This window comes from Phyllobates terribilis, unplaced genomic scaffold, assembly GCF_046119375.1.
Source record: "Phyllobates terribilis strain yellow unplaced genomic scaffold, ASM4611937v1 Scaffold_7__3_contigs__length_470593459, whole genome shotgun sequence".
Classification (NCBI taxonomy): Eukaryota; Metazoa; Chordata; class Amphibia; order Anura; family Dendrobatidae; genus Phyllobates; species Phyllobates terribilis.
The window spans coordinates 332,256,481-332,328,569 of record NW_027362767.1 but is presented as its reverse complement, the minus strand read 5'-3'; the positions used below and the strand labels follow the sequence as shown (position 1 = coordinate 332,328,569).

At 45.2% G+C, this 72,089-nt stretch overlaps 2 protein-coding genes across 2 annotated transcripts; one reads left to right on the top strand and one right to left on the bottom strand.

Moving 5' to 3' along the window:
• Positions 1-25,536: 25,536 nt before the first annotated feature.
• Positions 25,537-48,694, bottom strand: IDS (iduronate 2-sulfatase). The gene is made up of 9 exons (XM_073641224.1): positions 48,512-48,694; positions 41,809-41,954; positions 39,006-39,183; positions 30,688-30,776; positions 29,260-29,460; positions 28,858-29,028; positions 28,489-28,615; positions 28,232-28,402; positions 25,537-26,146 (listed from the first exon to the last, which is right to left on the bottom strand). The coding sequence occupies exons 1-9, from the start codon at positions 48,618-48,620 to the stop codon at positions 25,671-25,673; spliced, it is 1,668 nt and encodes a 555-aa protein (XP_073497325.1). The 5' UTR covers positions 48,621-48,694; the 3' UTR covers positions 25,537-25,670.
• Positions 48,695-55,589: 6,895 nt separating this feature from the next.
• TMEM185A (transmembrane protein 185A) lies at positions 55,590-63,728 on the top strand. The gene is made up of 7 exons (XM_073641223.1): positions 55,590-55,912; positions 58,100-58,276; positions 59,089-59,299; positions 60,565-60,648; positions 60,768-60,944; positions 62,493-62,616; positions 62,690-63,728. Exons 1-7 carry the CDS (start codon positions 55,875-55,877, stop codon positions 62,932-62,934), a joined length of 1,056 nt encoding a protein of 351 aa, XP_073497324.1. The 5' UTR covers positions 55,590-55,874; the 3' UTR covers positions 62,935-63,728.
• The last annotated feature ends 8,361 nt before the right edge of the window (positions 63,729-72,089 follow it).

Genomic DNA, 72,089 nt, shown 5'->3' with positions numbered 1-72,089 from the left:
CCATCTAGCTCTGCCCTTCTTTTTCTTGATTGACAGCTCTGGCTTTACAGGAGAAAGAGAAGAGCAGAGATAGGTGGGAAAGAAGTAGGTGGGACGTCTTTGGTGGATCGAGCGCCTGTGCTTGGTTTGAACAGTCATTTTGTGCTGATAAACTCCTTTTAACATTATTCTATTAGTTTTGGAGAGTAAATTCACATTGCTTTTCCTTTGAGATAAATGAGTGGCTTTCACATATAAGCATGTTTTGCTTATGAAGAAGTATTTTAAATAGTGTTGAGCGAGCACTAAAATGCTCGGGTGCTCGAAGCTCGGGCCGAGCTCACCGTGATACTCGGGTGCTCGACCCGAGCAACGAGCCCAATGTTAGTCTATGGGAGACCCAAGCATTTTTGCGGCGGCACCCCCGGCAGTCTTTTAAAAGCCTAAAAAGTGCCCAAAACGATAGTGACAGTGCTCAAATGACAATGGGACAGCATGGGGATCACCCCATGAAGCATTTATGACCCCCAGGTCACTGCTGTCAACAACGTGGTCAGAGGTATTAAGCCACTTTTAAGGGCTCACAATAAAACGTTCAAAGGCTGTGTGCACACGATGCGTTTTTAATACGTTTCCGCAACGTTTTTGCAGCTGCGGAAACGCATTAAAAACGCATTAAAAAAGCATGGTAGAAGGGCAGCAATGGTCCCCAATGATAATCCGCATGTGCTGTGCCCATGCTGCGGATTTTTCCGCAGCGTTTATGCTGCGCTCAAAAATCCGCAGCATCTCCATTAATTTTGCGGAAGCGCGGCGTTTTCGCCGCCATTGACTTGCATTAGACTGCATGGATTACGCATCACTGTATATGTAGATGCGTAATTCACGCGTTCTAATGTGCAGATGGTACCCGGGTGTAGATGAGAGGAGACTCTCCTCCGGACCCGGGTACCATTAAAAAACCTGTAAAAAAAGAATAAAATAAAAAATAAATGTATACTTACCTTCTGTCGGCCCGCGCACCGCTCCTGCTTGGTTCCCGGCACTTTGCAGTGAGTTGAAGGACCTGGGCTGACGTCAGAGTCATGTGATGGGTCATGTGACGCTGACGTCGGCAGGTCTTTCAATTCAATGTTGCCGGCAAGGGAGAACGGAGTGAGCGGGACACCGGGGGCCATCGGAGGGTAAGTATATACACTCTCTCGGGTCACACTATATAAATCCATGCTATTTGCATGGATTTATATAGTGTGACCTAGTTGTCACAAGCACTTTCCAAGTGATGCTAATCGCTTGGAAAGCGCTTGTCAATCCGCATGCGGAAATGTCAGTGTGTACCCCTCCATTTCCGCATGTTCCTGGCAGGAAAACGCATGTACAATCCGCATAGTTTTTTTCTGCCAGGGAGATGCAGAAACGCTCAGGAAAAAATCCTGAGCATTTCTGCATCGTGTGCACATAGCCAAAAACTAAACTGAAACTGCTTTCCTGTGAAATATGTTAAGGAAGTTCCTTTCCAGGGTAAAGACTTGTGTATAAGGTAAAATAAATAACCCCCCAAAAAGATACTCCTCCACACCTTGCGCTATGTTCACAAGTAGCATTTTTTATGCAGTTTTGCACTTGTGTTTTGCTTTCAACCGTGACAAATGCATTCACTGGGAAATGTCATTTTAACATTTTACAACCTTATCTGGCCATGTGCTGTGTGACACATGCATACAGTGCTGAAAAGACATGGGAACAGCATGGGGAAGACCCCTGGAAGCATCTCTGACACCCAGGTCACTGCCTAAAAGTGTGCCCATCAGAAGTGATCCTTGCCGCATCAGAAGATGCAGACTTGCAACTATCCCCGTGCAAGTCCTTGTCCCAGGGCAGTGTTCAATTGTACCTCCCCCATTCCTTGCAATGCAAGCACAAATATGCAGCCAACCACCCACCCACCCACCTGCATGCTGCAATACTATACTGCTAGCTTGCACTTGAAATGGGACCTTTTAGTTTGGAGGAGGCCGAAGCTGGCCACTACCTCATGGCTGCTTGGGCAGCGAGATATCCATACTCAGTCCCCAGCCGCCCGGCGGCCGGGTGTCCACGCTCGGTCCCCAGCCGCCAGGGGGCGGCCAGGTGTCCATACTCGGTCCCCAGGCGCCCCGCGGCCGGGTGTCCACACACGGTCCCCAGCCACCTGGGGGCGGCCGGGTGTCCATAAATGGTCCCCAGCCGCCCCTATTTCTCCTGTCACCTTCCCATACACTTTTCTTAGCCTGGCCTGCTTTAGGGCAGCATTGGACGAGCCCACCAGAGAATCAGACTCCTCCGGTGGGCCCTGGCTTCTTCATCAGGGGAGTTGAGAGTGCCAAGGTGAGGAGCATGATGATGATGATACAAGTTAGCATCTGCTTTGTTTTCTTTTAATGCAAGCGTAAGTGTGCAGCCTGCCACCCACCCACCCCCAGGCTGCAATGCCATACTGCTAGCTTGCACTTGAAATGGGGCCTTTTAGTTTGGAGGAGGTCGAAGCTGGCCACTACCTCATGGCTGCTTCGGCAGCGAGGTATCCATACTCAGTCACCAGCCGCCCGGCGGCCGGGTGTCCACGCTCGGTCCCCAGCCGCCAGGGGGCGGCAGGGTGTCCATACTTGGTCCCCAGCCGCCCGTATTTGTCCTGCTGTGCCTTATACATAAGATTAAGCGCGCATACCAAAATATTACCTGTGCCCTCCCCAGTGCATTTAGTGGGAAGAACAGCCTATTCCGCTGTAGTGTGTGCATGCCAAACCCCTGTTCATGGTACATGCGAAGATGCCTCCCACCCTGCACCTGTTGTTGCAGACTTGCAACTATCCCTGTTCGAGTCCTTGTCCCAGGGCAGTGTTAAATTGTACCTCTCCCATTCCTTGCCATGCAAGCGCAAGTATGCAGCATGCCACCCACCCACCCCCAGGCTGCAATACCATACTGCTTGTTTGCACATTAAATTGGGCCTTTTAGGCATGTGGAGGCAGAATCTGGCCACCACGTCATGGCTGAGTTGGCGGCCTGGTATCCATACTCAGTCCCCAGCCGCCCGGCAGCCGGGTGTCCACGCTCGGTCCCCAGCCGCCCCACGGCCGGGTGTCCACACACGGTCCCCAGCCGCCTGGGGGCGGCCGGGTGTCCATAAACGGTCCCCAGCCGCCCCTATTTCTCCTGTCACCTTCCCACACACTTTTCTTAGTCTGGCCTGCTTTAGGGCAGCATTGGACGAGCCCACCAGAGAACCAGACTCCTCCGGTGGGCGCTGGCTTCTCCATCAGGGGAGTTGAGAGTGCCAAGGTGAGGAGCATGATGATGATGATAGAAGTTAGCATCTGCTTTGTTTTCTTGGAATGCAAGCGCATGTATGTAGTAGCGGCTAGGCCTGAGGTGGTCAGCGTTTTGGCGCATATCCTACCTCCTCCGAGGATTGCTGGATGTTTTCCTGCTACTATCCCAGTTCTATGACTCCCATTAAAACAAAGTTTCAGGTGATAAATGATGGATGAGGTGGTGGCAAAGGAGAAAGAGCAGGAGGAACAGGGACCATTCATATCAATATCAGGCCAGTCAACCACATATGTCTTGTAGGATATGTTTCTGTAACAAAAGGAGCGGTTCGGCTACACAGTTATAGGGCATTCAGTGAGTGCAATGCCTACCAAAAAGTTCGAGGCACTCCAATGCCCCTTGGAAATGACATGGAGGTCAGAGGGCCTTAACTAAACCATTTTTTCCATTTATAGCAACTGGGTCTCCAGTACACTGTTGGCCTAAGCAGTGAATGGAAGGCTTTCCAAAAATTATGAGGAACTGCAATGCCCCTTGAAACAGACGTGGATTACAGCGTACAAAAAACCTTCTACCCATTATTGGGGAGTGGGTCTCCCTTAGTTTTCGCCTTTGCATTGAAAAGCAAAAGCTGACTAAAATTAGGAGGAAATGCAATGCCCGTTGGAAGAGTCATGGAGGTTAGAGGTAATTAAAAACAACATTTCAATGCCCCTTGGAAGAGCTGTGGACTTCAGAGTGGTTTAAGAAGACGCTTTTAATGCCCCTTTGAAGAGACGTGGAGATCACAGTAGCTTAACAAGACGGTTTTAATGCCCCTCGGAAGAGACGTGGAGGTCACAGTAGCTTAACAAGACGGTTTTAATGCCCCTCGGAAGAGACGTGGGGTCACAGTAGGTTAACAAGACGGTTTTAATGCCCCTTGGAAAAGTGGTGGAGGTCACAGTAGCTTAACAAGACGGTTTTAATGCCCCTCGGAAGAGACGTGGAGGTCCCAGTAGCTTAACAAGACGGTTTTAATGCCCCTCGGAAGAGACGTGGAGGTCACAGTAGGTTAACAAGACGGTTTTAATGCCCCTTGGAAAAGTGGTGGAGGTCACAGTAGCTTAACAAGACGGTTTTAATGCTCCTCGGAAGAGACGTGGAGGGCCCAGTAGCTTAACAAGACGGTTTGAATGCCCCTCGGAAGAGACGTGGAGGTCACAGTAACTTAACAAGATGGTTTTAATGCCCCTTGGAAAAGTGGTGGAGGTCACAGTAGCTTAATAAGACGGTTTTAATGCCCCTCGGAGGAGACATTGAGGTCACAGTAGCTTAACAAGATGGTTTTAATGCCCATCGGAAGAGACGTGGAGGTCACAGTAGCTTAACAAGACGGTTTTAATGCCCCTTGAAAAAGTGGTGGAGGTCGCAGTTGCTTAACAAGATGGTTTTAATGCCCCTTGGAAAAGTGGTGGAGGTCACAGTAGCTTAACAAGACGGTTTTAATGCCCCTTAAAAGAGCCATAGAGTACAGCATATTACAAGCATTATTCCCATTATTGGGGAGTGGGTCTCCCATAGTCTTTGCCTTTGCCTTCCAAGCAAAAGCTGCCAAAAATTAGGACGGAGGAACTTGCAATGCCCTTACAAGAGCCATGCAGTACAGCATATTACAAGCATTATTCCCATTATTGGGGAGTGGGTCTCCCATAGTCTTTGCTTATGCCTTCCAAGCAAAAGCTGCCAAAAATTAGGAAGAAATGCAATGCCCGTTCGAAGAGTCGTGGAGGTTAGAGTTAATTAAAAACAAAATTTCAATGCCCCTTGGAAGAGCTGTGGACTTCAGAGTGGTTTAACAAGATGCTTTTAATGCCCCTCGGAAGAGACATGGAGGTCCCAGTAGCCTAACAAGACGGTTTTAATGCCGCTTGGAAAAGTGGTGGAGGTCGCAGTAGCTTAACAAGACGGTTTTAATGCCCATTGGAAAAGTGGTGGAGGTCACAGTAGCTTAACAAGACGGTTTTAATGCCCCTCAGAAGAGACGTGGAGGTCACAGTAGCTTAACAAGATGTTTTTAATGCCCCTCGGAAGAGATGTGGAGGTCCCTGTAGCTTAACAAGACGGTTTCAATGCCCCTTGGAAAAGTGGTGGAGGTCACAGTAGCTTAACATGATGGTTTTAATGCCCCTTGGAAAAGTGGTGGAGGTCGCAGTAGCTTAACAAGACGGTTTCAATCCCCCTTACAAGATCCATACAGTACAGCATCTTAAAAATATTATTCCCATTATTGGGGAGTGGGTCTCACAGTCTTTGCTTATGCCTTCCAAGCAAAAGCTGACAAAAATAAGGACAGAGAAACTTTCAATAATGGCAACATGGACCACGGTCACCCTGGTGGTATAGTCGTGGTGGAGGCTGAGGATAAGGAGAAGAACATAAAACAGCCAAAATGAGGAAGCGAATACCCATGTGTGGGTGTGAAGAGGTGCATGTGAATACACCTCCCGAAATAACACAGTGGATTTGACTTTATGTTACTCTGCTGTCATTTGGTGGTGATGAGGAGTCTGGCCCAATCCAGCCCTTATTCATTTTGATAAGGGTCAGCTTGTCAGCATTGTCAGTTGACAGGCGAGTGCGCTTATCAGTTATAATTCCCCCAACGGCACTTAAAACACGCTCTGATAACACGCTAGCGGCAGGGCAGGCCAGGACCTCCAAGGCGTACAGAGCGAGTTCATTCCAAGTGTCCAGCTTGGATACCCAATAATTAAAAGGCACAGAAGAATCACGGAGGATGCTGGTACGGTTGGCAAGGTACTCCCTCGCCATCTTTTGAAACTTTCCACTCCTTGTGAGAGTACCCCGCGCCTCAGGGTCTGTCCGAAGGGAGGGTCTGAGAAATCTGTCCCAGAGTTGCGTCTCTCTCGCATGTACGCCTTGGTTGGGCAACGAACTGTGACCTCTGCCGCTAGCGTGTTCAGATGGGAATTTTTTTAACAGTTCTGCAGGAAGGGCCTTCTACTATTGCCCCATTTTTGTAGACCTCTCCACCTCAGGTATAAGAGAGTGAAAGTTCTCCTTGTAGCGGGGGTCTAAAAGTGTCACCAACCAGTAATGACTGTCACCCAACATTTTGACAACGCGAGGGTCATGGTTAAGGCAGCGAAACATAAAGTCAGCCATGCGTGCCAGACTGGTAAAGGGCAAGACTTCCATGTCCTCACCAAGATGACGACTGACCATGCTCTCCTCCTCCTCCTCCCCCCTGTCCGCAGGCCACCCACGCTGAACCGATGGTATGACAGTTGTACAGGTACTACCATCTACAGCGCATGATACCTGCTCCTGTTCTTCCTCCTGCTCCTCTCCCTTATTGTCCCCCAATGCACGTTGGCATGAGATGAGGCTGGGCTGTGTGTAATCGACCGCTACGGCTTCTTGATCCATCTCATCATACTCTCGCTGCAATGCCTCCTCTTTAATTCTCTGCAGAGAGCATTGCAAAAGACAGACAAGTGGAATACTGACGCTAATGATGGCGTCATCGCCACTCACCATCTTGGTGGACTCCTCAAAGTTTGTCAAGATGGTACATATGTCAGACATCCAGGTCCACTGCTGAGGTCTTATGTGTGGAGTCTGACCTGAATATCGACGGCCTTGTTGCAGCTGGTACTCCACAACTGCTCTCTTCTGCTCACAAATACTTTGCAACATGTGGAGGGTAGAGTTCCAATGTGTGGTGACATCACACACCAGTCGGTGTGACGGAAGCTGCAAACGCTGCTGCAACACAGCAAGGGCGGCGGAAGCTGTAGTCGACTTGCGAAAATGAGCTGACAGGCGGCGTACTTTGACGAGCAGATCTGGCAACTCGGGGTACGATTTAAGAAACCGCTGAACCACGAGGTTAAGCACATGAGCCAGGCATGGTACGTGTGTGATCTCGCCTCGCCTCAGAGCCTGGATGTAGGTTCAGTGGTCTCAGCCACAGATCTGCCTGCTCTTTCACAGCTGTCCACAACTCACAAGCAGTGTGAGGTTTCTCACCTAAGCTTATGAGTTTCAGCACAGCCTGTTGCCGCTAGGCGGAGGCAGTACTGCAGTGCTTCCAGCTTGTAACTGATGTGATATCTGAGATGGAGGCTGAACATGAGGAGGAGGAGGAGGATGATGCGCAGGAGCTGTACACTGTGGGGGCAACTCTGACTGACATAGGGCCTGCAATCCTCGGTGTGGGGAGGATGTGTTCAGTTCCAAGGTCCGACTGGGTCCCGGCTTCCACTATGTTTACCCAGTGTGCCGTCAGGGAGATGTACCGTCCCTGACCACAAGCACTGGTCCACGTGTCCGTTGTCAGGTGGACTCTCCCAGTAACTGCATTGTTGAGGGCACGGCAGATGTTTTGGGACACGTGCTTGTGTGGTGCGGGGGTGGCACACTGGGCAAAATAGTGTTGGCTGGGGACCAAGTACCGAGGGACGGCCACCGCCATAAGTTTGCGGAAGGATTCCGTCTTCACCAGCCTAAAAGGCAGCATTTCCAACGCAAGCAGTCGTGAAATGTGCGAATTTAGGACTGTGGCCTGTGGGGCGTTAGCTGCGAATTTCCGCTTTCGTTCAAAGGTCTGGGATATGGACAATTGAATGCTGCGGTGGGACGTGGAAGTGGACGTTGATGCTGTTTCTTGAGAAACTGCCATAACAAGTGAAGACTGAGAGGAGGGGGCATCTTTGCATGCAGTATGGACAGGGGATTGCCTTGCACACACAACAGGGGGTTCTATTGCATGCACAACAGTGGAAGAAGCAGTGGTGACACCCGCTGACACTGGTCGTGGACCCTGGGGTTCGCCCCACAAAGTCAGGTGCTTTGCTGCCATGTGCCTGATCATGCTGGTGGTGGTCAGGCTGGTAGTTTTGTCACCCCTGCTGATGCTGGCATGGCAGGTGGTACAAATGGCCTTTTTGGGGTTATCAGCAGAGTCTTTAAAAAAATTCCAGACTCTGGAAGACCTACAGGTTGCACTGGCAACGTCCCTCATGTTGGTGTTACGGGGAACTGTTGCCTGCCTTCTGTGTGAGGCCACCACACTGCTTCTTCCTGCCTTTTGGGGTACTCTGCCTCCCTCACCCTGTGTGCTGCTGGCCTCGCTCTGCATGTCCTCCTGCCATGTTGGGTCAGTTACTAGATCATCCACCACCTCCTCCTCTTCCACTTGCGCACCACGATCCTCCTCCTCACTTCCTGGCAATTGTGTCTCGTCATTGTCCACCTCTTGTGACAAATTGCCAGCATTGACTTCCTGTGGCCGTGGCTGTTCAAATATTTGGGCATAGCTACATGAGATCTCCTCTTCCACCACTTCAAGCGGAGCAGGCAAGGGGCACAAATCTGGAAATGGACCAGTGAACAGCTCTTCAGAGTGTCCAAGAGTGGGATCAGTTGCTGTCTGACGACAATCGGCATGGTGGGAGGGAGGAGCATAAGGATGAGGAGGAGTATGCGGTCGAGACTCACGGCTACTAAGATTTGACCGTGTGGAAGACAGACCGGAGGTGGTGGTGCCCAGGTAACTGGAAGTATTATCTGCTATCCAATTAATAACCTGTTCACACTGATCAGTTCGCAATACTGGTGTTGTTCTGTGCTTCCCTAGTAATTCCGTCAAGAAGTGGGAGCAAGAAGATGTGGCTGTTGGTTGTGGCACATTTTCACCTTTGCCACGGCGCCGTCCTCTGCACGTACCATCACCAGAACGTTCAGTTCCACGTCCCTTGCCACGCGCCTTGCCCATTGTAAAGGAAGTAAAATAGCTTACACTCGCACTATCAATGGAAAAAGGGTAATAAAAAGTAGATTAGAGCCGTGGAAGAGGAAAACCACAGTTCTATTTCTCAGGCCTACACCCGACTCTTTTAAACAATCTGAACAATCAGGGAGAAACTAATACTGTTATTCTTTACGGAAAAAATAACAAAAGCTGGATAATAGAGATTTTTTACTGTGGAAAGGCAAAACCACAGTTATAATTTACTGGTGTATACCAGACTTTTTAAAATATATATATTTGCTGCTGAACAGTGAGCGACACACTCAAACTGTTTTTTTTTTTAGATACAAATGGCCCAAAAGTGGATAATACAGAGGTTTGAACCGTGGAACTGCAAAACCACACTTCTGTTTCTCTGGCCTACACCAGACTATTTTCAACAGATATATTTGTGTCTGAAAAATCAGGGAGACACTATTAGTTTTTTTTTACGGCAAAAATGCCAAAAGCAGGATAATAGAGATTTTTTACCGTGGAACAGCAAAACCACAGTTATAATTTACTGGTGTATACCAGACTTTTTAAAATATATATATTTGCGGCTGAACAGTGAGCGACACACTCAAACTGTTTTTTTTAGATACAAATGGCCCAAAAGTGGATAATACAGAGGTTTGAACCGTGGAACTGAAAAATCACACTTCTGTTTCTCTGGCCTACACCAGACTATTTTCAACAGATATATTTGTGTCTGAACTGTCACAGACACACTTTTTTTTTTCTTTGGGGGGGACACCAAAAGGTTAATTAGACGGGTGTTTGTACAGTGTGAAGGAGGAAAAAAAAAAGAGGATTTAGATGAAAAAAAGAGGATTTTTCCTGGCCCCCGAGACCTGGAGCTAAGTCCAGCAATTTCAGCAACAGGAGCACACAGGACTCTAATGCAGCGTTTGCTGGTATAACAACTGCGTCTCCTATACAGCCTGCCTGCCTGCCTGATATCTGGGATGGATATTAGTCCTGAGAAGGACTGTTTGTTAGATTTGGCAGCCTTTACAGACCCTACACTAACTATTTTGCAGTATATATCTCTCCCTAAATCAGCAGCGCTGTCCCTACACTGTCTGATCGGGAGCGACTGTGTCCAAGATGGCGGCGCCCGGTTTTAAATACTCGAGGTGATGCTGTGCGGCCAGCCAATCAATGTAACTAACATGGCTGCGGCATTACAGTGACTGGCTGGCAATCCCTGCATGTTCATTGGCTCTGTAAAGAGCGCCAAACATGCAGGGCGGAGACCCGAGCTCCGGCCCGAGTAACCCGGAAATGCTCGGTGCTCGCCGAACATCCCGAGTAGTGTGATGCTCGGGCGAGTACCGAGCAGTGTCGAGCATGTTCCCTCAACACTAATTTTAAACAATAAAATTATTTTTAATGAAAATAGGGGCTTTCTCAGCTACCCCCAAAGTAGCCAAATACAGTTCTTGGCTATATCCATCCAACAACTGCAGTGACCTAAATATAAACCCAACAAAATGCAAAATCCCCCAAATCTGGGAAGATTTATTAAAACTAGATGAAAAGGAGGTAACTGAAAATTAACCACCAACCTGCCTGCTGAACAATACATGCGGTATCCCCTCTGTAATGGATATGAATATATGGCAGAATAAAGCTCGGGGTAATGTTTGTAAGGTAGTGAAGAGACGTAGAAGGTGCAGCTCAGGAGGAAAGTGATTATACCATCAAATTCAATCAGCTGGATTATCCGTCTCCACTATCGCTGACCTTGATTCTGTTTGCCAAGGCATGAATAACCTACCCTTAAAACGCAATGATGGGTCCTTATGGAGCACATCACATCTTTCTTTCTGTCTAAAGATGTAAAAGGTTTTTGGAAAAATAAAAAAAATGAAGAATAGAAGATGAGCAAAATAGTTTTATTCAGATAAAGAGTTTCTGTGAATTTTGTAAAAGATCTGAATTTGAGGAAAGTTCTTCCTAGCTCTTAACCTGCCGGTCTGATCAGCTACTTTATAGTCTTCTTACACCGACGTTCATAGAAGAGGGCTGGTAATAATGAGAAAATCTTTCTCTGGGTCATTTCTTTACATGTATAAAATGACAAATTGGAAAAAAAAACAATGTGCTAATGATATCTCATATGAACTTTACTTCATAAGGTTTTTTTTTTCCAAGAAAAAAAACCTTTCTTACTTACATTACTATTCCAAAAAATGTACTGAGGCTGTTTAGAAATCTGGCATATCTTTTTTTTTTAGTTTTAAAGGGGTTTTCCCACGAACGAAAGTTCATTTTAATCAATAGGTCTTGGAATAATAATAAGTTCCACAACTGGATGTTTAAATAAAATATTCCTGTGCAAAGATAATCTTATAAATGTGCCCCTGCTGTGTACTGTGTAATGGATGTGTCTGACCGTACAGGAACATGGTCTGATCATACCACATCTCCTGGGCAGGGGAGGACGCAAAAGAGTATACAGACATTACAGAAGGGGATGGTAGATGATTCTTTTTGTTAGGTAAAGCATTTCCCTACCTGTTTTTAAACAATGTTTTACTTCATGACATCTGAGTGGGGTCCGATTTTCATGGACTGACAGAATGGAGAAGGTGAAGAATTTTTTGTTTCCATCTTCTCCACATCCGAGAAAATCGGATCACACTATGATCAAACTTTGATCACAGTGTGATTAGCATAATCAAGACTGATTTTCCTGGATGAGAAAAAATACTGCTGTTTGACCCTACCCTCACATCTAATTGTGTCCCACTGTGTATACAACAAGTTATAGGGGCTGTTTTGAATACCTTAAGATATGCCACAAATGAAGGAGACAGGAATACCCCTTTAACCCATTTGCGTAGCAGCTATTTTGATGGTGACATTTATTATTCATCCCCATAATTCTAGAACCATAAGGCCATGTGCACACTGAGTATTTGGTGCATTTACGTCAGTATTTGCAATTTCACCGCACTTGGAACTTTTTCCCCATTTTCCAGTACATTTTATGATAAAATGAATGGTGTGATTCAAAATGTCAACTCATCCCCCAACAAAAAAAAACAAACAGAAAAATAAAAGTTATCGCTCTTGGAAGAAAAGGGAGGAAAAAAACTAAAGCGAAAAAAAAAAAAAGGAAAGGGACTGAAAAATAGACACGTATTTCCTTTTTTTTCTTTGCGTTTTCCCCCAATATCAGAAAAAAGAAAGGAATATAAAAATAATATAAAAATTAGGAACCATGTATCATGGAAAAAGAGAGGCAAAACTTATTAATAGTTACACCCCTGGCCCAGGTTTTATTCCAAAATTCAAAGCTTTAGTAGTTGTGGAAGAGTTTCTGGAAAAAGCCTATATAGATTCCCTGCCCAAAAGAGAATTTACTAAGTATCTGCAATAACAGTGGTGCATTAAACATGAAAAAAGATAAATACACTATAGCGACTCAAATACACTACAGCTACTCTGTTATAATTTAATAAGAATGTGATAAAATGAATTTATTAAGTAGAAACTGCTGTGAAAACAAACATTCTGCTAATAAAGAGAAATCATTTACTAGGGCTCACTATTGAGCAGGAGGCTGCTGCCCTCAAGTGGAACAAAGTAAACCTAAAGTAGAGCCAGACATGGAAATACTTGTTTTTTAAAAAAGGAAAATAAAAAAACTATTCCTATTTTTCAGTCTCAAATGGCTTCTTCAAACTTCTTAAAGTCTTGAACAATCTGGCTGAGAATCCTGGATCTTTCACCATGTTCGGCAGATGTATTGGATGGATGACTTTTAGATGGCTCAAGTAACAAAAACTTACAATGGGAGAGAAAATAAAATGGATGATTAGGGTAGAATAAAAGAAGGGTAGAATAAAAGAAGACTAGTAGAAAAGGAAAAAGTAATAGCAACTCAAATAATGGTGAATGTAGCCTAAAATACAGCATACAGTGGGGGAAAAAAGTATTTAGTCAGCCACCAATTGTGCCAGTTCTCCAACTTAAAAAGATGAGAGAGGCCTGTAATTGACATTATAGGTAGACCTCAACTATGAGAGACAAAATGGGAAAACAAATCCTAAAAATAACATTTTCTGATTTGGAAAGAAATTTTTTCAAATGTTGGTGAAAAATAAGTATTTGGTCAATTACAAAAGTTCATCTCAATACTTTGTTATATGTCCTTTGTTGGCAATGGCAAAGGTCAAACGTTTTCTGTAAGTCTTCACAAGGTTGGCACACACTGTTGCTGGTATGTTGGCCCATTCCTCCATGCAGATCTCATAGAATCATGGAATCATAGAATGGTAGAGTTGGAAGGGACCTCCTGGGTCATCTGGTCCAACCCCCTGCTCAAAGCAGGATTCACTAGATCATCTCAGACAGATGTCTGTCCAGCCTCTGTTTGAAGACGTCCATTGAAGGGGAACTCACCACCTCTCGTGGCAGCCTGTTCCACTCATTAATCACCCTAACTGTCAAAAAGTTTTTTCTAATATCTAATCTGTGTCTCCTCCCATTTAGTTTCATCCCATTGCTTCTAGTCTTTCCTTGTGCAAATGAGAATAAAGATGATCCTTCTACAATGTGACAGCCCTTGACATATTTGTAGACAGCTATTAAGTCTCCTCTCAGTCTTCTTTTTTGCAAGCTAAACATTCCCAAATCCTGCAACCGTTCCTCATAGGACATGGTTTGCAGACCAGTCACCATTCTGGTTGCTCTTCTCTGAACTTGCTCCAGTTTGTCTGTCTTTTTTAAAATGTGGTGCCCAAAACTGTACACAGTATTCCAGATGAGGTCTGACCAAAGAGGAGTAAAGACCGATAATGACTTCACGTGATCTAGACTGTATGCTTCTGTTAATACATCCCAGAATTGTATTTGCCTTTTTTGCTGCTGCATCACACTGTTGACTCATGTTCAGTCTATGATCTATTAGTATACCTAAGTCTTTTTCACATGTACTGTTGCTTAGCTCTATTCCTCCCATTCTGTATATGTTTTTTTCATTTTTATTGCCCAGATGTAGTACTTTGCATTTTTCCCTGTTAAAAACCATTCTGTTGGTTGCTGCCCACTGCTCTAGTTTATTTAGGTCTTTTTGAATCCTCCCTCTCTCTTCTCTAGTATTAGCTATCCCTCCTAGCTTTGTGTCATCAGCAAATTTAATCAGTTTACCCTCAATTCCTTCATCTAAATCATTAATAAAGATGTTGAACAATACAGGTCCCAGGACAGAGCCCTGTGGTACCCCACTTGAGACATTCATCCAGCTGGATGTGAAGCCATTTACAACCACCCTTTGAGTCCGATCACTAAGCCAGTTATGAATCCACCTAACAGTTGCCTGGTCCATTGCATACTTGGTCATTTTTTCAATAAGGATGATGTGAGATACTTTGTCAAATGCTTTGCTGAAGTCAAGATATACTATATCTACAGCATTTCCCTGATCCACCCAGTCAGTGATTCTGTCATAGAAGGAAATTAAGTTAGTCTGACATGACTTGTTAGTTACAAACCCATGCTGACTCTGGTTAATCACTTGATTCTTATCCATGTACTTACATACATGTTGTTTAATAATTTGTTCAAAGATCTTTCCTGGTATAGAAGTCAGACTCACTGGCCTATAGTTCCCTGGGTCCACCTTCTTCCCCTTTTTGAAGATAGGAACAACATTTGCTCTCCTCCAGTCTTCTGGGACTTCTCCTGTTCTCCAAGAATTTTCAAAGATTATGGAGAGTGGTTCTAAAATTTCTTCTACGATCTCCTTCAGTACTCTGGGGTGTAATTCATCTGGACCTGGAGACTTGAACTCATTTATGTTAGCTAAATATTCCCTCACAATCTTTCTGTTTACAGATAACTTGGATTCTTCTATTCCTTTAAAAGGACAGTGAAGATCAGTTGATGTTACATTTTCTTTCTGAGAGAAAACAGATGCAAAATAGGAATTAAAAAGTTCGGCCTTCTCAACATCCTCTCTTACCATTTCTCCATTTTCATCCTGTAAAAATCCTATAGCATCTTTGACTTTTCTTTTACTTTTGACATACCCCCAAAATCCTTTTTTATTGCTTTTGACATCTCTTGCAAGCCTTAATTCATTGTCAGCTTTAGCTAACCTGATACGTGCCCTACAGGATCTGCAGACTGCATTATAATCTTCTTTAGATATGCCTCCCTCTTTCCATTTAATAAACATTTCTTTCTTTCTTTTTAGCATGTGTTTAAGTTCTGTGTTCATCCATCCTGGTTTCCTTAAATGCTTCCCATTCTTCCTACTTTTCGGGATTGTTAACGATTGGGCTTTGAGAATCTCATTTTTAAAAATTTCCCATCCTTCCTGGACATTTTTGTCCTTAAGGACATCCAGCCATTGGATCCCTCCTATTCTCTTTCTGAGTCTCTTAAAATCTGCCTTTCTAAAATCTAACCTTGAAGTTTGAGTCTTCACATGTCTTCCTCCTCTAGTTATCCAAAATTCTATAATAGCATGATCGCTGCCTCCTAGGGTCCCAGCCACCTTTACCTCCTCAACCATTTCCTCCCTGTTTATAAGGATTAGATCCAAAGTAGCAGATCCCCTTGTTTTCTCCTCTACCTTTTGGAAGATAAAGTTGTCAGCAAGAGAGGATAAGAATTTGCTTGACCTGTTAGTTTTACTTGAGAGAGATTCCCAACAAATGTCTGGATAGTTGAAATCTCCCATGACCACTACGTCATATTTTTTGGAGAACTTGGTCATTTGATACATAAAGAGTTCATCCATATCTTCAGCTTGCCCAGGTGGCCTGTAGTAAATGCCTACAATGGTGTCCTTTCCGTTGTTCTCTCCTTGTATTCTTACCCAAACAGTTTCCACAGAACTCCCAGTCTCTGAAGCTTCAATCTCTGTGCAGATATACGCTTTTCTAACATACAATGCGACACCTCCTCCTCGTTTATCAAGTCTGTTTCTTGCAAATAAGTTGTATCCTTTTAGCCTTTTATTCCAATCATGTGTATCGTCCCACCAAGTTTCAGTGATTCCAATGACATCATATTCCTTTTCCTGCGTTAGTACATAGTTAGTAAGTAAAGCCGAATAAAGACTTGCGTCCATCAAGTTCGACCTGTTAGTTCTGTAATTGCTAAAGTTGATCCAGAGGAGGGCAAAAACCCCAAATGATTTAGCCAATCTTCACCTGAGGAAAAATTCCCTCCCGACTCTGAAACCAGCAGTCAGAATAAATCCCTGTATCAACCTACTATTTTATTTTATTTTTAAGTATATGCAGAAATCTGCCTGGTATCTAGAAATGCATCCAGTCCCCGCTTGAACTGGTTTAGTGAATCCGACATTACCGTCTCCTCACTCAGTGAATTCCATATTCTCACTGCTCTTACCGTAAAGAACCCCTTCCTATGCTGGTGCTGAAACCTTTTCTCTTCCAGTCTTAGTGAGTGCCCTCTTGTTACCGTAATATCCCTCCTTTTGAACAAATCCCGGGCAAGGTCTCTATACTGTCCCCTAACATATTTGTACACATTTATTATGTCCCCCCTCAACCTTCTCTTTTCCAGGCTGAATAGTCCTAGTTTTGCCAACCTCTCTGGGTATTGCAGTCCCTCCATTCCCTTTATTAATTTTGTTGCCCTCCTTTGTACCTTTTCAAGCTCATTTATATCCTTTCTATATATTGGGGCCCATAACTGAGCACAGTATTCCAAGTGTGGTCTGACCAGTGCTTTGTACAGTGGAAGAACAATGTTCTCCTCCTTTGCAGCTATACCTCTTCTGATACATCCCATTACCCTGTTTGCCCTTACAGCAGCGGCCTGACTTTGGGCACTCCAATTTAGTTTGCTATCAATCAAGATGCCCAAGTCCTTCTCCATCTCTGAATTCCCCAATGATTTCCCATTCAGTGAGTACTGGTGACTTCCATTTTTCCTTCCCATATGTATGACCTTACATTTCTCCTCGTTAAACCTCATTTGCCATTTAATGCTCCACCTACCCAGCTTATCCAAATCCCTCTGTAGGTCTGCACTGTCCTCTTTTGTATTAATTGTTTTACATAACTTTGTGTCATCTGCAAATATTGATATTTTACTATTTATCCCGTTGACTATGTCGTTAATAAAGATATTAAATAACATTGGGCCTAGTACAGACCCCTGTGGTACCCCACTAGTGACGCTTACCCAATCTGAGTATATTCCATTTATAACCACCCTCTGCCTTCTATCCTTTAGCCAGTTAGCTACCCACTTGCAGACATTTTCCCCCAGCCCCATCATTCTCATTTTGTATACCAACCTATTATGTGGCACGCTATCGAACGCTTTTGAGAAGTCGAGATACACGACATCCACTGGTTCCCCCTGATATACTCGAGAGCTAACCTCCTCGTAGAAGTCAATCAGGTTTGTTTGGCAGGAGCGATTCCTCATGAATCCATGTTGGTTCGGGGTTAATAGATTATTAGCATCAAGATGCTCCGTAATTGCCTCTTTAATGAAGCCTTCAAAAATTTTGCCCACAACAGACGTCAGACTCACCGGCCGATAGTTTCCGGCGTCACTTTTCGCTCCCTTTTTGAATATTGGCACTACATTCGCCTGTCGCCAATCAAGTGGTACAGACCCAGTCTCAACAGAGTCCTTAAATATAAGATATAACGGTCTGTCTATCACATTACTTAGTTCCCTTAGTACCCGTGGGTGTATGCCATCAGGTCCTGGTGATTTGTTTATTTTAATGTTACTGAGGCGTTTCTGTACCCCAGCTTGGGTTAGATTTGTCATACTTAGTGGAGGATTAAGCTTGTCACTTATCATTTCGCCTGTTAGTTCTTTTTCCTTTGTGAAAGTTGACGAAAAACATTTATTTAATAGATTAGCTTTATCCTCATCTTTCTCTATGATTTTGCCTTCATCACTTTTTATCGGTCCAATATTATTTGATTTAATCCTTTTACTATTTATATACGTAAAGAACAGTTTGGGATTTGATCTACTTTCCCTAGCAATACGTCTCTCTGTTTCCTCCTTTGCTATTTTTATTTGTTTTTTGCAGGTTCTCGTTTTTTCCTTGTAACACATTAGTGCCTCCTTGCTGTTTTCCTGTTTTAATCTCTTGAATGCCTCTTTTTTGCTATTTAACGCCCCTTTTACGTTCTTGTTCAACCATATTGGTTTCCTCTTATTTCTGGCCCTTTTATTCCCATACGGTATATACCTCTCGCACTGAGTATTCAGAATTCTTTTGAAGGTTTCCCATTTACTATTCGTATTTCCTTGATTAAGAACTTTGTCCCAGTCTATAAGTTGAAGGTTTTCTTTCAGCTGATCAAACTTCGCCCTCCTAAAGTTTAATGTTTTAGTTGTTCCCTTATTGATAACCCTACTGAAGGGCATTTTGAAATTGATAATATTATGGTCGCTATTACCTAGGTGCCCCCCTATCTGTACCTCAGTTATTCTATCAGGCCTATTAGTCAATATTAAGTCCAACACGGCCTTCCCTCTCGTTGGTTCCTGCACTAGTTGGGAGAGATAATTATCCTTGATATTTGTCAAGAACCTTTTTCCTTTCTGCGATCTACAGGTTTCTGTTTCCCAGTCAATATCCGGGTAGTTGAAGTCCCCCATTACAATCACCTCATTATGTTTTGCTACTTTGTCTATTTGTCCTAATAGCAGTTTCTCATTCTCCTCTGTTATATTGGGTGGCTTATAGCAGACCCCCAGTAATATTTTATTATTATTTTTTGCCCCCTCTATCTCTACCCACATGGACTCGACCCCCTCTTCTCCCTCTCCTATATCTTCCCTTAGTCTGGGCTTTAGACGTGACTTTACATATAAGCAGACTCCTCCGCCCTTCCCCTGTTTCCGGTCCCTTCTAAATAAACTATAATCTGTTAAATTTACCGCCCAGTCGTAGCTATCGTCTAGCCAAGTCTCTGTTATACCTACGATGTCATACCTCTCCTCCGATATAAGCGCCTGCAGCTCATCCGCCTTATTGGTCAGGCTTCTTGCGTTGGTCAGCATGCAAGATAAAACTTTGGGGTTATTTAGCATCCTATTCTTCTCTAACGATCTAACTGTACTATCCCCACCCCCCTCTCCACCCTCATTATATTCACTTCTCCCCTTCCCCCTTGCTTGCCTCACATCCCACCTATTTCCTTGGTTCCCCCCCCCCGTCTCTAGTTTAAAAACTCCTCCAACCTATTAGCCATCTTCTTCCCCAGCACCGCTGCACCCTCCCCATTGAGGTGCAGCCCGTCCCTACGGTAGAGCCTGTAGCCGACAGCGAAGTCGGCCCAGTTCTCCATGAACCCAATCCCTTCTGCCTTGCACCAACTCTTTAGCCACTTATTCACCTCCCTAACCTCCCGTTGGCGCTCCTGTGTGGCTCGCGGGATTGGTAGTATTTCTGAGAAAACTACCTTGGAGGTCCTTGCCCTAAGCTTCCTACCTAGATCCCTGAAATCATTTTTAAGGACCCTCCATCTACCACTCACTTTGTCATTGGTGCCAATGTGGACCATGACCGCTGGGTCTTCGCCAGCCCCACCCAATAACCTGTCAACCCGATCCGCGATGTGCCGGACTCGAGCGCCAGGGAGGCAGCACACCGTTCGGCGATCCCGGTCTTTGTGACAGATTGCCCTGTCTGTCCCCCTAATAATAGAGTCACCCACTACCAGGACCTGTCTAGCCTGCCCTACACTTCCCCCCTCCCCCTCATTACTGGAGCATACACTCCCCCGGCGGTCAGAGGATCTGTCGTGCTCCAATAATGCCGGTTCTGAACCAGCCTTCCTATCCTTCTTCCCTCTATCCCTTCTAACTGTTACCCAGCTCCCTGCCTGTTCAGCCTGCGCTTCCCCACTAAGCTCCACCCCCAGTGTTGACCCATTGAGTGTCTGCTCGGTGAGCAGCAAACTCCGTTCCATGTTGTCGATGCTCCTCAGTACCGCTATCTGAGCACTTAGATCCAGGATTTGGGCTTCCAAGTGCACGATATGCTCACATCTCTCGCAGCAGTATGGATCCCTGAGCGGTAGCTCAGGGAATGCATACATTGCGCAAGATGTACACTGCACGGCTTCGGCCAACATGGACGTCATTCTAAATATGGGGATACAGTCAGTATATATGTACAAGTACAAAACACAATTATTTATATATAGGTGTATGGACGGGGATCAATTAGGGATGTGCAAGTGTATCGATTAGATATCGGCGCGGGATCAGTTAAGTATGGACGGGGGATCAATTAAGTATCAATTAAGTATGGACGGGGGATCAGTTGAGTGGGTCAGGTGGATTAATTAAGTATGGACGGTGTGTCAATTAACTATGGACTGGGATCAATAAGTATGAACTGGGGAAATAATTAATTGTGGACTAGGGAATCAATCAATTAATTATGGACAGGGGGTTTAATTAAATAGGATGGGGGTAAAGCAAATAAATAGGTATGGACGGTGGGTCAATTAACTAAGGACTGGGGATCAATAAGTATCAATAATATCAATAAATATGGACTGGGGAAATAATTAATTGTGGTCTGGGGAATCAATCAATTAATTATGGACAGGGGTTAATTAAATATGGTGGGGGATAAGGCAAATAGATAGGGACTGGGGATGAGTAAAAGTGGACAAGGGGAATCTATTAAATAGGACAAGGGGGATCAATCAATTATGGGCTGGGGGGGTCAATCATTTAAATGTGGTCAGGGGGATCACTTTAATATGGACGGGGGGTGGTCGGGGATCAATTAAATGAGGACGGGGGGGTCAATTTAATGTGGTCAGAGGGATCAGTTAAATATGGACGGGGGTGTTCAGGGGAATCAATTTAAATATGGACGGGGGTGATCAATTAAATATGGACGGGGGGGTAATCAATTAAATATGGACTAGGGAATACAATACAATTACAATACAGATACAAATACAATACAGTACAGTACACACTTGGGTTCAGTAGGGCCGCTTATCGCGGCCTCCTGCCCCTCACTCACCTCCTCTAGGGACGCTGCACGCTATCACAGCGCGCTTGTCCCTCCGGTCGCCTCTTACCGGTCCTCCTGATCACCTCCTGGTCACCACCACCTGGCACCCTCCGCTGGCCGGCACTGCACGCTGCCACAGCGCTCTCTTGCGCTCGTCCCTCCGGTCGCCTACTACTGGTCCTCCCGGTCCGCTCGGTCACCTCCGCCTGGCTCTCCTCCCTTCCCAGGAGCTCTCTCCACACACAGCACAACTCTTGCAGCACACGGCAGGCTCCGCCTCCACCACTTCCACTTCCTGTCAGTAGTTCCAATTCTCCTTGTTTGTTGCCCATGCTTTGTGCATTTGTATAAAAACATTTTAGTTTGTGATTGGTTTCTCTTCCTCCCATATTTTTATTATTTAAATTGTTTTGTCTTTGTTCTTCCTTTCCACTTCCAGTAGCAGAGATCTCAATAGTATTTGTCAGCTGTATGGCTTTTTCTGGCCTTTTGCTTCCCTTCCCACATTGTTCTAGTTTAAAGCTCTCCTGAGGAGTGTAGCAAGGCGACTTCCAAATACATGTTTTCCAGTCTTCGTAAGGTGCACCCCATCTCTAGCAAGTAGTCCATCGTATAGGTAATTCATTCCGTGATCCAGAAATCCAAATCCTTGTTGACGGCACCATCGACATAGCCAGTTGTTCACCTGTAGAATCTTATTCCACCTCATTGTTCCATGGCCATCCACTGGGAGGATGGATGAGAAGACCACCTGCGCTCCCAATTCTTTCACTTTCTTGCCTATGTCTTCAAAGTCACTGCAGATGGTTTCCAGGTCCTTTCTTGCGGTGTCATTTGTCCCCACATGTATTAGCAGGAATGGGTAGTGATCTGTACGTCTGAAGAGTCTTGATATCCTGTCAGACACATCTTTAATTTTTGCTCCTGGAAGACAGCACATTTCTCTTGAGGTTATGTCTGGTCTGCAGATAGCGCCTCTGTTCCTCTTAACAGGAAATCCCCCATGACCACCACTCTCCGTTTTTTCTTCACAACATTCTTCTTTCTCCATCCAGGAGGATTCTGAGGGCTTACAAGGTTATTCATTGCTGGCAAAGTCTTATCTTGCTGTATTTCTTCATGGTTCCCCTGCGAGAGAGCCTGGTACTGGTTCCTGAGCAGTATGGGTGCTGACTGCCTCTCGATCCTCCTGCTTCTGTGGGTCACATGCTTCCATTCCTCTGTTTCGTCAGGAGCAGTTCGAATTTCTTCTCTTTCTGAATCATGAAGAGATAATTCTGCTCTGTCTAAGAACTCTTCACCTTCCTTAATGATTTTCAAGGTAGTTAACCTCTCTTCTAGATTTCGCAACTTTTCCTCCAACAGGGACACAAGCTTGCATTTCTGGCATGTGAAGTTTGGCTTTTCCACTGGCAAGTCTGTGAACATGTAGCAGGATATGCAGCTCACCAAATGGCTCCTGGACTCTTCCATGTTCTTACTGTTAATGTTCTGAAAACAGTGAAAAAAGCGCGCGCGGTTTACCGATGTCCTCTTTTCAGCTCAAACAGCCAAAATCCAGTGTTCTTTGAGCTCGCGGAGACTCTTCACTTACCCCAAAATGCAGTGGGAATATGCAAATTATCTCCTCAGGACTCCTCCCCTGGTTTACCGATGTCCTCTTTTCAGCTCAAACAGCCAAAATCCAGTGTTCTTTGAGCTCGCGGAGACTCTTCACTTACCCCAAAATGCAGTGGGAATATGCAAATTATCTCCTCAGGACTCCTCCCCTGCTCTCGTCTAGAGCAGTGATGTTTTGGGGTTGTCACTGGGCAACACAGACTTTCAACTCCCTCCAAAGGTTTTCTATAGGGTTTAGATCTGGAGACTGGCTAGGCCACTCCAAGACCTTGAAATGCTTCTTACGAAGCCACTCCTTCGTTGCCCTGGCGGTGTGCTTGGGATCATTGTCATGCTGAAAGACCAAGCCACGTTTCATCTTCAATGCCCTTGCTGATGGAAGGAGGTTTGCACTGAAAATCTCACAATACATGGCCCCATTCATTCTTTCATGTACACGGATCAGTCGTCCTGGTCCCTTCGCAGAGAAACAGCCCCAAAGCATGATGTTGCCACCCCCATGCTTCACAGTAGATATGGTGTTCTTTGGATGCAACTCAGCATTCTTTCTCCTCCAAACACGACGAGTTGTGTTTCTACCAAACAGTTCAACTTTGGTTTCATCTGACCATATGACATTCTCCCAATACTCTTCTGGATCATCCAAATGCTCTCTAGCAAACTTCAGATGGGCCCGGACATGTAATGGCTTAAGCAGGGGGACACGTCTGGCACTGCAGGATCTGTGTCCCTGGTGGCGTAGTTTGTTACTGATGGTAGCCTGTGTAACGTTGGTCCCAGCTCTCTGTAGGTCATTCACTAGGTCCCCCTGTGTGGTTCTGAGATTTTTGCTCACCGTTCTTGAGACCATTTTGACCCCACGGGGTGAGATCTTGTATGGAGCCCCAGATCGAGGGAGATTATCAGTGGTCTTGTATGTCTTCCATTTTCTAATTATTGCTCCCAGAGTTGCTTTCTTCACACCAAGCTGCTTGCCTATTGCAGATTCAGTCTTCCCAGCCTGGTGCAGGGCTACAATTTTGTTTCTGGAGTCCTTCGACAGCTTTTTGGTCTTCACCATAGTGGAGTTTGGAGTGTGACTGTTTGAGGTTGCGGACAGGTGTCTTTTATACTGATAACAAGTTCAAACAGGTGCCAGTACTACAGGTAATGAGTGGAGGACAGAGGAGATTCTTAAAGAAGAAGTTACAGGTCTGTGAGAGCCAGAAATCTTGCTTGTTTGTAATTGACCAAATACTTATTTTCTACCAAAATTTGGACAAAAAATTCTTTCCAAATCAGACAATGTGATTTTCAGGATTTGTTTTCTCATTTTGTCTCTCATAGTTGAGGTCTACCTATGATGTCAATTACAGGCCTCTCTCATCTTTTTAAGTGGGAGAACTTTTTTCCCCCACTGTATATGCTGGTCTCAGGTCCTTATAAGTGCCAACTCATCCTATATTTCTATCCATATTCCAGACACATCCATCCCCTTTCACTGGTTGTTGTTAGACTATGTGAATTCCAGTCTAATAACTGGGCTAGAAAATATCCATCTATGTGGACTGGAAGTCAGCATTTGGCTTCCTGTGAACTGCAAGACATCATCATTATCCATAAATCCCTCCCGTCAGCTCTCAGGGCCCTCGCCTCTCCTCCCAGATCCATCCTCCTTATTCCTCTGTATGTTTTCCAATACAATTAAAATTTATATAACAGCATAGTGATATGATAAATGAGTACAAAGAATTATTAGCTACAGGTATACTGTATAACGTTCCTGGCTCTCGCTGACTGTCTATCTATAAGTGATGTGTACAGAATATCCAGTTTATATGTACAAGATGCAGCTTCAAAATTCGAGAGATGACAGGGAGAAACTTATCACCAGCAGGAGGCAGGGAGGACAGACTAAGGCTGAATCACATAGGATAAACTGATACATTACAGTAAGCAGCTGTATTAAATAGTAATGCACTGAAGCTCTGCAGTATGAAACTGCATCACACAGGATACACTGATACTGCAGTAAGAAGGTGCATCACATAGGATACACAGTGACTCAGCAGTATAAAGCTGCATCACACAGGATACACAGACTGCAGTATGAAGATACATCACACAGGATATACAGACTCTGCGGTATGAAGATGCATCACACAGGATACATAGAGACTCTGTATCCTGTGTAATGTATCATACTGCAGAGTCTCTGTGTATCCTGTGATGCATCTTTGTACAGCAGAGTCTGTATATCCTGTGTGATGTATCATCATACTGCAGAGACTCTGCAGGATAAAGATACATTACACAAGATATGCAGACTGCGTATGAAGATTCATCACACAGGATACACTGGAACTCTACAGTATGACGCTGCATCACACAGGATACATACACAGAGACTCTGCAGTGTGAAGATACATCACACAGGATACAGAGAGGCTCTGCAGTATAAAGATACATCACACAGGATATACAGACTGCGGTATGAAGCTGCATCACACAGAATACTCTGGAACTCTACAGTATGAAGCTGCATCACACAGGATACACAGAGACTCTGCAGTATGAAGATACATCACACAGGATACACAGAGGCTCTACGGTATACATCAGTGGACTGCAGATCTATGTTACTGATTTATCACTGGCTGACATTAGATAGGACCAAAAGAAGGGTAATGAGACTCTGCGCCATCTGCCCATCCTAATGCATCATGTGAAATGTAACCTGTATTAGGAGAAGCATATCAGAGAGGAAGAAAGAATCAAGATGGCACCAATCCAGAAATTAACTTCTCTCAGATGAGAAAGCGCTGAAGCAGTAACAATGTGAGGAATCAGGTCCACTTTATTTTTTATTTTTAAATAGTATAGAAAAATAAAACTTAAAATATGACTATAATGATATAAAAAAGTTTTTACATTGTATAATCTCATAAAATATTTGTACAAAATTGGATGTTTTTAATTAATGATAAATTCCTTCATTATGTGGTCAAAAAGTTTCTGAGCAAAATCATAATGTGCAGACTGGTTGAACAAGTTGTTGTCTTGATTGGGGTCTGTTTTCACTAAATATAACTCTTGTGCATGAATGTTGGTAATATTAGCCTCAAACGTCTCCGGGTTGTATTCAACCCATAAAGTAAGCCTGTAGTCACTGGTTCTCATGGAGTAACCCATAATCCTAATGTCTTGCAGGTCAGGCAAGTCTGAGTTCCACTGGGGAGAATCAGCCGGTCGGGGATAGGAGCTGTACGCAGCAGATTCAGCAGGTTTCTTTCCGGCTGTAGAGAAGTATGGAAGAAGGCTCCGACCTTCAGTGCATAAATCAACAAGAAATGAAGGTACAGGACAGGCTGGTACATGAGGGAGTCCGGCAACGTCAGCAATGGTTGAATAGAGGGAAACTAATTCTACAGGATCTTCCTTGATTTTACCTAAAAGACCAAATATGACATCAATAAGGCTGACACTTTAGAATGGCCTCATAATGTTACCCCAGTTATGATGAGTGAGTTTAAAGGGGATTCCTGCTTCAACTTTCAAAAAAATATATATTTTTTGTATAATGTATAGTTATGTTACCAATATACTTTCTGTATCATTACTTCATAGTATAGATGTATCCAGATTCACTACAACATGTCTGCTACATTCCCTGCCTCTGCTTTAATATAGGCTATGATAGTCTCTCCTGACTGGATGTGCAATACCATGTAATGGGGAAGTCCGCCCATCTGCACTAGAGGTCAAGTGAGCCCCCTATGGTTGAATCAATATTTTGCAATAAGTAAAATGGCAATGGCCATTTTTACCAATTCGCACGATGCACATTGCAAATTGTTAGAGTTCACTGTGTCTAGCAAATTCCCAAAAATTAATCAATCGCTTATCTCTCCCTCATGGTTATTAAGATATTTGCTTGCAGTTATCCAGTAGAAACTTTGAAAGTTCACTCACTGGGATAAAATTCTGTCCTGGTCATGTAATCAAGTGAATGGTTAGTAATGATATGTACCGTAGAAAAAAGTTTCTATATAATGATTGCAAGCAGAGATATTGAGTACAGTGATGATTTGGTATAGAAAGTATTTAGGTACATTTCTAACTTTTATTATTCATATATTCATATGTCTATGAAAATCAAAATATCCCTTGAAAAAAAAGTCTGAGAGTGACCCTGTCAATCGATTCATGCTGCCCAAACCATGTACATACCCATACATACAAACACTGTAACCAAATCAAGTATTGTGAGGCCGGGTACACGTATCGCATAGAGAGGGAAATATAAGCTATTTTTCTTTTGGTAAAAAGTCACAATTATAGCCCATGCCATATTTAATTTGTAATTGCCAACTTTTTCCTTTTTTTCATTGTCTTTTTGGAAACTGGGCCGGGCTTATAAGGAAGGAGAGGGCTGTTTGAGCCTAACAAATTTTTTATAATTTAATGAAGAAATTGACAAAGATTTAATTTTCTGAAGCACAGTGAAATATATTAAGAGGCATTTAAAAGTCTTTCAATAAACTAGACCCATTTTGCTTGGTGTTAAAGGGGTATTCTCAAGTTTGGAAGGATAGGAAATAAGAGGTCTGACCGCTGGGACCATCAGCGATCCAAAGAACCAGAGCTCTGAAGAACTCCATGTGAATGGGGGTTGAACATGCACAGTGCCGCTCCACTGTTAGCGGGAGTGCAGAAGACCAGCCAAGCGCTGCACTCCGCTATCTCCAGCACTCCCATTCAGAAGAGTGGAGTGGCAGTGTGCAGTATCAATCACCGCTCCATTCAAAAGGGGCTAGCTTCGGCTCTCAGGATCGCTGGTCAGACCATCAGCCATCGGGAAGTTATTCCCTATCCCATGGATAAGAAATAACATCCAAACTTGAGAATATCCTTTAATACTGGTGTATGAAATGTCGATAAATTTCTTAGAAAGTATATTATAGTGTAAGTAAACGGATATTAAAAAACCCAATTCAGTGACCGCATGAAAAAAAATCTGCAGCAAATTCTAGACATGTTGTCGACTGTAAAATCAGCAGCAAGGCCTATCTGTAAAAACGCTGCAGATTTTTTTTGTGGATATCTTTAATTGCAATGAGTAAAATTTGCACCAATATCAGCACCAAAAATAGCAAAAAATCTAAGTGCTGAGCTGGTTTAAACATTGTGATATTCACAATACAATTGATATATTGTACGTTTTATGTAAAGATCAGGATCAGAACCTGTTAGAGGAAAACATGGCATTGTCAATGCTTACTTCTGGCTAGACCCAAAAAGCCCTGGTGTCAATCAAAGGGTTCTCACATAGATCACTCATATGAACTTGTGTTGTTGTCTGCATCTGATGGACCCCTCAGATATTAAGAAAAGTCAGATCTGGTCATTGGGACCACCACTGATCCACAGATGAAGCCAATCCTGAACCCCATGTACAGTGAGAAGGAGGGACCAAAAATAAGAACCCACACTAACAGAAAATATTGAAAAGTAGCAAAAATTGTTGACTTTACCTGGAGGTTTTCTCTTGGTTTCAATACTAAAGGGGTCTATGTACGGAAAGATGTTATTCTGAGCCTGCTTTGCGGTCCTTATTCCTGGTACATAAAACATCAGTGGCACACGTGTGGCCACATCAAAATTGCTGTACTTGGCCCATTCTCCGTGCTCTCCTAAAGACCATCCTGGAATGTCAAAAACACAATACCTATATAAATGTTCATATGTATAAGAAAGTAACAGCGATGTGATATCTCCCCAATGTGATTACCGTGATCGGAGACAAAAACAATCATGGTGTCATTTGCAAGTCCTAGATTTTCCAGTGCACTTAACAATTGGCCAACTTGACTGTCCAAGTAAGAGACGGAGGCGTAATAACTCTGCCGAATTAAGCGCTTAATAATAAAAAAAAAACATTATTATTCTCACATCCTCCGGAGAGATTTTAGTGCTTCTTTTTCACACGTTATTATTATTATTTATTATAGCACCATTTATTCCATGGCGCTTTACATGTGAAATATGTGTTTCCCCAGAAGTTGCTTTAAAGAAAAAAGCAAAACTCGTGATTTTAATTTTTGTAAAACATCTTTTGCATCTGCACCAAATATTGAATGAATGACTCCCCAAAGTCTACCTGGAAGTGTGGAGGAATGGGGCCGTATGGAAAACTGATGTTCAACGCTTGAAGGTCCTCTCGCTTACGAATGTCAGTCCATGGGTTGTAAGCGACGGAAGGAAGATTCCTGGGTACGTCCGGGTCGGGTGCCAAGGAGATATTTTCAATGGGGTATAGCTTTAGAAACTCCTAAAACGAAATGGAGAAGCTGAAATGTAACGTGCCAAGAACTTACAACCTACCAGACAAGGAAAGTCCTAGAACAGGAAAAGTACATCTCGTACCTAAAATTATCATATATGTGCATGTAAGAGAGTTTCAGTTCTTATCACATCTGCAAACCTTAGGAAACACGAACTATATAAACACCGGATAATACATGTACAACATAAATATGAGAAGGTGGAAAGTCCCAGTTACCTTTGGAAATCTGAATGGAATGTGAGGTTTATGATATCCGACTGCCAGGAAAAACAACGAGTTCTGCTGATGGACGGTTTTTAGGAGTCTTATGGCTTCTTCTGTGCTTTGTATATCTGGTAATGTTCCTTCTGGGACTTCGGATACATCAACTGGACAAACCAAGTTGGCATGAAGCAGTCCGTCTTTGCCTTTGCAGGTCTTAACAAAGCATAAATCACATAAGTGCAGTCAGATATTATGCAATGATTAAGTCACTGCTTATATATAAATATATATTATGTACACACAAAATATAAAATGATGAGAACTAATAATAAGCTGTGCACAGTCATGAGACTGCCCATCCTGGCACCTGATCAGCACTTCCCATTATGCTGGATGCTTTATATGAACCCGAGTAGTGAGAGCCAGCAATCCGGTCATTCAGGAGACCACCTATAAGCCAGGAGGCCACTGAACACTTCCTTTCGCATCTTGTAGGCTGAAGCTACACAGCCACTTTGGTTGTGGCACAAATCGAAAGGGCAAAGATTGCTGTATGCCGCTGCTGAATGCAAGTGCAAGGGATCACAGTGCAACCTGGAAGATGCCACGACAAGCAAAAAAACTTGTTCTGACTTTTTTTTATACATGTTTGTCGTAGATGCAGTAACCTGCGGGTTGCAATGTAAACCCCTTTAATTGCATTAGCCTGCAATTCTAGCAGCTGCATACACCCATCTTGTCATGGACATAATCACCATTTAGCTTAAAGGGGATTTAAATGCTGCTTATGCCATAACATAGAAAAATAAACATCTCTTCCTCCTAAATTCCCCAGCCCCGTTACAGCACCAGTAGTCTGGTGGTCTCTCACCAGACCCTGTTCGCTGCAGACATGACATTCTACAGTATACGGATATGCACATAGCCTCTTCAGAGAGGAAGAGGATGGGACCTCTAGTGCCACCTACTGGAAGGAGAAATCTTAAAAGTTAAGGTCGATAGTGACTTTTATGTTTGCTCCTTCCAATAGGTGGCACTAGAGGCTTTACCCTCTTCCTCCCTGAAGAGGCTAGTTGCATACTTGAAATCCTAGAGAAGTATTGCATGGCCTATAAGTCTCTTTACGCTGACTTGGAGGAGATTCTGTACTGACCCATGATGTCACCGCTATTCAGCTCTACGCCAGAAACCGAAACCAATACCCAAGCTTTGCAGACCACCAAATGGAAGTGTTCCTTACTAATCTGAATGCTCGTCTAAATCTATTATTACTGTATTGTAATACATGCAAGAATGAGGGAAAACAAATTGTTGGGACTGACGTCTCTCCTATCGAATGGTCACAAGTATTGATGCCCCAGGGAGGGCAGAGTGGTCAGACACATGAGCAGAGGGTCTTGTGTAGGACAGTGATACGTGGCACACAATTCCCATACATACCTTGGTGTTCTCATACTTCTCTGTAGATGGGTGGTAAGGCCTAACAGACCAGCTGTATGGGTAGTCATCGGTGTGGTTGGATGAGATGCCTAACGGGTGACAGAAGGATGGTGATACAACGCAGCATCAGAGGATCATCATTAGGAGACTCCAGAAGAGCCACAAAGAAAATATGTGCATTGCTTACATTTTCTGTTGCTGGCCTGTTAGTCCATCAGAAAAAGTCTACACTAATTATTTTATTCGTCTTCATAGCGGTAACATATTCCACAGACCTGTACAAAGATGGTCATAACTCTTACAATTTAGTGTTTATAGCAATTTATAAACTACCAGTGGGATCTAAAATTAGTGAGGGAAATGCGGCCAAACCCATTCAGCTACATAACCTTTACTTCTCTTTCAATTCCCACCTTTTAAGGGTCATATATTTTTATTAGATGGTGGCCCGATTCTAACGCATCGGGTATTCTAGAATATGTATGCGGCAGACCGGGCGCAATTAGCAGAACTGTGTTAAAATTTGGCGCCAAAATCGCTGATTGGTCGCGTTCGGCAACCGCAACCAATCAGCAAAGCGGTGTTTAAATTTGGCGGCAATATCGGTGATTGGTCGCGTGCGGCGGCCGCTACCAATCAGCGAACCGTGTTAGTGAGGACTGGAGAGCGTGTTTAAATTTGGCACCAAAATCGCTGATTAGTCGCGACCAAACAGCAGAGCGGTGTTTAAATTTGGCGCCAATACTGCTGATTGGTCGCGGCCGCCGACCGCGACCAATCACCAGAGCGATGCAAAGCGGGGTTTAAATTTGGCACCAAAATCGCTGATTGGTCGAGACCGCTGGCCGCGACCAATCAGCGATTTTGGCGCAAAATTTAAACAACGATCTGCTGATTGGTCGCGGCCGTCAGCCGCGACTAATTAGCGATTTTGGGGCCAAATTTAAACCCCGCTCTGCTGATTGGTCGCGGTCGCCGGCCTCAACCAATCAGCAGAGCGTTGTTTAAATTTGGCGCCAATCTCGCTGATTGGTCGCGGTCGCCAGTCGCGAACAATCAGCAGAGCGGTGTTTACATTTTGCACCAAATTCGCTGATTGGTCGCGGGCGGCTGTCGAGACCAATCAGCGAACCGTGTTAGTGAGGACAGGAGAGCGTGTTTAAATTTGGCACCAAAATCGCTGATTAGTCGCGACCAATCAGCAAAGAGGTGTTTAAATTTGGCGACAATACTGCTGATTGGTCGCCAAAATCGCTGATTGGTCGCCGGCCGGCGGCCTCAACCAATCATCAGAGCGTTGTTTAAATTTGGCGCCAAAATCGCTGATTAGTCGCGGCCGGCGGCCTCAACCAATCAGCAGAGCGTTGTTTAAATTTGGCGCCAAAATCGCTGATTAGTCGCGGCCGGCGGCCTCAACCAATCAGCAGAGCGTTGTTTAAATTTGGCGCCAATCTCGCTGATTGGTCGCGGCTGGCGTCCGCGACCAATTAGCACAGCAGTGTTTAAATGTGGCGGCAAGATCGGTGATTGCTCGCGGCCGCTATTTAAATGTGGCGCCGAAATCGGTGATTGGTCGCGGGCAGCGGCCGCGAACAATCAGCAGAGCGGTGTTTAACTTTAGCGCCAATATCACTGATTGGTCGCGTGCGGAGCGCGCGACCAATCAGCGAATCGTATTGGTGAGGAGCGGGGAGCGGAATCGTATTAGTGAGGACCGGGGAGCGCCGCTGCCTGTGCGGATACTTCCACTGCGAGAACCCGGGACATGAGCGACTGCTCGCAGCAGAAGTATCCCGAACCGCAGCGCCGCTCCCCGGTCCTCCCTTCACACCCTAGCCGCTGATGTCCGCACAGTATCCGCATGGTGTTACAAAGGTGCGGACATTTGGGTTAAAAATCGCTGATTGGTCGCTGGCGCTGCCCGCGACCAATCACCGATTTGGGCGCCAAATTTAAATATCGGCCGCGACCAATCACCGATCTTGGCTCCACATTTAAACACCGCTGTGCTGATTGGTCGCCGACGCTGGGCGCGACCAATCACCGATTTTGGCGGCACATTTAAATAGCGTCCGCGACCAATCAGTACAGCGGTGTTTAAATCTGGAGCCAAGATCGGTGATTGGTCGCGTCTGATATTTAAATTTGGCACCCAAATTGGTGATTGGTTGCGGGCAGCGCCAGCGACCAATCAGCGATTTTTAACACAAATGTCCGGATACTTCTGCTGCGAGCGCTCGCTCATGTCCCTGGTTCTCGCAGCAGAAGTATCCGCACAGGCAGCGCCGCTCCCCGGTCCTCCCTTCACACCCTAGCCGCTGATGTCCCCACAGTATCCGCATGGTGTTACAAAGGTCCGGACATTTGTGTTAAAAATCGCTGATTGGTCGCTGGTGCTGCCCGCGACCAATCACCGATTTTGGCGCCAAATTTAAACATCGGCCGCGACCAATCACCGATCTTGGCTCCACATTTAAACACCGCTGTACTGATTGGTCGCCGACGCTGGGCGCGACCAATCACCCATTTTGGCGGCACATTTAAATAGCGTCCGCGACCAATCAGTACAGCGGTGTTTAAATGTGGAGCCAAGATCGGTGATTGGTCGCGGCCGATGTTTAAATTTGGCGCCAAAATCGGTGATTGGTCGCGGGCAGCGCCAGCGACCAATCAGCGATTTGTAACACAAATGTCCGGATCTTTGTAACACCATGCGGATACTGTGGGGACATCAGCGGCTAGGGTGTGAAGGGAGGAGCGGCGAGCGGCGCTGCGGGTCAGGATACTGCTGCTCCGAGCGCCCGCTCATGTCTCGGGTTCTCGGAGCGGAAGTATCTGCACAGGCAGCGCCGCTGACATCCATGCGGCTACGGCGTGAAGGGAGGACCGGGGAGCGGCGCTGACATCCAATTGGTCGCGACCGGTATTTAAATGTGCCGCACAAATCGTTGATTGGTCGCGGACTTGGCCCGCGACCAATCACTGATCTTGCGGCCAAAGTGAAACACTACTGTGCTGATTGGTCGTGGACGCTGCCGCGACCAATCACCGATTTGGGCGCCAAATTTAGATATCAGTCGCGACCAATCACCCATCTTGGCTCCACATTTAAACACCGCTGTGCTGATTGGTCGCGGCCGATATTTAAATGTGGCGCCCAAATCAGTGATTGGTCGCGGGCGGCGGCGGCGACCAATCAGCACAGCGGTGTTTAAGTTTTGCGCTAAGATCAGTGATTGGTCGGGTCCGAAGACCGCGACCAATCATCGAATCGTCTTGGTGAGGACCGGGGAGAGGCGCTGCCTGTGCGGCTACTTACGCTGCGAGAACCCGGGACATAGCGGGCATACGCAGCAGAAGTATCCCGACCCGCAGCGCCGCTCCCCGGTCCTCCCTTCCACATGGAGGTCAGCGGCGCCGGCGGTCCTTCCGCTGACACCGGCCGGGAGATGAGCGCCTCGCGCCGCTCATCTCCCGGCTGCATCTCCGTCCCGCAGATGGGTCCGGCGGTCGGGTTCCTTCTGCTGTTGCCGGCCGGGAGATGAGCGCCTCACGGCGCTCATCTCCCGGCTGCATCGCCGCTAAGCTCCGTCCCGCAGTTGAGCCGCTAACGGCCGCCATCTTTTTTCAGAAATCCCGCGGCGCTAATTTCCTGGACAGACAGACACACAGACAGACAGACAGACGGGATAAGACGATTATATATATAGATTTTTCTGTTCTGTTGGAGTTTTTAATGGCATTATGTAATGTACTACAATATATTGAGAGAAGAAAAAATATTTATGGGGTATAATGGAAAAAAACAGCAATTCAACATTTTTTGTGATACACCCATTCAGTATAAATGACACATTAACTTGTTTTATTGTAGGGCAGTGTGTAGTTTTTTTGGTACCATTTTGGAGCACATTCACTTTCTATTCCATATACCTACCATACCTGGAGAATAAACCTTTAAGCAACCTCTGTGCATATACAGTTGAAACCAGAAGTTTACATACACTATATAAAATTACACATAACATGTTTTTCTCAATATCTGACATGAAATTAGAATAAACCTTTCCCGTTTTACGTCAATTAGGATTACCATAATTTTTAATATTTGCCAGAATGCAAAATGCTAGAATAATGAGAGAGGAGAATGTTTTAAGGCATTTTATTACTTACAGCAAAGTCAAAAGTTTACATACACTAAGATTACTATGCCTTTAAACAAATCTGGATTGCCCAGATGATGATGTCATGTGTTTGGAAGCTTCTGATAGTTTTTTTTGGCAACATCTGAGTTAATTACTGACACACCTATGGATGTATTTTAATGCACACCTGAAACACACTGCTTCTTTGTGTAGCATCATGGGAAAGTCTAAAGAAATCAGCCAAGATATCAGAAAGGGAATTGTGGACTTGCAGAAGTCTGGCTCATTCTTGGGTACAATTTCAAGATACTTGTTCATCTGTACAAACAATTATACACAAGTACAAACAAGATGGGAATGTCCTGCCATCATACTGCTCAGGAAAGAGATGGGTTCTGTGTCCCAGAGATGATCGCGCTTTGGTCCGACATATGCATATCAACCTAAGGACAAAAGCAAAAGACCTTGCTAAGATGATAGCGGAAGCTGGTAAGAATGTGTCAATATCCACAGTGAAACAAGTACTGTAAGGCCACTCTGCCAGGAAGAAGCCATTACTCCAAAAGAAACATAAAAAAGCCAGATTAATGTTTGCAAATGTACACAGAAACAAAGACCTTAATTTTTGGAGACATGTCCTGTGGTCTGATGAAACTAAGATTGAACTTTTTGGGCATAATGACCATCGTTACGTTTGAAGGAAAAAGGGAGAAGCTTGGAAGCCTGAGTACACCATCCCAACTGTGAAACACGGGGGTGTCAGTATCATGTTGTGGGGTTGTTTTGCTGCAGGAGGAACTGGTGCACTTTACAAAATAGATAGCATCATGAGAAAAGAAGATTATGTGGCAATACTGAAGCAACATCTCAAGACAACAGACTGGAAGTTAAAGCTTGGGCGGAAATGGGTCTTCCAAATGGACAATGACTCGAAGCATACTGCCAAAATAGTAACAAAGTGGCTTAAGGATAACAAAGTCAATGCTCTGAAGTGGCCATCACAAAGCCTTGATCTCAATCCTATTGAAAATTTATGGGCAAAGCTGAAAAGGCAGGTGCGACCAAGGCAACCTACAAACCTGGATCAGTTACACCAGTTTTGTCAGGAGGAATGGGCCCAAATTCCGACCAACTATTGTGAGAAGCTTGTGGAAGGATATCCCAAACGATTGACCCAAGTCATTCAGTTTAACGGCAATGGTACCAAATACTAATGAAATGTATGTAAACTTTAGACTTTGCAGTAACTAATAAAAATGCATTAAAACATTCTCTCCCTCTCATTATTCTGGCATTTGGCAAATATCAAAAATTATGGTAATCCTAATTGACCTAAAATGGGAAAGGTTTATTCTGATTTCATGTCAGATATTGAGAAAACATGCATACAGAGGGGAAAAAAAGTATTTAGTCAGCCACCAATTGTGCAAGTTCTCCCACTTAAAAAGATGAGAGAGGCCTGTAATTGACAACATAGGTAGACCTCAACTATGAGAGACAAAATGAGAAAACAAATCCTGAAAATCACATTGTCTGATTTGGAAAGAATTTTTTTTTCAAATTGTGGTGGAAAATAAGTATTTGGTCAATTACTAACAAGCAAGAATTCTGGTTCTTACAGACCTGTCACTTCTTCTTTAAGAGGCTCTTCTGTCCTCCACTCATTACCTGTAGTACTGGCACCTGTTTGAACTTGTTATCAGTATAAAAGACACCTGCAACCTCAAACAGTCACACTCACTATGGTGAAGACCAAAGAGCTGTCGAAGGACACCAGAAACAAAATTGTAGCCCTGCACCAGGCTGGGAAGACTGAATCTGCAATAGGCAAGCACCTTGGTGTGAAGAAATCAACTGTGGGAGCAATAATTAGAAAATGGAAGACATACAAGACCACTGATAATCTCCCTCGATCTGGGACTCCACACAAGATCTCACCCCTTGGGGTCAAAATGATATCAAGAACGGTGATCAAAAATCCAAGAACAACATGGGGGGACCTAGTGAATGACCTGCAGAGAGCTGGGACCAATGTTACACAGGCTACCATCAGTAACACACTACGCCGCCAGGGACTCAGATCCTGCAGTGCCAGACGTGTCCCCCTGCTTAAGCCATTACATGTCCAGGCCCATCTGAAGTTTTCTAGAGAACATTTGGATGATCCAGAAGAGTATTGGGAGAATGTCATATGGTCAGATGAAACCAAAGTAGAACTGTTTGGTAGAAACACAACTCGTCGTGTTTGGAGGAGAAAGAATGCTGAGTTTCATCCAAAGAACACCATACCTACTGTGAAGCATGGGGGTGGCAACATCATGATTTGGGGCTGTTTCTCTACCAAGGGACCAGGATGACTAATCCGTGTACATGAAAGAATGAATGGGGCCATGTATCGTGAGATTTTGAGTGCAAACCTCCTTCCATCAGCAAGGGCATTGAAGATGAAACGTGGCTGGGTCTTTCATCATGACAATGATCCCAAGCACACAGCCAGGGCAACAAAGGAGTGGCTTCGTAAGAAGCATTTCAAGGTCCTGGAGTGGCCTAGCCAGTCTCCAGATCTAAACCCTATAGAAAACCTTTGGAGGGAGGTGAAAGTCCGTGTTGCCCAGCGACAGCCCCAAAACATCACTGCTCTAGAGGAGATCTGCATGGAGGAATGGGCCAACATACCAGTAACAGTATGTGCCAACCTTGTGAAGACTTACAGAAAACGTTTGACCTCTGTCATTGTCAACAGAGGATATATAACAAAGTATTGAGATGAACTTTTGTAATTGACCAAATACTTATTTTCCACCAAAATTTGAAAAAAAATTCTTTCCAAATCAGACAATGTGATTTTCAGGATTTGTTTTCTCATTTTGTCTCTCATAGTTGAGGTCTACCTATGATGTCAATTACAGGCCTCTCTCATCTTTTTAAGTGGGAGAACTTGCACAACTGGTGGCTGACTAAATACTTTTTTTCCCCACTGTATGTGTCTTTTTATATAGTGTATGTGAACTTCAGATTTCAACTGTAGATCGGGAAAGCAAGTAAACTCAACTTTTTCTGTAAAATCATTCCACAAGTAAATATTATAATATTGTCCAAATTTGGACATTTTCTTTCAGATTTTCACGTCTGCTCTGATCATTTGTGCAATCGTATTGAAAAGTATTTATGCAAAGAAAGAACTACCTAAAGAAGATCTCAACAGGTCATGATTTGGAAATCTATAACTATCCAGTGAGCTTTTATCATAAGGCTAGGACTACACACAATCTTTTTTGTATCCAGACTCTCCCATTTTAACTATTAAGAAACTGTTCCAGTCCACAGAAGTGCATAAAATGGATCAGGAGCGTACTACTCCAGTACCCCATGAATTCCTGCTTGCTAGAGGGTTTCTGTGCTCCTGATGACTGGCAGTGCCAACCAGCAGCATGGCCGAGCCACTAACCCCAACTGTGAGCTCTTCCATGTTGCAGAGGCAGTTTTGTTTCTGCATTGGAGGAGCTCGTCACCTTGCTTACTAGCCACCTTATCAGTGGTTGACGGTCTTCTCTCCTAAACAAGGAACCATAGTGCTCACAAGCTCTTGCTTACAGCTTGCAAGCACTGCTCTGAAGCTGTCCATATTGCTGGATCCAGCCATCTTCAGAGCAATGATTATAAACTCTAAAGAAATGAGCTTACAAGCGCGTGCTCCTTGCCTCGGAAACCTGCCACCGCTGATTAATGGCAGAGGTTGCTGGGAGCTTAGGGAACGAGCAGTAATTTCTAGAAGTAAAGAATCCTTCTTAAGAGGATTTTTAATAACAAGTAAATTGGAAATGTGTTTGTTTTCAGGAAGCACTACACAATTTTACCCATTTTAGATGATGAAAAAAAGTTAATTTGTTCCTTTATACAGGTGCTATAGCTAAAATTTGTAAAATTTCAGTAAAAAGGCAGGATTCACACGTTGTAGCTGAAATCATACAGGCATGCAGTTCAGCATAGTTTAAGAGTGGCTAAAAGCAGTTTAATTGTCAGTGATTGTGTGGCTACGCACCGAAAATAATAGTTTACGACGCGGCCATCAAAAATCAAATCGAAATCTGTATGGTGACACAGCCACAACTTGTGATCACGGCTTCTGGGTATTTGGCAATGTTTTTCATGAAAATTTAAAAATCCCCTTACCTGGGTGGAAAACCTTCCCGACCGACATAGTCACGTAACCATGCTCTTTAAAATACTGGGGTAGTGTGGAGTAATTCCCAGCATGCTTCCTCCAGTACGAGTTAAAGTCAAACAGTCTGGTGGTTTCAGGTCTCCTTCCAGTTAAGAAGGACACTCTGCTGGGTGCACACACTGCTTGCTGTAGTACAGAAAAGAGACAGAGTATATGCTACATGTTATAGATTGTATTATGGATTATATAAATAAAAATCTCATTAGTGGACACTTCATAGCACCTCCTGTAAGTAGATAATTAAATTAGCAAGGTGTCAACAGTTCCAATAAGAGTAAACTTTCTTTGTGCATTTTTCTTGCTAGCAAAGGGGTGCAAAAATATGCAGGTAAAGATAATTGCCCTAAGAGGGACTGAACGTCTCCAGTCCACACCAGGGACATCACACGGCACAAAGGAAATGCAGTATTTTCATGCAATGTACAGGTTCTTCTCACAAAATTAGAATATCATCAAAAAGTTCATTTATTTCAGTTCTTCAATACAAAAAGTGAAGCTAATATATTATTTAGAGAGTCATTACAGAGTGATCTATTTCAAGTGTTTATTTCTGTTAATGTTGATGATTATGGCTTACAGCCAATGAAAACACAAAAGTCATTATCTCAGTAAATTAGAATACTTTATAACAACAGCTTGAAAATGGTTTTTAAAATCCGAAATGTTGTCCTACTGAAATGTATGTTCAGTAAATGCACTCAATACTTGGTCGGGGCTCCTTTTGCATCAATTACTGCATCAATGTGGCGTGGCATGGAGGCGATCAGCCGGTGGCACTGCTGAGGTGTTATGGAAGCCCAGGTTGCTTTGATAGCAGCCTTCAGCTCGTCTGCATTGTTGGATCTGGGGTCTCATCTTCCTCTTGACAATACTCCATAGATTCTCTATGGGGTTAAGGTCAGGCGAGTTTGCTGGCCAATCAAGCACAGTGATACTGTTGTTTGTAAACCAGGTATTGGTACTTTTGACAGTGTGGACAGGTGCCAAGTCCTGCTGGAGAATGGAATTTCCATCTCCATAAAGCTTATCGGCAGAGGGAAGCATGACGTGCTCTAGAATTTCCTGGTAGACGGCTGCGCTGACTTTGGTCTTGATAAAACACAGTGGACCTACACCAGCAGATGACATGGCTCCTCAAACCATCACTGATTGTGGAAACGTCACACTAGACCTCAAGCAGCTTGGATTGTGGTCTCTCCACTCTTCCTCCACACTCTGGGACCTTGATTTCCAAATGAAATTAACATTTACTTTCATCTGAAAACAACATCTTGGACCACTAAGCAATGGTCCAGGTCTTTTTCTCCTTGGCCCAGGTAAGACACTTCTGGCATTGTCTATTGGTCATGAGTGGCTTGACACAAGGAATGAGACACTTGTAGCCCATGTCCTGGATACGTCTGTGTGTGGTGGCTCTTGAAGCAATGACTCCAGCAGCAGTCCACTCCTTGTGAATCTCCCCCAAATGTTTGATTGGCCTTTTCTTAACAATCTTTTCAAGGCTGCGGTTATCGAGGTTGCTTGTGCACCTTTTTCTATCATACTTTTTCCTTCCACTCAACTTTCCATTAATATGCTTGGATACAGCACACTGTGAACAGCCAGATTCTTTACCAATGACTTTTTGTGAATCCCATTAATTCAATTTATGACTATATTTTTCTCACTTCACTTCCTCAACTTAGGCTATTTAGTGCTGATGCATCACACAGAAATCGGATACAAAAATATTTAAACACAGGTTGTAATGTAAGAAAGTAGGTAAAAAGCCAAGGGGTGGAATACTTTTGCAAGCCACTCTATGGAATACTCCATTGTGGTACTGCATGTGACAACTTCTGAAGTTTTCCCCGTTGAGGACACCATGCCCTGCTTCATTTTGAACGAAGTGCCTTCCAAAAGCAGCCTAAGAAAATGGTATAAAATAATAAAAGAAGCACTACTCACTATACAGTTCCCCCATCAATCCAGAAAAAGTCATGTCACATCAACATTCACACGAACTTTGCACTGACTTTAGGGGTCATATCAGGCCAATGACTGGCTGCAGTGGTCACTTGAATGATGGAAGTGATATCATAAATGCAAAACTGATGGGGATTACCAGAATAGATAACAGTTATTTTATACCATTTCCTGCACTTTGCCTGTTTTTAAAAAATCCTAGACAACTTCTTAGAAATTATATTAAAGAAGCACTCCTCCCTTCAATTTTTTTATTTTCTTAATATATTGCAATCATATTATATAGCACTGTGCACTTACAATTGCCCATTTTCCCTTTCTACCCAGTTAATTCTTCTCTTTTCCATTAGGTCTATGACATCACATGATTAAAAATTGATCAGCTGAATCCTTCTTAGCTCTATATAGAAACAGGAAGTTAATTTTCCCTGCATGAGGCATAAGTCACTGAATAAGTCTCTGGGGGGTGGAGGGGGAGCAGCTGGGTCAGGAGTTGAAGAGGAGAATGATAAATGCAGGGACAAGAGACTTCCTGTTTCTACACAGAGCAGAGAAAAGGGAAGAATTTACTGGGTAGAAAGGAAAAACGAGCAATTGTAAGTACACAGTGCTATATAATATGATGATTGCAATATATTAAGAGGATAAAAACGTTGATGGGATGAGTGCTTCTTTAAGTAAGGGGAGAACCCTGTTAAAATGATCTGCTTTGTATTTGATACACTTGAGAAGATCACATTGGTGAAATATGTGTTGTTCCATAAGTAGTGATTGCTTTTACCTTACCTGGGCATAGGCATTTGTAAACAGAATACTATTAGATGCCAGCTGGTCAATGTTCGGAGACTTCACAAGACTGTCACCGTAACAGCCAAGGCTTGTCCTGAGGTCATCGACAATTACGAGGAGCACATTCTTACCGGTCACGTCACCTGAAGTGGAAAAGGTGATAATCAGTTATAACAGGGGGCTACCAAAAGAGTCATAGTACTATGACTATTATCATTTCTCTTTTTGCAATATGTTTTAGTCCTACAAGTGGAACGTGTGATCTTTGGATCGCATAGATAATACACTGCACTACTTATGTCAGTTTAACACCAACTGGTAGCCTGTTAGACCCAGCCTTTGGCATGATCTAATAGGACATTGAAGATTACAAACCCGGAGGCCAAAGCAACCCATCGGTATCTTACAGTTGTGTTTTGGGGTGTCAATGGACTGAAATCGGGAGCAATCTCCATCTGTGAAACTCCTGAGCTGCCATGGTGGCATTTCAGAACATGGCTAGGATCAGGTGCTAACAGTAGCCCCAGCGATCTTGGTCAGCTTTAGGGCAGTGCTTACAAGCTCAATTAATAAAGAGCTTGTACACACTCCGCATGTTTGACCAAAGTAGTGACCAGTAAACTATTCAACAATAAGGCTAGGGCTACACAACGACTTCGGCTGCGGCACAGGTCACACTAGGTATGTCATGCAAGGTGAGTGAAGGAACAAGTGTACAATGACGGGAAGAGGGGGAAGGGAGCCCAACAACTAGGGAAAGGGGGAGTGGAGATGTCTAGGCATATCTAATATCACCCTGACTAACCTATCGTCCCTATATAGGTTCCTCACCTATCGCCGAGAAGGAAACCTAATCCCTGAATGTCCATAGAGCTAGGCTCTAGGTAGGGAGGGGACGGGGTGAACACTAGTCAGGTCCCACTGTGACTAAAGACAACAAGGTAAACAAACAAAGGGGATACACTTAGCTTGAGAAGACAACAGAGAGATAATGCCAACTGTCCTCCAAGGGAAGTCCAAGAAGAAACTAGCCGACTACTAGTACTGGACAGAGGAACATAGAACTATCACCGGTGACTCTCTGGAGACACTGAAAGCTTTTAACTACCAGGCAAGGGTGTGTCAATTAGCAGCAGAAGGTGGTGTTCGCTGCTTGGTCCTAAAGGAAGAAGGATATCACTACACTACAGAGATGAGAGGATCAAGAAGGCGTCTGCAATGCCAAGCGCAGTGACCTTCTACAGCCAGATCCAGACCAACTGTCTGTCACACTTGATACACCCGTGACGAGGTGTTGCTGATACTTTGCAATACAATACAAGTGAACGTGGTTGCATTGCGACCTCATTGGTACTACGACAGCGACAATCCAACAGGTACTATTTTTTGCGCCAGAGGTACCCTCATGGTCGCAGTGCGACCCCATTCACTTATATTGAGCTATGCTGTAGCAGTGGCACTTAGCGATAATTGGTGGCACGACCTGTGTTGCGGCCAAATTATTAGAGGAAGGGGGAATTTTAATAACCAATAACTTGCAAAGTTGCTTCTTTTTACAAACACTTTCCAATTTCCTGCATCTTTGAAGATGGGAATAACACTATGTTATCTTGATTCCACATATTATATTACCTGGATTAGTTCAAGAGGCATGCGCTTGGTGCTGTACAGTCTAGCCCATATTCCCAAAATCACGCCCATAGAAGTGTGGTTGATACCCCAGCAAGATCTTTCCGCCTCTTGCAGCACCACTAAAATTCTCTGCGTGCTTGGTATTGGCTCTAACTATGGAAGCCCAGCACTGTGATTCCCCGCAAGCTTAGTGCAGACACGCGGTTCTGCAGGGGGCAGGGGGAGAGGAGGACATCAGTTACCCTTCTATGGGTTCTAAATACGCCTTTTGGACTAGTCTGTGTGATTATATGTGTGCACCACAATGTTAAATTGTGAGTTTTGCAAAAGTAGGGGGATCTTTAGATAAACACAGGGGGTGACAGGACTCAGTGTTAGAAGACAGATGCACTCCAGTTATCAGCTAATGGGGGTAAATCTTGTTGACAGTTTGCTTTTAAAGTGGTTCTATAATCAGATCTTTAATATTTACTGGAGTTTTGCTTTTGCAAAAAACTCCTGTCACCAGTTGCAGTTTGCTTTAAGAAAACCAACTGCGCTTTACTTCCCTTCCTCAGGTTTAACGCTGAGTCTCTTACACTGTGTCATGATAGGTATGGGAAGGACCCAGCGTAGACGATGGGAAAAAGGGGGAAGCCCAGCAACTAGGGAAAGGGAGAGTGGAGACCCCCTAGGCAGATCTAACAACACCCTGACTCCCCTATCGTCCCTAGATAGGTTCTGCACCTATCGCCGAGCAGCATACCTTAGCCCTGGCTGTCCCTAAAGCTAGGCCCTAGGAAGGGAGGGGGAGGGGTGAGCACTAGTCAGCACCACTGCAACTAAACACAAACAAGGGAAACAGACAAGGGGATACACTTAGCTTTGAGAAGACACCAGAGAGATCACGACTACAATCCACAAAGGAACTCCAAGAAGAATCTAGCTGACTGCTAGAACTCCAGACCTGAAGAGAGGAATTTACTCTATTACCAGTGATTCTCTGGAGAAACTGAGGGTATTTAAAGATCTAGCAAGGCTGTGTTAATTAGCAGCAGAAGGTGGAGATCACCGCTGGGTCCTAGAGAGGGAGGGATGATGAAAGGATCAAGAAGGTGTCTGCAAGGCAAGCGCAGCGACCTTCTACAGAATGACGTGTCTGTCAAACCTGATACACCTGTGACAGATCCCCCTCCCTCTACAAGTGGCCTCCGGACACTCAGGACCAGGTTTCCCTGGATGAGAGACATGTAAAGAATGAACCAACCTGGGGGAATTCACCTCCGATGCTGAAACCCACATCCTTTCCTCTGAACCATAACCCCTCCAGTTCACCAAGTACTGAAGGGAACGACGTTGAAGACGAGAATCCACACTCTTTGAAATTTGGAACTCCAAATTGCCATCAATCATGATCGGGGGCAGCGGCAGGGGGAAGGACTCAAGAGGTAACACATACTTCTTGAGCAGAGATCTGTGAAACACATTGTGGATCCTAAGAGCCTGAGGTAACTCAAGACGAATCGCTGCTGGGTTAATGATGGCGGTTATTTTATAGGAACCAATAAATCTTTGTCCCAGCTTCCAGGAAAAAACCTTCAACTTGATATTCCTGGTACACAACCACACAAAGTCATTCACACTTAGGTCCGGACCTGGCGAGCGTTTTCTGTCAGCCATACGTTTGTATCTGTCCCCCATGATCTTCAAATTACTCTGAACCCCAGGCCACAGAGGAGCACGACGAAGCAAAACATTCCTCCTCAGGAACTCCCGAAGCCCCTCCCCCACTAAAGGTACCAAACTGTGGATGAAAACTGTATGCACTAAAGAAAGGTGACCTGCCAGTAGACTCTTGGCGATCCTTATTAATAGCAAATTCGGCCAATGGTAAGATGCCCAATCCCCTGGTTCTCGGAGACAGAATACCTGAGGTAAGTCTCCAAATTCTGATTAATGCGCTCGGTCTGTCCATTTGACTGAGGATGGAAGGCAAAAGAAAAAGACAACTGCACCCCCAGTTGAGTACAGAAAGCTTTCCAGAATTTAGAAACAAACTGGGTTCCCCAATCTGACACCACATCGGAAAGAACCCCGTGAAGCTTCATAATCTCATTAATGAATACCTGAGCAAGAGTCTTGGCATTCGGAAGTGCCGGTAATGAGATAAAATTAACAATCTTACTAAACCTATATACAACCACCAGAACCACAGTCTTTACTGCAGATACTGGTAGGTCAGTAATAAAATGCATGGACAAGTTTGTCCAGACAGACGGATATGCGATACTTTAGAATGCGCGCAAATACTGCAAGCAGACACATGTTCAACCACATCCTGATGCAACCCTGGCCACCAAAAACAACGAGAAAGGAGATCCGCAGTTGCCTTACCACCTGGATGACCAGCATACACAGAGTTGTGATGTTCGAATTACTTTACGGTGCAGATTAGATGGTACAAATAACCTCCCCGAACGGCAGGAGGCAGGGGCGTCCCCTTGAGCCTCCAACACCTCCCCCTCTAGGTCAGTGTACAAAGGCGAAATGACTACCCCCTTCTGCAAAATAGGGGCAGGGTTCTCATGGTCACCACCACCAGGGAAACTCCGGGATAACGCATCATCCTTGATGTTTTTAACCCCTGGACGGAAAGTGACAACAAAATTAAACCTAGTAAAAAACAGAGACCATCTAGCCTGCCTAGGGTTGAGACGTTTAGCAGACTGACGATATGACAGGTTCTTATGGCCTGTGATAACAGTAATAGGATGGACTGCCCCCTCCAACCAATATCGCCATTCTTCGAAAGCTAATTTAATCGCCAAAAGCTTCCTATTACCCACGTCATAATTGTCTCAACCTCCTGAAAACCTGTCCGGGAGGGCAATTTTAGGTTCAAGTTGGACCAGTCTACCCGCAGAGTCCTAAACATTAGGAGTCTGCGGCCACTGCCGCTGAACCTCAAATTGAAGGTCAGTCACTTCCAGTGACAACCTCCGAAGCTGCTGTGCCAGCGCTGAAATGGGATCCATAAACCCATAAACAAAAAAAAACACACACACAAAAACTTCCCCAAAAGTCAGTTTTTTTTAAATGGCTGCTGATAATGTCATGCTAGGTATGGGAAGGACCCAGCGTATGATGACAGGAAAAGGGAGGAAACTCAGCAACTAGGGAAAGTGGGAGTGGAGACTCCTAGGCAGATCTAACAACACCCTGACTCCCCTATCGTCCCTAAATAGGTTTCGCACCTATAGCCGAGCAGGATACCTTAGCCCTGGCTGACCCTAGAAATAGGTCCTAGGTAGGGAGGGGGAGGGGTGAGCACTAGTCAGCCCCACTGCAACTAAAGACAAACCAGGAAAACAGACAAGGGGATACACTTAGCTTTAAGAAGACACCAGAGAGATCACGACTACATTCCACAAAGGAACTCCAAGAAGAATCTAGCCAACTGCTAGAACTCCAGACCTGAACAATGGAATTTACTCTATTACCAGCAATTCTCTGGAGAAACTGAGGGTATTTAAACATCCAGCAAGGGTGTGTTAATTAGCAGCAGAAGGTGGAGATCACCGCTGGGTCCTAGAGAGGGAGGGATGATGAAAGGATCAAAAAGGTGTCTGCAAGACCAAGCACAGCAACCTTTTACAGCCAGATCCAGAATGACTGTCAAACCTGACACACTCGTGACATACTGCTCCTGGCGCCTTTTATTTTCTGTAGCACTGACACCATGTTGACAGCACTGCAGGCAATGAGTGAGCTCAGCGACTTTGCTCAGTGCCACTTAGCTCAATGATTGGTTGCAGCGCTGTTGACGCGATATCAGCACTGCAGACAATAACAGACACCGGAAGAAGCAGCGGAGCCTCAGCGCTGGACCACGAGGGCGAGTAAAGCACAGTTTGTTTTTTAAAAAAACAAACTGCGCCTGAAGACAGGGGTTTTCTGGAACTGGAATAACCCTTTCATGACCTATCCTTAGAATAGTACACCCAGCCCCCCACCAATGAGCCTTTATAAGATCAATCCAGATGACTACAGCTACGCCATGCAACTCCATTCAACGTTGTAGTGGACGGTTCTGTGCTCTGCAGAACAGATACTATTGTCTTGAATTTGAGCATTGCTGTTACATTTAATGTGTTTACTAGTGATGACCGCAAGTGCTTGTTACTCAAGTTTGCCGAGGGTGCTCGGGTATGCACCGAGTATCGCGGGTGCTCGAGTGAGATAGCTGCGTCCCCATGTTTCACGATTAGACAGCCAGAAAACATGCAGGGATTGCGCGTGTTTGTCAGGCCCTGGGGACTCGAACATGTCACTCGAACACCTCGGATACTCGGTGCATACCCGAGCACCCTCGGCAAACTCCAGTAACGAGCACTTGCGCTCATCACTAGTATTTACATCTGGCCAGCGCCAGAGCTTTATACTAGCTGATAAGCAGTGTTACCGAGTGCTGGACCCACACCGATCTGATGATGAGCTGTCACTATCTGGTGACCAGACAACCCCTTTAAGTTGCTACATCTGTATGAAGTTAACCCTTCTTACAAATACGTCCTAACAACAGGTAACATGGATACAAAGTCCTGGGGTCCACACGTGACCCCGAGCTGCTCGTTCACACATAGACACTGATCACAGCATCAAATATCCACAACTAAGCTCTAAAGCATCGACAGCTGGTTCACAAACCCCTACACATGCAGCAGCCAAGAATCAACGCAGATTTAAAGACATCCTCATCCTTTTTTTTGAAGTTTGCAGCAGGTTTTACCCATAAAAATGGGGAAATGTCTGCACACAATACAAGGTTTTTGCAGATTGTACCCATTGTCTGAAGTGGACAGTCACACTATCGTTCATGCTGCCATCATCTATATGGCTTATTAAAAGAAACAGGAAATCCTCCTAGAAAAGATTCTACAGTAACTTTCCATCTCATGAGGGCGCTTTACACTTGTCTTATCAGTTTGTCACTGAAAAAGTCCCAGAACTTGTTCCTGTAACTAAATAAGTCTCGCCTAGTTTTCCGTGTGTGACGGTGCCCACTTCCCATACACATAATGTCATATACCAGAGGGGGCTGACATCTGCCGTCTTCTGGGGGCCACTCCATCATTGACAGGGGACGATACAAGGAGAAGGCACAGGATCCCGGGGATGGAGGAACCTGGGGATTTCATGCTGCACTTTCCCCGTCACCTCTGTATAGATGAAGCCTCTGCAGCTGCTTCCTATGTGTGGTGAGAGGCGCTCTGTGATTGGGGTGCAGCTGCCGGAGGAGGACGGGACATTGTGTAGGAGAGGAGGACAGGACATTGTGTAGGAGGAGGATTGGACTAGATTCAGCCATGGAGGCAATGCTCAGTGACAGCCTGCCCGCCCCCAGATCACTATACTGCAGTGACTGACCTGGATTACAGACTGTGTATAACGACATTGAGACATCAGGACATAATCATTTGTGTCAGTTTTGGAACTTTGCTGCCACAAAAATCGCTGCAATAAAAAATGTAAATTCAGTTTTGCTTGTGATGTGCAATATGTGGGGTCCACGCGATGGACCCACCAGGAGTATTTGGTGAGGTGTTGCTGATTTTCGGCAGCATTAGGCTATGTCTCCACGATGAGTATTTGCCGTTGCAGAATTTCTGCACTTGTTATGTAAATTAGATTACTTGCGTTTTTTCCATTGTTTTTTTACTATGCGATTTTCTCGCGTTTTTTTTATGTCATGCTTTAAATAAAGCTGCTTTGTTTTTCAAACTTTCTGGTAGGTGACTTACTTAGGTGCGGATTACATGCGTTTTTGATGCGATTCTGCCACGGAAACACACTAAAAACGCATGTGCGTTTTTTACCTGCAGATTTTCCGCATCTAATGCAAGTCTATAGGGAAATTCCGCACAGAAAACTGCGTACCTGCTAGAAAAATTACCAGCTGCAGCTTGGAAACCAGCACCGCAGGTCAGTTAATGCAGCATAAAAAAAAGCCCAGTGGGCAGGAGATTTCTATAAATCCCATCCACTTTGCTGGTACTGTAAGACGCTGTGTTTTTGCTGCAGCGAAAATATGCAGCGTCAAAAACGCAATAAAACCTGATTGTGGGAACGTGGCCTTACTGCACCTACCAGCTAAATTAATGTTCTTGTGTTTTTTCCAGTGTTTTTTTTTACATGCGGTTTTATCACACTTTTTTAGCTGACATTTTTGTCTCTTGTTGGTGTTTCGTGTTTTAAATAAAGTTGCTTTGCGTTTGACACTACTTTGGTAAAACTTTATTGATAGTCATGTGCAGATCACATGCGGTTTTAGTACATTTTCAGTTTATGCTGCATAATAAAAAACACAGGGGGCGTCAGATTTCCATATATCCCATTCATTTTACTGGGATTGTAAGATAATGAGATTTCTGCGCAGTGAAAATCCATAGCGGAAAAAATATGGGAACTTAACCTCAGAGGCGGAGGCGCTGCAGCCGATCACAGCTGACTGAAAGCAGTTACAATATTAAGGAATGTGATGGTGTGATATGGTATGTGGGTATCATTTTGTGTATATTTATATTTTACTGATTTTCAGTGTTCTCTTGTTCCTCTGTGTCCCTCTAATGTTGACTTCTCTTGTAGGTTGAGTTGATATTTGTTAATTGATGAATAGCTGGTATTTATTATCGGATATCAGCTCCCACAGTTTACTGTACTGTTATCTTTGCCCAGGGTCAGTGAATAATGCTGTTTGCTAATATGCTAATGACATGTTGAACCAGGCTAGCTTGTTGATTTTGTAAAGCAATGGAAGGACCAACAATGAGACCTTCCCACCCTGACCTGTGAATGAGGAGAGGGACTTTTACATATTGCAGCCAGGAGAGACACTGGTCAGATGCAATGTGGGACAATGACGTGAGCACAGCATGTCAGAGAGAATGGGAGAAACCTGGATGACTTTGGAAATACTTCCTGAAGGAATATACACTGTTCAAAAAATAAAGGGAACACTCAAATAACACATCCTAGATCTGAATGAATGAAATATTCTCATTGAATACTTTGTTCTGCACAAAGTTGAATGTGCTGACAACAAAATCACACAAAAATCATCAATGGAAATCAAATTTATTAACCAATGGAGGCCTGGATTTGGAGTCACCCCCAAAATTAAAGTGGAAAAACACACTACAGGCTGATCCAACTTTGATGTAATGTCCTTAAAACAAGTCAAAATGAGGCTCAGTATTATGTGTGGCCTCCACGTGCCTGTATGACCTCCCTACAACGCCTGTGCATGCTCCTGATGAGGTTGCGGATGGTCTCCTGTGGGATCTCCTCCCAGACCTGGACTAAAGCATCCGCCAACTCCTGGACAGTCTGTGGTGCAACGGTGGATGGAGCGAGACATGATGTCCCAGATGTGCTCAATCGGATTCAGGTCTGGGGAACGGATGGGCCAGTCCATAGCTTCAATGCCTTCAACTTGCAGGAACTGCTGACACTCCAGCCACATGAGGTCTGGCATTGTCCTGCATTAGGAGGAACCCAGGGCCAACCGCACCAGCATATGGTCTCACAAGGGGTCTGAGGATCTCATCTCGGTACCTAATGGCAGTCAGGCTACCTCTGGCGAGCACATGGAGGGCTGTGCGGCCCTCCAAAGAAATGCCACCCCACACCATTACTGACCCACTGCCAAACCGGTCATGCTGAAGGATGTTACAGGCAGCAGATCGCTGTCCACGGCTTCTCCAGACTCTGTCATGTCTGTCACATGTGTTCAGTGTGAACTTGCTTTCATCTGTGAAGAGCACAGGGCGCCAGTGGCAACTTTGCCAATTCTGGTGTTCTGTGGCAAATGCCAAGCGTCCTGCACGGTGTTGGGCTGTGAGCACAACCCCCATCTGTTGACGTCGGGCCATCATACCACCCTCATGGAGTCGGTTTCTAACCGTTTGTGCAGACACATGCACATTTGTGGCCTGCTGGAGGTCATTTTGCAGGGCTCTGGCAGTGCTCCTCCTGTTCCTCCTTGCACAAAGGCGGAGGTAGCGGTCCTGCTGCTGGGTTGTTGCCCTCCTACGGCCCCCTCCACGTCTCCTGGTGAACTGGCCTGTCTCCTGGTAGCGCCTCCAGCCTCTGGACACTACGCTGACAGACACAGCAAACCTTCTTGCCACAGCTCACATTGATGTGCCATCCTGGCAGCCAGACACCAGCCAGAAAGCATTGGTACTGAGATGTGGTCTGTGGTCCCCACCTGCAGAACCACTCCTTTATTGAGGGTGTCTTGATAATTGCCAATAATTTCCATCTATTGTCTATTCCATTTGCACAACAGCATGTGAAATTGATTGTCAATCAGTGTTGCTTCCTAAGTGGACAGTTTGATTTCACAGAAGTTTGATTTACTTGGAGTTATATATTAAGTGTTCCCTTTATTTTTTTGAGCAGTGTATGTGGAGAAACATATGGACTATTTTATCCTCTGTCTGCTGGATTGTTGGACTCTCATCTCCCAGGGCGTTTGTCCCATTACTGGACAGCATTCATGTTTCTGGACTATATTATCCTCTGTGTGGTGGATTGTATATGGACCTTTCAGTATTGCCTATAATAAAGGTCTTGGGATTGTTCACTCTTCTCTTGCTCTGTTGACTGTGATGTTGGAGAAAGACCCAGTGACAAGGAACTTGCCCTGATTCATCAAGACTGGTGATCTCTACCTCAGTATTGAGGAAGGGTCCGCTGGAGTTAGGAAAAACCGCTGCAGCCAATCAGTGACCAGTAAATGCTCCGCTTCATCACTTGTGGGGTTTTTCGTTAAGTGATTTTTCTTTTCGGTCTTTAGGTTTTTTTTATGCCGTGTTTTATGCTATATTCTTCAAAATGAGACACATACAGTAGGTTGATGAACTGTCCCCCAAATCAAAGATACGCTTTATTTTCTTTCTTTTACCTTTTTTTGCATCTGTTTGGAGCAAAAAGTGGTTCGATCCTTTAAAATGTCAACAGAGCAAAAATAAAGCTTCATTTCTGCATGTCCTTGCCCGGAAAAATGCGTGCGGAATTTAACACACGTTTTTCGCGCGTTTTGGACATGCGAAATTGCCTTGCGTTTTTCAAATGCATTGTAGAAGGCAATTCCGCATGCGTAAACGCACAAATAATGGACATGCTGCGGATTTTTCCGCACATAAAATATGCTGCGGAAAATTCCGCAGCATGGGCATAGAACATGCAGATTGACATTGGGGACCATGGGGGACGGTTTACCAAGCGTTTTGCAAGCGTTTACGCTGCGCAAATTACACAGCAAAAACGCTTGAAAAACGCATCGTGGGCACACAGCCTAAATGTGGCATTTCGAAAAGTTGCAAATGATGAATTAGGAGAAGACATCTGGATAAGGAAATACAAGGCCATATTGTCGAATAAAAAAAAAAGATGAAACCAAGTAAAAAGAAAAAGGCGCAAATTAAATAATGAATCAGGTGAAAAAAGAGTCACAATTAGAACCATTAATGCTCCAGTAAAAGGTGCAATAACAGTGATTAATTGGGGTCAATATCTGCCCCCACGTAAACTCATTGGTCACGTGACATCATCCGGAAGTCAGCAGGGGGCACAGGTAGCGGGGATGGGGGAGCTGAGGTGATGGTGCGGCAGGAAGAGATTTTTTGTTTTTAAACCCTATGGGCACCATTTACTTTTAAATAAAGCGTACCGAAAAGGCCCTTTGCCCCCTTTCCAAACATGTGACGCACAAGATGCCAATGTTCTGTAATGGGGAACTCTGCCTGCTTTTTGGGGGATCCTAGTCTCACATCATCACAGCTTTTATAGACTTGATCTCTGTTATAGGGGTACCTAGTTATGGGGTCAGTCAGTTATGGAGTTATGGGGGCACTCGGCTGCTATGCAGACACACAGGGCCATTTATGGGGGCACTCTGCTGCTATACAGACACATAGGGCCATTTATGGGGGCACTCTGCAGCTATGCAGACATACAGGGCCATTTATGGGGGCACTCTGCTGCTATGCAGTCACACAGCTCAATTTATGGGGCACTCTGCTGCTATAGACACACAGGGCCATTTATGGGGGCACTGCTGCTATGCACACACACAGGGCTATTTATGGGGGCACTCTGCTGCTATGCAGTCACAAAGGGCCATTTATGGGGCACTCTGCTGCTATGCAGTCACACAGCTCAATTTATGGGGGCACTCTGCTGCTATACAGATACAGGGCCATTTATGGGGGCACTCTGCTGCTATACAGACACACAGGGCCATTTATGGGGGCACTCTGCTGCTATGCAGACACACAGGGCCATTTATGGGGGCACGCTGCTGCTATGCAGACACACAGGGCCATTTATGGGGGCACGCTGCTGCTATGCAGACACACAGGGCCATTTATGGGGGCACGCTGCTGCTATGCAGGCACACAGGGCCATTTATGGGGCACTCTGCTGCTATGCAGTCACACAGTTCAATTTATGGGGGCACTCTGCTGCTATACAGATACAGGGCCATTTATGGGGGCACTCTGCTGCTATACAGACACACAGGGCCATTTATGGGGGCACTCTGCTGCTATGCAGACACACAGGGCCATTTATGGGGGCACGCTGCTGCTATGCAGACACACAGGGCCATTTATGGGGGCACGCTGCTGCTATGCAGACACACAGGGCCATTTATGGGGGCACGCTGCTGCTATGCAGACACACAGGGCCATTTATGGGGGCACGCTGCTGCTATGCAGACACACAGGGCCATTTATGGGGGCACGCTGCTGCTATGCAGACACACAGGGCCATTTATGGGGGCACTCTGCTGCTATGTAGGCACACAGGGCCATTTATGGGGGCACTGCTGCTATGCAGACACAGGGCCATTTATGGGGGCACTCTGCTGCTATGCAGACACACAGGGCCATTTATGGGGGCACTCTGCTGCTATGCAGTCACACAGGGCTATTTATGGGGGCACTCTGCTGCTATGCAGTCACACAGGGCCATTTATGGGGGGCACTCTGCTGCTATGCAGTCACACAGGGCCATTTATGGGGGCACTCTGCTGCTATGCAGTCACACAGGGCCATTTATGGGGGCACTCTGCTGCTATGCAGACACACAGGGCCATTTATGGGGCACTCTGCTGCTATGCAGTCACACAGCTCAATTTATGGGGGCACTCTGCTGCTATACAGATACAGGGCCATTTATGGGGGCACTCTGCTGCTATACAGACACACAGGGCCATTTATGGGGGCACGCTGCTGCTATGCAGACACACAGGGCCATTTATGGGGGCACGCTGCTGCTATGCAGACACACAGGGCCATTTATGGGGGCACACTGCTGCTATGCAGACACACAGGGCCATTTATGGGGGCACGCTGCTGCTATGCAGACACACAGGGCCATTTATGGGGGCACGCTGCTGCTATGCAGACACACAGGGCCATTTATGGGGGCACGCTGCTGCTATGCAGGCACACAGGGCCATTTATGGGGGCACTCTGCTGCTATGCAGACACACAGGGCCATTTATGGGGGCACTCTGCTGCTATGCAGACACACAGGGCCATTTATGGGGGCACTCTGCTGCTATGCAGTCACACAGGGCCATTTATGGGGGGCACTCTGCTGCTATGCAGTCACACAGTGCTATTTATGGGGGCACTCTGCTGCTATGCAGTCACACAGTGCTATTTATGGGGGCACTCTGCTGCTATGCAGACACACAGGGCTATTTATGGGGGCACTCTGCTGCTATACAGACACACAGGGCCATTTATGGGGGCACTCTGCTGCTATGCAGTCATACAGGGCCATTTATGGGGGCACTCTGCTGCTATGCAGTCACACAGTGCTATTTATGGGTGCACTCTGCTGCTATGCAGTCACACAGTGCTATTTATGGGGGCACTCTGCTGCTATGCAGACACACAGGGCCATTTATGGGGGCACTCTGCTGCTATGCAGACACACAGGGCTATTTATGGGGGCACTCTGCTGCTATACAGACACAGGGCCATTTATGGGGGTACTCTGGCTGTTATGGGGGTATTCTTCCTAAATTAGTAAATCTGGGGGTGGAGACTGAGCTTAGGGGCGGGGCATCCCGCGACCTCCTCGCTGCCCCGTACTGGCCCCAGTTCTGTGCCCCCCGGTACTCCCGGTCCGTAGTGAACCGTGTTGCCCGGCGCCGTGTGCTCACTGTGCTGCACTGCGGGGACGGGGAGAGGCTAGTGCTCTGATTTCCTTATAAGAACTCTTGTACCGTAGTGTGTGTAGTACAAGGGCAGCAGCGCATTCTCGTCACAACAGGGAAGGAAAGTGTGCGCGTTATGTAGTAGAGTTACGGCGGCTCGCAGAGTGGGAGATCACAATGTCCGCTCCTTAGAGCCCGGAGAGGGGATTACACCATGAACCTCCGGGGTCTCTTCCAGGACTTCAACCCCAGGTCAGTGAGTGTTTGCGGGGGCAGGGGGAGCCGGGGACCGTTATGTGAGGCGTCCTGGAGACGGACGGGAACCTGAGGCCTAGACATGGAGGAAATGGCTGAAGATGGGGAGGAGGAAACGACCGAGGAGCGGAGGCCTGGACGGCCGGACACTGAAGGAGGGGGGATGGTCCTCAGAGCCTGCCGATCACCATGTGTGGCCTCTGTCATGTCTGCACCTCTGGCGACCTGCGCCCCCTTATATCTGCACCTCCTTATATCTGCGCCCCCAGCGACCTGCGCCCCCTTATATCTGCACCTCTGGCGCCCTGCGCAACCTTATATCTGCACCTCCAGCGACCTGCGCCCCCTTATATCTGCACCTCCAGCGACCTGTGCCCCCTTATATCTGCACCTCCTTATATCTGCGCCCCCAGCGACCTGCGCCCCCTTATATCTGCACCTCCTTATATCTGCACCTCCAGCGACCTGTGCCCCCTTATATCTGCACCTCTGGCGCCCTGCGCCCCCTTATATCTGCACCTCCTTATATCTGCGCCCCCAGCGACCTGTGCCCCCTTATATCTGCACCTCTGGCGATCTGCGCCCCCCCCCTTATATCTGCGCCCCCGGCGACTTGCCCCCTTATATCTGCGCCTCTGGCGACCTGCGCCCCCCCCCCTCATATCTGCGCCTCTGGCGACCTGCGCCCCCCCCTCGTATCTGCGCCTCTGGTGACCTGCGCCCCCCCCTCGTATCTGCGCCTCTGGCGACCTGCGCCCCCCTCGTATCTGCGCCTCTGGCGACCTGCGCCCCCCTCGTATCTGCGCCTCTGGCGACCTGCGCCCCCCTCGTATCTGCGCCTCTGGCGACCTGCGCCCCCCTCGTATCTGCGCCTCTGGCGACCTGCGCCCCCCCTCGTATCTGCGCCTCTGGCGACCTGCGCCCCCCCCTCGTATCTGCGCCTCTGGCGACCTGCGCCCCCCTCGTATCTGCGCCTCTGGCGACCTGCGCCCCCCCTCGTATCTGCGCCTCTGGCGACCTGCGCCCCCCTCGTATCTGCGCCTCTGGCGACCTGCGCCCCCCTCGTATCTGCGCCTCTGGCGACCTGCGCCCCCTCGTATCTGCGTGCGCCTCTGGCGACCTGCGCCCCCCTCGTATCTGCGCCTCTGGCGACCTGCGCCCCCCTCGTATCTGCGCCTCTGGCGACCTGCGCCCCCCTCGTATCTGCGCCTCTGGCGACCTGCGCCCCCTCGTATCTGCGCCTCTGGCGACCTGCGCCCCCCTCGTATCTGCGCTTCTGGCGACCTGCGCCCCCCCCCTCATATCTGCGCCTCTGGCGACCTGCGCCCCCCCCTCGTATCTGCGCCTCTGGCGACCTGCGCCCCCCCCTCGTATCTGCGCCTCTGGCGACCTGCGCCCCCCTCGTATCTGCGCCTCTGGCGACCTGCGCCCCCCCCTCGTATCTGCGCCTCTGGCGACCTGCGCCCCCCTCGTATCTGCGCCTCTGGCGACCTGCGCCCCCCTCGTATCTGCGCCTCTGGCGACCTGCGCCCCCCTCGTATCTGCGCCTCTGGCGACCTGCGCCCCCCTCGTATCTGCGCCTCTGGCGACCTGCGCCCCCCTCGTATCTGCGCCTCTGGCGACCTGCGCCCCCCTCGTATCTGCGCCTCTGGCGACCTGCGCCCCCCTCGTATCTGCGCCTCTGGCGACCTGCGCCCCCTCGTATCTGCGCCTCTGGCGACCTGCGCCCCCCTCGTATCTGCGCTTCTGGCGACCTGCGCCCCCCCCCCTCATATCTGCGCCTCTGGCGACCTGCACCCCCCACCTCATATCTGCGCCTCTGGCGACCTGCGCCCCCTCATATCTATTTCCAGCTTTTCCACGTTACTACTCTGTCCCCCATAAGCTCTAGTGGAGATGATCCCCCTGTAGTTACTGAGTGACCCCAATCGTAGCCAAAAGCCCCGCCTCTCTCTGTTGGGTAATAAGAGGACCATTGAGTGAAAAACTGAAAAAAACCCAATGAGAAAATGCAAGTAACCAAAATTAGCTAATTGATGCCGAAAATCTGCAGCATCAAAAATGCACCAAATAGTCATTGTGTGAACTTGGCCGAGGAGACACCGCTGCTCTGTAGCCTGCCCGCCCTTTATATATCCTCTCCTGTATTATATTATTTCCCACTTATGTCTTTGTGTTTTGCAGTAAATTTCTGATCTACGCTTGTTTGCTGCTGTTCTCCGTCCTCCTGTCCCTGCGCCTGGACGGTATTATACAATGGAGCTACTGGGCAGTCTTCACACCAGTATGGCTGTGGAAGCTGATGGTCATCGTGGGAGCCTCGGTGGGCACAGGAGTGTGGGCACGAAATCCTCAGTACAGGTATACACTGGAGACGAGCCAATCAAAATCATAACTGACCTGATTGCCAATAGAAGATCTCCAAGCATAAGAAATGGAGGGAAAGGTTAAAAGATTAATTCTTATACTTCTCTCATTAGTCCTGCCTCCGCGATTTCCTACCAGGTCCTCCACTGACTTTTAGGCCACCAATACGTCCCACACTGACTAGACCCATGCACATCATTTAAGGGGTTGTCCAGTGATAATTTGCTGATTGGTGGGGGTCCCACTGCTGAAATCCGCACAGATCAACAGAACAGGGAACTTTTATCCCCTATGGAGCAGCAGGTCGGACACTAGTCAGCCTCTATGGGGCTGCCGGAAAAAGCCAAGCACAGCGCTCGGCAGCCCCATAGACAATGAGTGGAGCAGCGGTCGATCATGGGCAGCGCCCACTCTATCCTAACGGGGATAAAGGTTCCCCCATTCTGCCAGTTAGCGCAGGTCGAACACCCACAGATCGGCCAGTTATTACCTGACCCCTTTAACGACTATGACCACATGACTGGTGGACATGTGCAGCGTTGCCACCATGCAAGAGGCCTAACGGTCAGCGTCTGAGGACCAGGCGGGGCTGCGGACAGATGAGACCAAAGTGTAAAATTTTATTCTTTTTTTATAATTCCTTTCCAACCAGAAGAGTCAAGCAAAATGTTGGCTGCTGGGCATGTGTGACCTCCGTACATTGCCGTGAGCAGGTGATGGAGGACCAGCGCCCATTCCTGGTAGCCAATGTCCCATGTCCTGTTATGGCTGCTGTACTGATCTCTCCTCGTTATCTGGTGTCGCAGGGCGGAAGGAGAGACCTGCGTGGAGTTCAAGGCCATGCTGATTGCGGTGGGAATTCACTTGTTGCTCCTGATGTTTGAAGTTCTCGTCTGTGATCGGATTGAGCGAGGAAACCACTACTTCTGGCTCCTGGTCTTCATGCCGCTCTTCTTCGTGTCTCCGGTGTCGGTCGCTGCTTGTGTCTGGGGCTTCCGACATGACCGCTCTCTTGAGGTAGTTTATGGTTTATACTTTGCACAGTGGGGGGTCTCAGCTCCTGGGGCATCAACAGGTTCAATCCTTACAATTTTTTCTTGACCATAAACTGACTGTAATCCATGGGGAAACTTGGCAGTAAATTCCCTGCAGCGCCACCACAGGGGACATAGAGGATTACACAATGCCCATTTACATCTATGGTGTGTCTGTGTAATCCAGGACAGGATCGGTCCTCCAGAGACAGAGATGCTTTTTGTAACCATTGTCCACTGTGACCAAGAGATGAGGAGTCCAGAATTACCCAACAGGAAGGGCTTTCTAAGCTAGACTTACTCTTTCGAGATGTTTTCTTAGGTGAAGTGTGGAACGATCTCCGGACGCCATGACAGCTGGGAGGCCCCTGTCACCATAATCTACGTGCTCCTATGCAGCCAACAATATGGTATTGTACAATACAGAACAAGCAATCAAATGATTGCAAGTTCAAGTCCCCTATGGGAACTAAAAAATAGAGTAAGAAGTAAAAAGGAAAAAAAAAAACATTTTCAAGAATTAAAAAAAAAAACAAAACAAAAAAAAAACTGTATAAGCATATTTGGGATCGCCAAGTCCACAAAAGTCCAATACGTAAAAAATCTAGTGATTTAACCCATATTGTAGAACAAAAAAGAAAAGCATAAAATCAGAATTGCCATTTTACTGTCCCTTCACTGCTCCCCAAAAAATTGAATGAAAACTAATCCAAACTTTTTTTGTATCCCAAAATGGTACCAATAAAGATTATAGTTCACCACTCAAAAAAACTAATCCTTACACTGCTCCATTGACAGAAAAGCTTTACTGATCTTGAAAAATAGCAACAGAATTCAAAATGTACTTTTTTTGTTCTCTAAAATCACACTGATATGGAGAATAACTTTACAAAGTAATTTTTAATGCACAATGAACGCCATATAAACAAAACCAAAATACAATAAATATTTTTTTTTACCTCACTAGGTGTTTTTTTTTTTTTTGTTATTTTTCAGTACATTATATGGTAAAATGAATGGCGCAAATCAAAACTTACAGCTCATCCCCCAAAAAACGAGCCCTAGTACAGGTACTTTAATGGAAAAATAATGAAGTTATGACTCTCGGAAGAAAAGGAGGGAAAAAAACAAAAGTGCAAAAATTGTCTGCAGTTAGAAGGGGTTAAAAAATTAAAAGTTTGGGTTGACTTTTGCCATATACTGTACCTGAGTATGGGGAAGGCTGACTTGTTCTTCTTGTCTCTGCAGTTGGAGATCTTGTGCTCCGTTAACATCTTGCAGTTCATATTCATTGCCCTGAGGCTGGACAGCATCATCACTTGGCCCTGGCTTGTAAGTCGTCCTCCTCATGTCCTGATGTGCACCATTTATTCTCCTGGTGACCCTGCTGTGCTGCCCGCATATCCGCTGGCTAATCAGATCCATATTATACTCGTATCTTCTGTGTTTAGGTGGTTTGTGTGCCCCTATGGATCCTGATGTCCTTCCTCTGTTTGGTGGTCTTGTACTATATCGTGTGGTCGGTCTTGTTCTTACGATCCATGGATGTCATCGCTGAGCAAAGAAGGACCCACATCACCATGGCCGTCAGCTGGATGGCTATAGTTGTGCCATTGCTCACTTTTGAGGTACGTTACCGTGGTGGGGGGGGTCACTGTGTAATGGGGGTGTATCACACATTCAGCATGCAGTCTGGTCTGACACTGCGATGTAATCATGGCATTCTGTACTGACATGGTAGTGTAATCCCCGTAGATAAATTATAGCCACATGAAGGTTATGCAATACATTTTATTTTTTGAAATATTCCATCCTAGTCATTATTAAAGGTGGATTATAACATTCTAAAGTAAAATGTAAAAAAACGCAGTAGCGCTGCTGCTGTAGTAAGATCAGATAGGTAAAGAGCCGCAATCTCTAAGCACCGTATGCCCTGGTGCAAGTACTAATGAAATGATTAAAAGAGAAGAGATGCGCTGCAAACCACTCATAAAATACAAAAATAGTGATTCCTACCTGTCTTAGAGACTAGGGTAGTCCAAATGAAGCACTTCAGATATACGTGTGCAGCTTCCAGGGGACCTTTGAAGAAGTCACAACTGCAACTAGAGGTGATGGACACGTGCCGGAGTCTGTAGAACGAGCCGTGAGTATTGCAAAAAATGGGTTCAGACGACTTGTTAGCGCCGGAAATATAAGGCTGCAGAGACTCTCAGAGACTCGGGCTTTCAGGTACATGCAGCTGTTGCACTAGGTGGATACAGGGATGAAGATGTCTTCTGCAATACTCACGGCCCGTTCTACAGACTCCGGCACGTGTCCATCACCTCTAGTTGCAGTGTTGTGACTTCTTCAAAGGACCCCTGGAAGCTGCACAGGTATATCTGGGGTGCTGGTAGTCATTTGGCAGTCAAATGATAGTCATTTGGACTACCAGCTTCTCTACGACAGGTAGGATTATAAAATTAATTTTCTATTCATAGTGTAGATCAGTAAGGGTCCGGTCTTCCGAGAACTCCACCAAACATTTAAGGGTTTGTCTGGGCATTTAATATTGATGCCAGATAGGTGTGGGACCCTGACGATCTGCTTTGATCTGCTTCACTGGTGGTAAGTGTGGAATGTAGCTGAGCAGCACAGCTGTGTAAGGTGTAGTGGTGGTTGCCAGGTCCTGCAGATCAGCTCCTAATCAAGACAATAAAGAGACTAGACAGTGCCGTAATAACTAATATTTTAAATTCTCATGATAATCTCATTAAAGGGGGTTTCCAGGAGAAGTTTGTTAAAAAAACAAACACTATGTTTTATTCACTTTCCTCAGGTCCAGTGCCGAGTCTCTGCAGCTGCTCCTGGTGTCTGTTATTCTTTGACGTCACCTTGACAGCACTTCAGCCGGTAAATTAACTGAGTTCTCGAGTTGACAACACAAGCTGCTCAGAGCCACTTAACTCAATGATTGGCTGCAGCACTATCGACGTGACTTCAGTGCTACAGACAATAACAGACATCAGCAGCGGCAGAGACTCCGTACGGGACCAGGGGAGGGTGAGTAAATAGTGTTTTTTTTTTTTTAAACTGAAGGTGGTGGACAGGTGTGTTCCCATCCCTTTATTAATGGCCATATCTTACTGTACTTCCTCAGAAGTGTCATCACCGTGTGTCTTCTCTCCTTGCAGATCTTGCTTGTTCATCGATTGGACGGACATAATTTATTCTCTTATATCCCCATCTTTGTCCCTCTCTGGCTTTCATTAATTACCCTGATGGCAACGACGTTTGGGCAGAAAGGAGGCAATCACTGTAAGTGCCGCACGTTGTGTGTGATATGGTAATGCCTCATTGTGGAAACCTTACTGTAACCTTAATCTTCCAGGGTGGTTTGGTATTCGTAAAGACTTCTGCCAGTTCCTCCTGGAGATCTTCCCTTTCCTGCGGGAGTACGGTAATATCTCCTATGACATTCACCATGAGGACAGTGAGGACGCGGAGGAGACCCCCGTGCCGGAGCCACCAAAGATCGCTCCAATGTTTCGCAAAAAGACCGGTGTGGTCATCACTCAGAGCCCGGGGAAGTACGTGGTGCCACCACCCAAACTGAACATCGACATGCCAGATTAATGCGGTGTGGGCACATAGTCCTCTACGTTACAAGACTATGAATGCTCTGACCTCACTCTTGGACTTTCTCCATTTAGTTTGTGCAGCTTACAGACTGCCTTTCTGCTCTCCTGACACATCTGTTTTGGCAAATTCTTGAACTCCCCAGCATCCGTGGTGCTGCATTGAGGTCTTCTCTCTGACCATGTCAGCTCAGCCGATAGATGTAACTATCCCTGCCTCTTTGGACTGATCGAAATAAGTTTTATCTCAATGTTTTTGTTTTTAATTTTTTTTTGTGAATGTGCAGCTATTGTGCAAGGAACCATTGCTTTGGACCGATCTTGCATCCCTTATAAAATACCACTAGCAAAAGCCTTTTTAATATATATATGGAAAACCGATGCATTCTGGTAAAAATGCTGGTACGTCAGAACCACGCTCCATATTCTACCCGGCATGGGACTAATCCTTCTTCTAGGATTTTTTTTTTTCTTGGGTCTAGATATTTCTGCCATGCTTGTATAGTATTTATGAAGACGCGCCCTCATTTTAGCAGTGTAATATATTATGTGTCTGTACAGTATAAATACAGAGTATTTTTATAAAACGAGAAGCTCGTGGTGAAGAAGCGTCACGATTAATGACACGCGCCAGTACGTTTTGTTTTCTTTGTTTGTTTTCACACTGTTCCTTGTAAGGAAAAAAAAAGTTAAATATTCTCGCCATCAATATGGATGTTAATAAGTTATTAGGCGGTAAAACTGCGATGGTGTACAGCCAAATTCATTTAATAAATTGATCTTCTTGACAAACTTGTTTTTGGTTGAAAGGGGGAAAATCTATTGAGGTGGGAAAGAGGGATCACAATGTTGATGGGGCAGAGTGAAGAACGCTCCTGCGCACAGCATTGCTATCCAGACCCCACATTCTGCTGCATGGAGTGGGTGGGGGTGACAATAACTGGGAATGATTGTGTGGATGTCGGCAATCTTGGTGGTCTCCCAATTCCGTGGCTCTCCAGTTGTTCTAGAACTTTGTCCTGCAGCCCACCGTAGCTGCGGTCTGGACACAGCACTGCTAGCCAGATCCCACATTCTGCCGCATGGAGTGGAGGTGGCGATAACTGGGAATGATTGTGTGGACATTGGCAATCCTGGTGGTCTCCCAATTCTATCCCGCCGTATCTACAGTCCGTACACAGCCCATTCACAGACAGAGCAGCTCCATGGTCTCATGACTTCTCCAATCTGGACCGGTATTTTAACCAAGCATTTCTTCTACAGTGGAGAAATCATTAGTGCTGTTCCCCATGGGACACCGTCCCCACACACCCACCCATCTAGTTCACTTATTTCAGATATACACTCACAAGGACCAATTTCATAGCAAGGCAACTAAAGGGTTATCTGCAAAATAGCAAGTTGTCCATTATTCATGGGATAAGTTTCTAATTGCTGGCAGTCTACCCACTAAGATCCCAAGAATGGGGCTCTGCAGAGCCCATTCCTGAAGGGAACCAAGGTGCACTCCTCCCCTTCATTCATTGTTGTCCTACACACCTGTCCCAGGTATACCGGGCTCCGTCTCCTTCTCCAGGGTCCACTGCCCTCTGCCGTGCTCCACATCAGGTTTTGCAATTGCCTGCAGTGAATCAATGACAACATCTCCCTTGACTTATTTAAGGCCCATTTAAACACACCTGTCTTGGGATTGAGACTCTCGTGCTATGTTTGCTGTGCTCTTTGTGCTTGCATTTCATCTATGCTGGGTTCCACTTCATCCTTCCTGCTGCTCCTGAGATTCCTGTGTGTGCCAAGTCCTCGCTGCATCAATGGCTGGCGTTCGTGAGCCCACCCGAACCTGAGGCTTGGAGAATCCACCTCACCAGGTGAGCCTGACATGTTGGAGTGGTGGTGAACAACCTGACATGTTGGAGTGGTGGTGAACAACTGTAGTTCGAAGTCCCATAGACAATGGAGTGAAGGTCAAGCATCTCTGCTGCATTCAAGACTATTCTGCAAAACCCTGGTCTCAGGGTCACTGGGAGTCCAATGCTGAGAGTCCCAGCAATGAACAAGCTAGAGGATGACGTGCTGTTTTAGGAACAACTCTTACTTATTGCTATCACTCTAAATTTTTTATTTTTTTTTAATGGTGCAGTTTTTACGGTGGTAGTAGTGTTTCTTTACTGCATCACTGACTAATCTGAACACAGGGTGATACAGGCCACACGCCGTAAGCGGAGACCGTGCACAAGATGGTGAATGCAGCGGCTAGATTTTTTTTTTATCCACAAAAAATACATGAAATCAACAAATTTCCAGCTTATTTCTATTTTATTTGAAAAAGCCAATGTATATGGTATACAAAGATTGTGTCTGTATGGATGGGATTTTATTAAATGCCTATGAGACAGCTATTTTTTTTTTAATTAGGTGAAATTGCATAGTGCTCGTAAAAATAAGTTACCTTGTAATTTACCTCTTCTTAAAAATCCTCTTCATTCTCAAGGGATTTTTAATTCCATTGTTTACACCCCGTGGACAAGGTTACCAGCCACTTTTAGAAATGGCCGGTTTGTTAGGTAAGGAGCGCGTGCTTGAAAGCTGCTTGCTATTCAGCTAGCAAGCGCAACTCTGCAGATCTGGCCAACTTCGGTGTCCTTACACTCCTCCGATGCTGCAGAGGCAAAGCTGTCTCTGCTAGTAGCATTGCAGCGTGTAAATGTTGCATCTGCAGCTCAGTCATGGTGTTGGCTCAAGCTGTCAATAATCACACACACACACACTGCCCCCACCCCTCCCCCAGAAAGCAGGGAGGCAAAGCGAGGGGGCAGTGTGCTCCTGTAGACAAAAAAAGGAATTTAAAAGGAATCTGTCACCAGAATTTTGTTAACCCAGCTGTAGCAGCTTGATCTGGGGTATAGATCCTGACTTCAGCCATGTGTCACTTACTGGGCTGCTTGCTGCAGTTTAGATAAAATCCCTGTTTTATCTGCTGCAGATCTAGCAGTTCTTTAAATGTTGAGTGCTGTATAACCCCGCCCACACCACCAATTGGCTGCTTTCTGTGTACACTGTACATAGTTAGAAAGCTGCTAATTAGAGATGTGGGTGGGGTTATACAGAGCTCTTGAATATGGAGGACTACATGGCAGCAGGATTATTGGTCCTCTAGTGATAATCTCAATGATAAAACAAATTTTATTAAAACTGCAGCAAGCAGCCCAGTAAGTGACACATCATTGGAATCAGGGTCTCTGACTCTACATTATGCTGCTCTCAGATTAGGTAACAAAAACCTGGTGACAGATTCCCTTTTAACGCCTTACAGGGAACTTGTCATGTCCAGAAAAGCTCTTTAAGCTACGGCCCCACTATCAGTATTCGGTCAGTATTTTTTTTTCAGGAGTGGGTGATAAATGCAGAATTGGTGACTTGTTTCTATTATACCTTTCCTCTGATTGTTCCTCACTGGGTTTTGGCTCCCACTCCTGAGAAAAAATACTGACCGAATACTGATAGTGGGGTCGTGGCCTTACTTACAGATACAGAGTCAATCTGCTAGAAAACAGCAATTAAATCCTGGGTAGCCACCTTACAGAAGCAGCAGTTACAGGGAGAAAGGGATGTTATTATGTACCGTATTTTGCAGGTCAGGGGCCCAGCGGGTGAGGGCTTGGTCATGCCGACTCCAGCAAAAGCTTCAGCTGGATGTGTGTCAGAGGACGCACGTACAGTGGAAGTGTATTGCGGCGCGCGGGTCCGTGTGCCACAATACACGCTGCCGGCCAATCAGAGGCCAGTAGCTGACGTTGACTAGCATGTAACTGTGCACATGACAGTGACATTGCACGCCGAGTCCTGCTGGCTTCACAAGAGGATACACGCAGCGAAGGAGCGGTATTTTTTATTTTTTTTTTTAAATCATTGGCCATACTAGTATGGATGTTTATTGGGTGCATTATACTACTGTGGATTTCTATGGAGGTGCATTGTATTACTATAGATATCTTAGGGGTGCATTATACTACTACTGTGGACGTCTATGGGGTGCATTATATAACCATGGAGGTCTATGGGGGTGCATTATACACTGTGGATATCTATGGGGTTACATTATACTACTATGGATGTCTATGGGTGTGCACTGTATTACTATGGATGTCTTAGGGGTGCATTATACTACTATGGGTGACTATGGGGGGTGCATTAGACTACTGTGGATGACTATGGGATGCATTATACTACTATGATGTCTATGGGGGTGCATTATACTACTATGATGTCTATGGGGGTGCATTATACTACTATGGATGTTTATGGGGGTGCATTATACTGTATAGATTACTATGGATGTCTGTAGGCCGCATTATACTACTATGGATGACTATGGCCTGTACAGTATATTATATGGAGGATTATGGGGAGTGCGTTTATACTTCTTTTATGTACGCCCTTGGTGAGTATAATAAAATGTATTCAGGATGGAAGTGGCTGGGGCCCCGGTCCAAATCTACAGACTATAGTTACGCCACTGCTCACTGGGTGGGTGAGGCCGACCTCCAGTGAAATCCGGTGAGCTAACATGTCTAACTGTACGGGTCACTATAGGAATCTGATGATTATTTTGGCAGCAGAAAGTAAACCATACAGTTAGGTCCATATATATTTGGACAGAGACAACATTTTTTTCTAATTTTGGTTCTAGACATTACCACAATGAATTTTAAACAAAACAATTCAGATGCAGTTGAAGTTCAGACTTTCAGCTTTCATTTGAGGGTATCCACATTAAAATTGGATGAAGGGTTTAGGAGTTTCAGCTCCTTAACATGTGCCACCCTGTTTTTAAAGAGACCGAAAGTAATTGGACAATTGACTCCAAGGCTATTTCATGGACAGGTGTGGGCAATCCCTTCGTTATGTCATTCTCAATTAAGCAGATAAAAGGTCTGGAGTTGATTTGAGGTGTGGTGCTTGCATTTGGAAGGTTTTGCTGTGAAGTAAACATGCGGTCAAAGGAGCTCTCCATGCAGGTGAAACAAGCCATCCTTAAGCTGCAAAAACATCCGAGAAATTGCTACAATATTAGGAGTGGCAAAATCTACAGTTTGGTACACCCTGAGAAAGAAAGAAAGCACTGGTGAACTCATCAATGGAAAAAGACCTTGGCGCCCACGGAAGACAACAGTGGTGGATGATCGCAGAATAATCTCCATGGTGAAGCGAAACCCCTTCACAACAGCCAACCAAGTGAACAACACTCTCCAGGAGGTAGGCGTATCAATATCCAAATCTACCATAAAGAGATGACTGCATGAAATTAAATACAGAGGGTTCACTGCACGGTGCAAGCCACTCATAAGCATCAAGAATAAAAAGGCTAGACTAGACTTTGCTAAAAAAAACATCTAAAAAAGCCAGCACAGTTCTGGAAAAACATTCCTTGGACAGATGAAACTAAGATCAACCTCTACCAGAATGATGGAAAGAGAAAAGTATGGCGAAGGCGTGGTACAGCTCATGATCCAAAGCATACCACATCATCTGTAAAACACGGCGGAGGCAGTGTGATGGCTTGGGCATGCATGGCTGCCAGTGGCACTGGGTCACTAGTGTTTATTGATGATGTGACACAGGACAGAAGCAGCCGAATGAATTCTGATGTATTCAGAGCCATACTGTGTGCTCAGATCCAGCCAAATGCAGCCAAACTGATTGGTCGTCGTTTCATACTACAGATGGACAATGACCCAAAACATAAAGCCAAAGCAACCCAGGAGTTTATTAAAGCAAAGAAGTGGAATATTCTTGAATGGCCAAGTCCACCTGATCTCAACCCAATTGAGAATGCATTTCACTTGTTAAAGACTAAACTTCAGACAGAAAGGCCCACAAACAAACAGCAACTGAAAACCACCGCAGTGAAGGCCTGGCAGAACATCAAAAAGGAGGAAACACAGCGTCTGGTGATGTCCATGAGTTCAAGACTTCAGGCAGTCATTGCCAACAAAGGGTTTTCAACCAAGTACTAGAAATGAACATTTTATTTACAATTTAATCTGTCCAATTACTTTTGGTCCTTTTAAAAAGAGGGTGGCACATGTTAAGGAGCTGAAACTCCTAAACCCTTCATCCAATTTTAATGTGGATACCCTCAAATGAAAGCTGGAAGTCTGAACTTCAACTGCATCTGAATTGTTTTGTTTAAAATTCATTGTGGTAATGTCTAGAACCAAAATTAGAAAAATGTTGTCTCTGTCCAAATATATATGGACCTAACTGTATAAGCCTGGAATCCCTGACGTCTGCAGAGCCAAATGAAAATCTCGCCTGACTGCCTTGTTCAATGGGCTTTACATTTTAGGAGCTCCTTTAATATATAGTACACATTAAGGTATAAAATAAGTTAATGCATGTTTACATAGAAAACATTTTTTGCCATGTTTATATTCTAATATTTTCTTATCGGTAGCATCACTTCTCAGAAGCGGAGTCATTTATGAATGTATCCTGGATCATGGCAGCTATTTGTGGCATTTAAAATAACATTAATGAAATACACGTTTAAATCATCATGTGACAAGTTTTTATTTTCTGGAGTCAAAAGTTTATTTGCATGAACAATTTCATAGTATCTTGGTTCCTTGGTTAAAAGAAGACAAAAAGTTCAATCTATAAAATAAAGGTTTGATCCAGAGGAAGGAAGGAAGGCAAAAACCTCAGGCAGATATTAATTGCCCCATATTTGGCAATCATATTAGTTCCCTTGATCAATATCACATCTCCAAAATCTAGTTCTCATAACATGTAATATTTTTTGAAGAAAGGTATCCAGACCCTTCTTGAACTTTTTAAGTGAACCAACCATTACAACATCATGTGTCAGAAAAGTCCATAGTCTCACTTCTCTTACAGTAAAGAATCTACACCTGTGATGATTAAACCTTCTTTCTTCTAGGCTATACATGTCAAACTCCGGCCCGCAGGGTGGTTATATTTGGACCACGACACCAGATGCACCACCACTATGAGGCCCATTATTCTGTATGGAGGACTACGTCAGGCCCATTATTCTGTATGGAGGACTATGTGAGGTCCATTATACGGTATAATGGTTGGCCCGTGACTTTGTCCAAGTTTTTAACTTTGGCCCTCTGTGTGTTTGAGTTTGACATCCCTGCTCTAGATGTAGAGGATGTATATAGATCTCTGTACTGTCCCTTCATATAATTGTACATTGTAATAAGATCGCCACTTAGCCTTCGTTTTTCCAAACTGAATAACCCCAAGTTTTGGCACTGCAGTTCACCCATTCCCTTAACCTTGGTCGCTCTCCTCTACACCCGCTATAGTTCAGCTGTGTCCTTTTAATACACTGGAGAACAACATTGTACAGTGTATTCATTGTTTGGCTGCACTAGTGACTTGTATAGAGACAAAACTATGTTCTTGTCATGCGCATCTATGCCTTTTTCAATGATTTAACTTGCCTTGACATGGCATAGCACTGGTCACTAAAGTGGAGTTTGCTTTTCACCCATACACCCAAGTATTTTTCAGTGACAGTTCTATCCAGTGTTTTACTATTTAGTACATAATTGTACATTTTGTTTCCAGTGCATAATTTTACATTTATCGACGTTAAACTTTAATAGCCATGTCTCGGCCAAAGTCACTGAATTTCCTAAATGAATTTGAGTATTGAACAATGTTGCCACTCACAAGGATTAATTTATTATTTTTTTCCCCAAAATGTATGGAATTTTCTTTATTATTACACTCTATTAGAGCCTGAAATGAAATATGGGCATCACTGCAAATTATCATATTAGCTGAACCACCAGTATCTGTTTGTTTTTTTTTAATATCACATCAGCAGAAAACTCATCCATGAATTTCTATGTTTATCTGCACCCTAGATACCAATCGTGATGCCTACAATACGTGTATGTGGCAGAGCAGGTATATGACGCGGAGGAGTGGCAGGTGCCCACTGAAGGTTCCATGTGCTGTCCTGAGGTCATGTTACTGGCATGAGGTCAACTGCCGTTCACTTTCCAACTGTCAACGGCAGCGAGCAGAAGAGAGTGGGATTGATCGGCAAGAGATTTTCAAAATGACGTCCTGTGAACAAGAAAACAATGAGAAGATGAAGAGAGACAAGAGGAAAAGAGAAGAGGAAGAGAGAATACTTCCTGGAGGAAGACATCAAGAAGGAGAAGAGAATTGGACCCAACGCCAGAGAGTTGGAAGATGAGGAGCCAAGAGCTGGTAGGGAGCACATTCTGTGGTGGTTGTTCTGGATTTCTTGTAAATGTTCCCCTATAAACAATGAGGTTTACAAAAGCCCTATGTATTAGATATTACTACACGTATGTGTTACTATAGATATTAATGACATTGTGCTACTATTACTAAGCCTGGGTCACACATTGCAGTGAGGGCCAGAATTTTATAGTGTGGTTTTTATCGCAGTGGGCGGATGGTCCTTATATACGTTATATAGCTTTGTTAGTAACAGGACACTTAAAAATGACAGTCTCCCATCAGAATTTCAGGTAGAAGTTTACATCTCTAAAATTTGGGAAATATGCAAAAAAAAAAAAAGTTCAGTTTCATTAATGAATCTCACACCGTATTCCATGAAATTCTTCTATGTGGTTTTACTGTAAATTGGAAAAACATTTAAAATTTGGTAAAACTTTCTGGACAGGTCATATGATAGTATGGTATGTGACTGCTAGTCAGTACGGTGCACTACACATACAGTGGTGGCCAAAAGTATTGGCACTCCTGCAATTCTGCAATTCTGTCAGATAATACTCAGTTTCTTCCTGAAAATGATTGCAATCACAAATTCTTTGGTATTATTATCTTCATTTAATTTGTCTTCAATGAAAAAACACAAAAAGAATTGTCCTAAAGCCAAATTGGATAGAATTCCACACCAAACCTAAAAAAGGGGGTGGACAAAAGTATTGGCACTGTTTGAAAAATCATGTGATGCTTCTCTAATTCGTGTAATTAACAGCACCTGTAACTTACCTGTGGCACCTAACAGGTGTTGGCAATAACTAAATCACACTTGCAGCCAGTTAACATGGATTAAAGTTGACTCAACCTCTGTCCTGTGTCCTTGTGTGTACCACATTGAGCATGGAGAAAAGA

Bases quoted from the DNA above. Each gene is read 5' to 3' on its own strand.
- IDS (XM_073641224.1), bottom strand. From the start codon at position 48,620: ATGAAATCCCCAGGTTCCTCCATCCCCGGGATCCTGTGCCTTCTCCTT. The intron at 29,461-30,687 runs GTATGTATGGGA...TGCTTTGTTAAG, and splicing joins AGAAGTATGAGAACACCAAG to ACCTGCAAAGGCAAAGACGG. The intron at 28,403-28,488 runs GTAATCACATTG...TTGACATTCCAG, and splicing joins TGTTTTTGTCTCCGATCACG to GATGGTCTTTAGGAGAGCAC.
- TMEM185A (XM_073641223.1), top strand. From the start codon at position 55,875: ATGAACCTCCGGGGTCTCTTCCAGGACTTCAACCCCAG. The intron at 55,913-58,099 runs GTCAGTGAGTGT...TGTGTTTTGCAG, and splicing joins TTCCAGGACTTCAACCCCAG to TAAATTTCTGATCTACGCTT. The intron at 59,300-60,564 runs GTAGTTTATGGT...TTGTCTCTGCAG, and splicing joins GACATGACCGCTCTCTTGAG to TTGGAGATCTTGTGCTCCGT.